The sequence below is a fragment of the Pipistrellus hanaki genome (assembly GCF_964339955.1).
Source record: "Pipistrellus hanaki genome assembly, chromosome: X".
Lineage (NCBI taxonomy): Eukaryota > Metazoa > Chordata > Mammalia > Chiroptera > Vespertilionidae > Pipistrellus > Pipistrellus hanaki.
Window position 1 is genome coordinate 66,447,417 of NC_140524.1, and position 72,089 is coordinate 66,519,505.

The window sequence follows — 72,089 nt, forward strand, 5'->3', positions numbered from 1 at the left end:
TCCTTGATCACCTAAGGAAAGTGCAATAGGAATGTCCCATATGTGTGTTATGTGAGCCCTCTTGTTGTAATTGAGTCTTGGTTGCTGTTGGCCTCTCTCTGAGTGTGGCTGACCTTCAGGCTGTCTGACTGTGAAGATTGTCCCCAACCACAATATGTGAGCTGCTGTGCAAATCCTGACTACCCAAAGTGAAATTTTCTCCCTTAGGTTCTGGCACCTGCTGAGATATCCCTTTGGATGTGCTGCTTGTAAAGTAAATCCGGTACTTCTCTGATGTTATCTGAAGTCTGCTGTAAGGTGTATTGGTTCTGGGGTCTCTTACAAAGGATTCTGGTTCAGATTAATGTCAGACACTGCCTGTGACTGGTGTTCAGCCAACTTTTTGGAACTCAAAGCAATCCACATTTTATGGCTGCCTCTGCTGGGCCTGGGTATGTGGAAGAGGCCAAGTTATACACCAAGTTTGTTTTATACTAACACCAAGCCTAAGGGCATGTCAGCAAAAGGCCAAAGGCACCCTGAGATTTGTCTCTGCCTGCTGAATGCTTGTTGTGCTTAGTCACTGAAAAAGCCTCTGGCAGTATGCAAGTTTCATTTTGTATGTTCTCAATGAGTCACCAGGTATGGGGAAGAGTGGTGTTCACCAGCCTGATACAGATTTAAGTGTGGTGCCAGTGCTGAGACCGAGGTGACTTAACAAAAGGTTACACCAAGGTCATCTTCCACAGACCTCTATGATGAGGTAACATCTCAGGGACTTGTCAGGATAAGACTAGTAGAGATCATCAGATCAAAATAGACCAAGATTTGGCCCTGTGAACGGTTGTCTCTGCACAGAATTTGTGATGTCAGTTAGGCATGTGAGGTTAAAATGCCCCCTAATCAATCACCACACAACACAGTCTTCCCTTAATTCTGGCCAGAACTCCTCAACAGCCCTTTCTTCTAGGTTTGTTTGCATATAAATGTTTGTAGTAGTCACTTATGATCTTTTGTATTTTTGTTTTATTGGTTGTAATGTCTTCTCTTTCAATTATTTTATTTATTTGTGTGTGTTTTTATTCTTAGTTTATGTATTGGTTTGTCAGTTTTGTTAATCTTTAAAAAAACTACTCATAGTTTCAACTATCTTTTCTATTGTTTTGTTCTAGTCACTATTTTATTTATTTTGGGTTCTTATCCTTTTTTTTCCTTTTATTAATTATAAGTTTAGTTTGTTCTTTTTCTAGTTCTTTGAGATGAACAAAAGTAAGGATGATTCTGGGGTCTGTATTTGGAATGCAAAGAGGTTTAGTTTAGCTGATTCATGGGATAAGTGTGCAAGAAATAATAGGTAATACCATATAGCAACCCATTTAATAGTTGTGACAATCCCTTAAAAAAGATACTATTATTGCTCTCATTTTACAGATGAATAAACTGACCCTCAAAGAGGTTATATAATTTACTAGATATCTCATAAACTTTAGTCAGGTGTACTGAACTCTATTCTTGGCCTTGCTATGTGATCTTGAACAAGTCATTTCAACACTCTGAGCTTCAGTTTCCTCAATTGAAAAGTGACAAAGATATATATTTAAATGTATTGTTGAAAGCTAAAGATCAAAGAAGCCAAAAACATATACGTGTTTTAGTCAAAGTGCAAGGTTAAAAACCACATCAGGCAGGATTAAAATAGCCAGAAATTGTCAAAGACTGGCCTGAATTCTACATCTGACTCCTTGGCATTCAGCAGTCTTCCAGAGACTTGGATTCTAACGGTTTTCTTTTTTGTTTGTTTGTTTGTTTGTTTCTCTTTTAACCTTGGGACTTGTTCATTAATCAAAATAATACCTGGAAGTCTGATTTAGAAAACAAAGAAAAGAATATCTGGTCAAAATGGAGTGGAGAGTCTAGAGTTCATTTTTTCCAGATGCTACTAGCAGACGCTAAAGCTGATGCTTTGTGGTTTGAAACCTAATTGTAACCTTAAAATTCATTTCTGGGGTCAAGGCCAGCACTTGATAAAATAAAATAGAGTAGAATAAAATGTAAAATAACATCTCAGAATGCAATACACATGCAGTGAGTAGTTATGAAAGTTTTTTTAATTTTATTTTTATTTATTTATTTTTTATTGATTATGGTCTCACATAATTGTCCTTATTCCCCCATTCCCATCCCAAACCCCTACCTAGATATACTCCCTCAAGCCCCGCCCCCCCTGTCCATGGCCACTGGCTAGGCCCATATGTATGCACACAAGTCCTTTGGTTGATCTCTTCCCCTTACCCCCATCCTCCCTTACTTTCACTCTGAGGTTTGAGAGTCTGATCTCTGGTTCTCTTTCTCTGGGTCTGTTTGTGTTGTTCATTATTTCCTCTAGATGTGTGAGATCATGTGATCCAAGAAATACCCTTATAAGAACCTAAACTGCAACAAGCCATAATGGTTATGCTGAGAGGCAAATGAATCAGTCTATAGTGAATTCCTTTGTTTCAGTTATATGTGTGAGACTAGGTCAAATATAAAATGTACTTTTTATTTACAGAGAATAAAAGTTTGAAGATTGCTTCCCTATGGAACTCTGTTCAGCTCAGTTTGTAAATTGATGTTTTAATAGCCAAAGTAAGAGTACTACACAACCAAGTATAACATAAAGAAAACAGCAACAAGTACTAGCATGGATTTATAGCATAAGTCTTTGGAAGCATAGAGGAAAAATATTTTTTGTCTGGAGATGACTTTGATTTGGACCTGGAGAGATTAGTAGGAGCCTCCTGGAAAAAAGAGTGTTCAGGAATAGAGGGTATGAAAGGCATTCTCAGTATCAGGATAGAATGGTGTGAGCTACTTGAGGATATGTGGAACAGGCGGTATGTGAAATAGGTGGTCTATGGATCTATAGAATTCCATTTATTTCTAAACAGAAACCTACAGAAAAATAAGAGATGTTTCAGTTGAAACAGCTGGTAAAATGTTTTCTTTCCCCCATGATCCTGTGTGCTCTACCTCACCTTTTAAAAGAGGAGCATAAGAACAGGGGAAGGTGCCATAACTTCAGAGTTCTCACACTATTTCTTGTCATTTACATCAGGAGAGAAGCTTGCAGCAGGTGTCAAGGCTGAGCAGGATAGAAACAGAATTTCAATCACAAGAAGGAAGGACTATAGTCATGGTGGTTCTTTACTTCATCATCCTTGTGAAAATGGAGCCATGTTAAGTGGAGATGCTTAGCCAAATAATGGAGCCAGACTCCCAAGCCTTTATTGGTCCATTCAAAAAACCTTTAGTATGAAAGAAAACAAAAGTTGTAAATACACTCTGGCAATTTTTCTCTGTCTTGTCAACTAGACCCTTCTTTGAGGAATCCATTGCAATGCCTCAGTGCCTAGTGACAGAAGAAATGTCTAATAATAATGCTGTGCTATAGAAACTACCCTGACAACTATAGTAACAACTGTGACTTTAATGGGGTACTTTCAGATAGCACCTTGGGGATTTTTGGTGACCTTGCTAAAGGGTGTTAAAGTATCAAAGGAGAAAAACTGTAGGCCCACAAAAAGTGATGGATAAGGATAGCAGGCATTTATCAACTGGTATGGAAGTATTTTAGTAATTGATGTGTATGTGAGAGGGTGTATAGTGTGGTGAAAAGTACATGGGCTTCGCAGTTCAAACAATGAAGTCAATTAACTTAAGCTTCTAAGGGCACATAGTAGGTTGGAAGACAGTAGAGCGTAGATATTTGAGAGCAAATGGAAAATAACCAGCAGAACTGGGGTACAATGTTTTTACAACCTTGGACTCCTGATCTGTTTGATATGAGATGAAGGAATAAATAGGGAAGCTATTTTATGGGAAGTTTTAAGAACTAAGGCTGAAAGTAATGTGTACCTTTTCCACACATTCTTTTGTCCAAATTTCAGTCATATGACTAAAACTAACTTCAAAGAAATCTGGAAAATATAGAATAGTTGTGTGACAAAAAGGACAAGTGTACAGGTGGTGTAAAATCTCTGCCATAATGCCATACTCAACACATTACATATTCCATCTAATATGCTTTTATTGACAGTATTAGAGGCCTGGTACACAAATTTGTGCACCAGTGGCGTTCCTTGGCTTGGTCTGTGTGATTGGGCTGAAACTGGCTCTCTGATATCCCCTGAGGAGTGCCGGATTGCAAGAGAGCACAGGCCAGGTCAAGGGACCCCACTGGTGCATGATCAGGGCTGGGGAGGGATACAGAAGTTTGGCCATCCAGGGAGGGACCCTAGGAGGGTTACTGGTTGGAGCATCTTTCCCCTGGTGGTTAGTGCATATCATAGCGAGTGGTTGAGTGGCCTTAGCATATCATTAGCATAGCATGCTTCGATTTGTTGAATGGCCAGCCTGTCGACCAGACACTTAGCATATTAGGTTTTTATTATATAGGATTACAGATGTCCCAAATTTTTTCTCCTTTACCCCATAAATTAAGTAAACTCAACACCACAGGCCTTCATCACACTATTGTCTGTGCCCATGGATTATGCATATATGCATATATGCTCTCTGGTTAATCTCTTCACATTCCCCCACAACCCTCCCCGCTGAGATCTGTCAGTCTGTTCCATGCACCTGTGTCTCTGGACCTATTTTATTTGTTAGTTTATTTTGTTCATTAGATTCCACATATAAGTAAGATCATGTGATATTTGTCTTTCTCTGACTGGAATATTTCACTTAGCATAACAGTCTCCAGGTCCATCCATAATTTCTCAAATAGTAAGATATCCTATTTTTAAAAGCATCATAGTATTCTATGTTGTAAATATAAAATGCTTTTTATCCATTCATCTACTGATGGGCACTTAGGGTGTTTCCATATATTAGCTATTATAAATAACACTGCTATGAATATAAAACTGCACATATTCTTTCTGATTTGTGTTTCAGCATTCTTAGAAGTAGGATCACTGGGTCAAAAGGCAATTCCATTCTAATTTTTTAAAAATATATTTTATTGATTTTGTGCAGAGAGGAAGAGAGAGAGATAGAGAGTTAGAAACATCGATGAGAGAGAGTCATCAACCAGCTGCCTCTTGCACACCCACTACTGAGGATGTGCCCGCAACCAAGGTACATGCCCTTGACTGGAATCGAACCCGGGACCTTTCAGTCCCCAAGCTGATGCTCTATCCATTGAGCCAAACTGGTTTTGGATCCATTCTAATTTTTTGAGGAAACACCATATTCTTTCCACAGTGGCTGCACCTATCTGGATTCTCACCAATAATGTACCTTGTTGCCTTTTCTATACATCTTCACCAGCACTTATTTTTGTTGTTTTATTAATGGTAGCCATATGGCATGTCTGAGGTAATACCACATTGTAGTTTTAATTTATATCTCTGATGATTAGTGGCATTGAGCATTGTTTTTTATGTTTCTATTGACCATCTGTATGTCCTCTTTGGAGAAGTATCAATTCAGGTACATTGCTCATTTATTAATTGGAATGTTTGTATTCCTGGTGTTTAATTCTATAAGTTCTGTATATATTTTGGAAATTAACCCCTTACCAGATATATTATTGATGAATATACAATGGATTCCCTTTTCATTTTATTGGTTTCTTTGGATGTAAGGAAGCTTCTTATAATGATGTAGTTCCATAGGTTTATTTCTTACTTTGTTTCTCTTATCCTACCTAGGAGATGTATAGGCTATCATACTGCTATGTGAGATGTCTGATATTCTATTGCCTATGTTTTCTCCCAGGATTTTTATGGTTTTGCAACTTAAGTTTATCCATTTTGAGCTTATTCTTATATATGTTGTAAGTTGGTCTAGTTTCATTTTTATTTTTGCATGTGGCTGTCCAATTTTCCCAACACCATTTATTGAAAAGACTGTCTTTACGCCATTGTATATGTTTGCCTCATTTATTAAATATTAATTGACTATAATGGTGCAGGTTGATTTCTGGAGTGTCTCTTCTTTTCAGTTGATCTATATGCCTGTTCTTGTGCCAGTACCAGGCTGTTTTTATTACAATGTCTTTGTAGTATAATGATTCCTCCTGCTTTGTTCTTCTTTCTCAAGATATCAGTGGAAATTTGGGGTATTTTTTTTGGTTCCATATTTATTTTTGGAATATTTGTTCTAGATCTATGTGATATGCAATTAGAATGTTAATTAGGACTTCATTGACTCTATTCATTGCTTTAGGTAATATGGAAATTTTAGTGATGTTAATTACTCTAATCCATGAGCACAGTATATGTTTCCATTTGTTTGTATATCTTCCTCTATTTCTTTTTTTCAATGTATCTTAGGTTTATGAGTACAGGTATTTTACCTCCTTGATTAAGTATACTCTTTGTTTCCTTTTTGCTGTTGTTGTTATGGTAAATGGAATTCTTATATTAGTTTCACTTTCTGAGAGTTCATTGTTGGAATACAAAAATGCCATTGATTTCTGTATGCTAAATTTGTATCCTGCTAATTTACCAAAATCATTTAAATCTAGTAGTTTTATGGTGGAATCTTTTAGTATTTTCTATAATATGTACAAAATCTTGTCATCTGTGAATAAATATAGCTTCACTTGATCCTTTCCAAATTGGAGATTTTTTCCCTTTCTTTATTGATTAAGATATTACAAATGTGTCCTTATCCCCCCATTGTCACCCCCACTCATGCCCTCAACCCCTGTTGTCTTTGTCCATTGGTTATGCTTATGTGCATGCATATAGGTCCTTTAGTAGATCTTCCCCTTACCCCCACACTCCCCTACCTTCCCTCTGTGGTTTGAGCCTCTGATAAATGCTTCTCTGTCTCTAAATCTGTTTTTGTTCTTCAGTTTACAATGTTCATTATAATCCACAAATGAGTGAAATTATGTGATATTTAATTTTCTCTGACTGACTTATTTCGCTTAGCATAATACTCTCCAGTTCCATCTATGCTGTTGCAAATGGTAAGAGATCCTTCTTTTTTACAGCAGCATTATATTCCATTGGGTAGATGTACCACAGTTTTTTAATCCACTCATCTTTTTATGGGTACTAAGGCTGTTTCCCAATCTTAACTATTGTAAATTGTGCTGCTATGAAGATAGTGGTACATATATCCTTTCTGATTGGGTTTATGGTTTCTTGGAATATAGTCCTAGATGTGGGATCACTGGGTCAAATGGGAGTTCCATTTTTAGATTTTTGAGGGAAGTCCTCATTGTTTTCCACAGTGGCTGTACCAGTCTTCATTCCCACTAGCAGTGCACGGGGGCTCCGTTTTCTCCACATCCTCTCCAGCACTTGTCATTTGCTGATTTGTTGATGATAGCCATTCTGACAGGTGTGAGATGGTAACTCATTGTCATTTTGATTTGTATCTCTCAGATGATTAGTGACTTTGAACATGTTTTCATATGTCTCTTGGCCTTCCTTATATCCTCTTTCAAAAAGTATCTATTTAGGTCACTTGCCCATTTTTTAAATCAGGTTGTTTATCTTCCTTTTGTTAAGTTATATGAGTTCTCTGTAAATGTTGGGATTAAGTCCTTATCGGAGATAACATTGGCAAATATGTTCTCCCATGCAGTGGGCTTACTTATTGTTTTGTTGATGGTTTCTTTTGCTGTGCAGAAGATTTTCATTTTGATGTAGTCCCATTTGTTTATTTTATCTCTTTAGTTTCCATTGCCCTAGGAGCTGTATCTGTGAAGATATTGCTTTGGCACATGTCTGAGATTTAGCTGCCTGTGGATTCCTCTAACATTTTCATGTTTTCTCATCTTACGTTAAAGTTCTGTATCCATTCTGAGTTTATTTTTGTGTATTGTGTAAGTTGGTGGTCTAGTTTTATTTTTTTGCATGCATCTGTCGAATTTTCCCTACACTATTTATTGAACAGACTGTCTTAACTCCATTGTATGCTCTTGCTTTTTTTTCAAATATTAATTTAGCATAGTGGTTTGGCTTGATTTCTGGGTTCTCTATTCTATTCCACTTGTCTATATGTCTGCTCTTGTGCCAGTACCAGATAGTTTTGGGAACAGTGGCTTTGTAATACAACTTACTATCTGGTATTGAGATCCCACCTACTTTGTTCTTCTTTCTCAGGATTGTTGCTGCTATTTGGTGTCTTTTTTTTATTATTCAAAATGAATTTTTGAAGAGTTCATTCTAGGTCTGTGAAATATGCCATTGATATTTTAATGGGGAGTGCATTGAATCTATAAACTGCTTTGCGAAGAATGGACAGTTTGATGTTGATTCTACCTATCCGTGAGCACAGTATGTTCTTTTTCTGTTTATTTCTTCCTCTATCTCCTTTTTCAGTGTCTTGACGTTTTCTCAGTCAGGTCTTTTACCTCCTTACTTGTTTATTACAAGGTATATTAATTTTTTGGTACAATGGTAAATTGGTGTTTTTTGTTTTTTTTAAATCGCTCCTTCTGCAAGTTCACTATTGATTGTATAAAAATGCCTTACATTTCTTTGCATTAATTTTGTATCCTGCTACATTGCCAAATTCATTTATTAAGTCTAATAATTTTTGATGGAATATTTAGGGTTTTCTATGTATTATATTATGTCTTCTGCAAATAATGACAATTTTACTTCTTTTCCAAGATGCCTTTTTTTTCTTCTTTTCTGATTGCAGTAGCTACACTTCCAGTACTATGTTAAAGAGGAGTGGTGTAAGCAGGCATCCTGTCTTATTCCTGTTCTTAGAGGAAATGATTTTAGTTTTTGCCCATTGAGTATGACATTGGCTGTAGGTTTGTCATACAAGGCTTTTTTTATGTTGAGGTTTGATCCCTCTATTCCCACTTTGCTGCATTTTTTCCCTCATATACTAGTATGAGTGCTGAATTCTGTCAAATGCTATCTATACATCTATTTATATGATTATGTGAATTTTATTCTATCTTTTGCTTATGTGGTGTATCACATTTATTGATATGTGAATATTGTACCAGTCCTGAATCCCCAGACTAAATCTCACTTAGTCATAGTGTATGAACTTTTTAATGCATTCTGAACCACCCTTTGGTAATATATTATTGAGGATTTTAACATCTTTGTTCATTAGTGATATTGGGTTATAATTTTCTTTATTTCTAGTGTTTTTATCTAGTTTTGGAATAAGGAAGATGCTGTCTTTAAAAAAGTGCTTATTTTTGTGATCATATAATTTTTTTATTATCTAAAGTTTTATATTTGTCTCATTTTACTTGATTGACCCACACCCCCCAGCCATTCCCACCCTGGGAAAGACCCCACTGTCCCAGTGTCTGTGTCCATTGGTTAGGCTAATATGCATGCATACAGGTCCTTTGGTTTCTCTCAACCCCCAGCCCCCATCTCCCCTGCTATTTATCTCTTTATTTTTGTCCATCAGTTTATGTTGAGCATTATATCCCACATATGAGTGAGATCATGTAATATTTATCTTTCTCCAACTGGCTTATTTTGCTTAGCATAATGCTCTCCAGTTCCACCCATGCTATTGCAAATGGTAAAAGTTCATTATTTTTTTATAGCCACGTAGTATTCCATTGTGTAGATTTATTACAGTTTTTAAATCCACTCATCTGCTGTTGGGCACTTAAGCTGTTTTCAAATGTCAGCTATTGTAAATTGTGCTACTATTAACAAAGGGGTGCATATAACCTTTCTGTTTGATGTTTCTGGTTTCTTGGGATATAGTCCTGGAAGTGAGATTACTGGATCAAATGGGTGTTCTCTTTTTAACTTTTTTAGGAACATTCATTCTGTCTTCCACAACGGCTGCAACAGTCTGAAAATTCATTCTGTCTTCCACAGTGGCTGCAACAGTCCCATCAGCAGTGCAGGAGGGTTCCTTTTTATCCACATCCAAGCCAGCACTTGTCATTTGTTGATTTATTGATGATAGCTATTCTGACAGGTGTGAGATGGTATCACATTGTTGCTTTCATTTGCATCTCTTGGATGATTAGTGAATTTGAGCATGTTTTCATATGTCACTTGGCCTTCTGTATGTCCTCTTTCAAAAAGTGTCCATTTTGGTCTTTTGCAATTTTTTTATTGGATTGTTTATCTTCCTTTTGTTAAGTTATAGGAGTTCTCTGTAAATTTTGGAGATTAAATCCTTATCTGAAATAGCATTGTCAAATATCTTCTCCAATGAAGTGGACTTTCTTATTGTCTTGATGGTTTCTTTTGCTTTGCAGAAGCTTTTTATTTTGGTATAGTACCATTTGTTTATTTTCTCCTTAGTCTCCATTGTCCTAGGAACTTTGTCTGTAAAGATATTGCTACGACATACGTCGGCTATTTTGCTGCCTATGGAGAATGGTAGGATTTTTATGGTTTACGACCTTATATTAAGTCCTTCAACATTTTAAGTTTGTTTTTGTGTATGGTTTAAGTTTGTGATCTAGTTTAAGTTTTTTGCATGTATCTGACCAAATTTCCCAGCACCATTTATTAAAGAGACTTTCCTGACTCCATTGTATACTTTTGCCTCCTTTTTTAAAATATTAATTGAGCATACCGGCTTGGGTTGATTTCTGGGTTCTCTGTTCTATTCCATTGGTCTACATCTGTTGTTGTGCCAGTACCAGGCAGTTTTGAAAACTGAGGGTTTGTAATATAGCTTGAAATCTGATATTATGATCCCTCCTTAATTGTTCTTTTTTCTGAAGATTGCTGCAGCTATTCCGTGTCTTTTTTAATTCCGGATGAATTTTTAGGGAATTTGTTCTAAAACTTTGAAATATGCTGTTCTTATTTTAATTGGTATTGCACTGAATTTGTAGATTGGTTGGGTAGTATGCATATTTTAATGATGTGATTCTACCAATCCATGAACATGGTACGTTCTTCCTTTTTTTATGTCTTCTATATTTCTTTTTTCAATGTCCTGTAATTTTCTGAGTACAGGCTTTTTATGTCCTTAGTTAAGTTTATTCCTAGTTAGCCCCTCCCCCTTTTTTTGTGTGTGTGCAATGGTAAATGTGATTTTTTTTTTTTTTAGCTTCTTTCCTTGGGTTCTAAAAAGAGCTTTGAAGTCTTACATTCTGTTGACTTTTCTCAAACATTTTGTGGTATATAGGTGTTAGTCCTCTTTAAATATTTGGTAAACTTACTTGTGAAGCCATCTAGTACAAAACATTTGTTTTCTTGGAGTTTTTAATTTTATTTTATTACTTTAATTTTGTAAGCAGTTACCTTTCCATTCAGATTTTCTGTTTTTTCTTGATTTTAGAAGTATGTATGTTTGTAGGAATTTGTCCATTTTTCCCAGGTTGTCCAATTTGTCATTTATACTATTTTTTACAACCCTTTCTATTTCTGTGATGTCAGTTGTTTCTTTGCCTCTTTCATTTCTCATTCTATTTATTTGGGTCATTTATCTTTGTTTCTTAAAAAGTCTGACTAAAGTTATATCAATCTTGTCTATCTTTTCAAACCAGCTCTTGGCCTTATTCATCCTTTACATATATATATATATATATATATAAAGGTATATAGTATTAAAATTATATCAATCTTGTCTATCTTTTAAAACCAGCTCTTGGCCTTATTCATCCTTTATATATAAAGGTATATAGTATACATAAAGGTATATAGTATATAGTAGCTAGTATTATACCTTTATATATATAAAGGTATAAAGGTATAACTAATATATAGTTAGCCTCTAGCTCATGTATTTCCATTTTTAAGATCTTCATTATTTCTTTATTTCTAGTTATCTGGGCTATTTCTTGTTGTTCTTTTTTCTAATTGTTTTATTAGTTGGGTTGCATTGTTTATTTGATCTTTTCTTGTCTCTTTATGTAGGCCTGTAATGCTATGAACTTCCCTCCTAAGACTGCTTTTGCTTTTCTCTATAGATTTTGGGTTTTGTGTGTTCATTTTCACTTTTTTACAGGAAGTTTGTTTTTCTTGATAGATCTCATTGTTAATGAATTTATTTTTTAATAACATGCCATATAGTCTTTATGTGTTTGAAAATTGTTTGTTTTTAAAATTGTGGTTGATTTCTAGTTTCATGCCATTGTGATCTGAGAAGATGCTTTATATTATTTTAATCTTCTTGTACTTAGTAAGACTTGTTTTGTGTCCTAACATTGGTCTGTCCTTGTAGTCATTCCATAACTACTTAAGAAGAATATATATTCTGCAGCTTTAGGATGAAATGTTATGTAAATATCAATTAAATCCATCTGATATAGTGTGTCTTTTAAAGTTATTGTTTCCTTGTTGACTTTTCTTCTGAAAGATCTAGCCAGTGATGACAGTGGGGTGTTAAAATCCTCTGCCATTACTGTATTTCTGTCAGTCTCTCCCTAAAGTCCTCTAGGAGAGTGAGAAGAGTGAGAAAATGGCGGAAGAATAGATAGGCAGGTTCTGAGCCTTGTCCCAAAGCAGAAAGAGAGAGTAGCTGAGGGTCGCTCTGGGAGTGTTTATTAGCAAGCCAAGAGACAGGCGAACTCCAGGAGAAACTGGGGGTATGCTGATCAGGGTGCCCCTGACAGGGAAGCACCCACGGCGGGGCTGGGTCCCTTCCTGGAGCTACCTATGGGCTTGGATAGGGAAATCTCACCATCTTGAAAGGAAGATTGGATCTGGACAGAGGCCTGAATATCCACAGCCACAGTGACCCCAAACAGCTGTGAGCCCCACTAGGCTGATCCCAGGCAGCGCAAACACTTGGACTCAAAGGAGTGCCCCACCACACTATGAAAAGTTCAGATTTCGCGGAGATAGGGTGAGTCCCCGTGGTGGCGGAAGACAGAAGCCCACGCGCACTAGATACTGAAGGACTGGGGCAGTATTTACAAGTAGAAGCCCCTGGCTGTTGGGCTGGTGTCACCAGTGAATGTGGACAGGGCTCCTAATAGAGGGCATATCTAAAGAGCAACACATTTGGATCTGACTCGGAGGGATATTGGAGAATTACAGGGGAGTGCAGTTGACTCCGACTTGTCTCTCCCCCCCCCCCACCCCCCCGCCATACACACACAGATCAGTGTCACAGAGAGGGGGAAAAAAAAGCTAGAGAGGCTTTAGAGCCCTGGAAATAAATCCAGAAACACTGCCACCCAAAGACTAAATCACAAATTGACCCTAGTATAATAAAAAAATCAAAGCAAGACCTACTTAAAAATCAGGACTGGATTACAATACTGAGGAGCAGTGAAACACAGGGAACTGAAATACTGTCTGGACTTGGAAACAGGCTTGCCAAACAGAATGATAGAGGAAGTGAATGACCTTTATTACTGCAAATTTTATTTTATTTTTAAATTTTTGTTTTCTATTTTCATTATTTGCAACATATACTCAAGAAACTGTTTTTTTTCTTTTTTCCTCACTTGATTTTACCTTTTTAATTATTATATTTTTATATATAATCAACATTATTACTATTTTACCTTTTTTATCTTATTTTCTCTTTTTTATTTTTATTATTATTTTTAAAGTGTCATATTATTTGCTTTTTTATTTTATTTTACTTTGGGATTAGTGTTCTACAGTCTATTTTTACCTTTCCTTCTCCAACACTTTATTCTATCTCAATCCTACCTTTATGCCATCACTCTCTTCCTAACATTTTCCGTTTGGTGTCCTGTTTATCTTAACCCTTTTCTGCTCAAGATTTTCCCTATTCTTTCTGTTTACCCCCTCCTAAAATTTCACCCTACTTGTGTATATCTAATTTCTAATCCCCTGCTCCAAGCCCATTAACACCTCCCTTGTTGCTATCCTAAAAAAAAAAAAAAAAAAAAAAAAAACACACACACACACACACACACAAACAGTCTTTCTCTCTATCCCTTTGTAGTTGTATATTGAATGTTAACTATATCAAAGTTTTATGCTTTTTTGTAAAATTGGTTTGCTTATTCTTTTTGTTTGTACGTTTTTGTTAGCTGGGTTCTAGTCACCTTTATTGGAGGTTATTAATATCGCAAACACATTTCTGTTCAGTGCCTTGTGTGTTGTACTTGGTTGTGTTGTATTTTGTGCCTTTAAATCAAAGCAGGAGAGAGGGAACTACATAACCAGATATCCTGAAAAGAGAGATCATGTGGAGACAAAGAAACAGCCCACATATGAAAGAAAAGCAGGCATCACCAGAAAAGGAAGTAAATGAGTTAGAGGCAAGCAACATACCAGAGCAAGAATTCAGAGTAATGACCATAAGGTGGCTAAAATGAATGGAAGACAAATTTGACAATATGAGTAAGAACCAAGAGGAAATGAAGAAGAACTAAGAAATGAAAAATGACATCGCTACTGTAAAGAACTCAATAGAAAGCATCAAGAGTAGACTAGAAGAAGCAGAGGACCGCATCAGTGAGCTAGAAGACAAGGTGGAAAAAAATACCCAATTAGAGCAGCTTCTGAAGAAAAAAATTTAAAAAGCAGGAGAGCCTAAGGGAAATTTGGGACAATACAAAACAAAACAATATTAGAATAATAGGGGTTCCAGAAGGAAAGGAAACTGAGGAAGACATGGAAAACGTATTTCAAGAAATAATGACAGAAAACTTTCCTGAATTAGAGAAGAAAAACCCATAGAAATCAAGATGCCTGCAGAGTCCCAAGCAAAATGAATCCCAAAAGACTGATGCCAAAGCACATTATAATTAAACTGGCAAACACCAATGAGAAATTAAGAATCTTAAAAGCAGCCAGAGAGAGACAGAAAGTTACATATAAAGGAACCCCCATTAGACTAGCAACTGATTTCTCCACAGAAAGTCATCAGGTCAGAAGGGACTGGAATGAAATATACAAAGTCCTGCAAAGGAAGAGTCTAAATTCAAGAATACTGTACCCAGCAAGGCTATCAATCAAAATTGAAGGGGAAATCAGGAGCTTCACAGACAAAAACAGACTAAGGGAATTTATCACCACCAAACCAGCAATGCAAGAAATGCTAAAGGGTCTACTGTAAAAATAAAGAAATAGGAAGCTAAGAAGGAACACAGGGGTATAGAATAAAAATGGCGTCAAATAAGTACCTATCAATAATAACTGTACATGTAAATGGATTAAATGCTTCAGTCAAAAGACATAGGGTAACAGATTGGGTAAGTAAACAAGACCCATATATCTGTTGTCTACAAGAAACACACTTCAGAAAAAAAGATGCACACAGACTCAGGGTGAAGGGATGGAAAAAGATTTTCCAGACAAATGGAAATGAAAAAAAAAAAAAAAGCTGGGGTAGCAATACTTATATCTGACAAATTAGATCTCAAAATAAAGGACATAACAAGAGATAATGAAGGCCACTTCATAATACTAAAGGGAGCAATCCAACAAGAAGAATAACCCTGATAAATATATATGCACCCAATACAGGAGCACCCAAATACATAAAAAAAAAAAACAAAAAAAAAACTGTTAGAGGACATTAAGGGAGAGACCCACCTGGGGTTTTGCCTGGCCATACCACATACCTGCCACTCTGGAAGGGCTGAGAAGACTGGGTGCCACCATCTTGTGGCTGTGGGAGCCACCATCTTTGAAGGTGTGACAGACAATTAAAATATTCCCTTCTTATTGGCTGTGGGCACCACCATCTTTGAGGGCATGGCAGTGAATTAGTATATTTCCTCCTTATTGGTTGTGGGTGCTGCCATCTTTTGTGAGGGCCTAATGGTCAATTAACATATTCCCTCTTTATTTGAAAGGACGAGTACTTTTAAAAACATATTTATGCTTGTGTTTTTCTATCTATATTTCTTCTTACAGTAGTCCTTTCCAATAACATTTTTTGCAGTGCTTGTTTGGTGGTAATAAATTCCTCTAACTTTTTTTTTTTGCCTCAGAAGCTCTTTATTTCACCTTCAAATTCAAATGATGTTCTTGCTGGGTAATCTTGCTTTCAGATCTTTGCTTTTAATTACTTTGAATGCTGTATGCCATTATCTTGTGGCCCCCAGTATTTCGGTTGAGAAATCGTGTGACAGCCTTATGGGAGTTTCCTTTTAGGTAATTGACTCTCTCTCATTTGATGCTATTGAAATTTTCTCTCTTTAATATTTGTCAATTTAATTATTATGTGTCTTGGTGTGAGTCTCTGAATTCATCTCGATAGGGGCTCTCTGTGCGTCCGGAACTTGTGTGACTTTTTTTTCACCAGGTTATGGAAGATTTCTGTTATTATTTCTTCAAATATGTTTTCTATCAATTGCTCACTTTTGTCTCGCTCTGTTGCCTTTATGTTGCAGATGTAATTATGTTTAATGTTGTCCCAAACTTCCCTTAAACTATTCTCATGCTTTTCAATTATTTTTTCTATTTGCTTTCCTGATTGATTTTTCTACCTTGTCTTCTAGTTTACTGATTATTACTCCACTTCCTATAACTACTCTTATTCTTTCCATTGTATTCTTTATTTCAGCTATATTGTTACTCATTTCAAAGTGGATGTTTCCCATTATTTCTATGTGTTTTTTTTCTTCATGCTGTGAACATTGTTAAAACCATTATTTCATACACTATTTCTGATAAATTACTTGCCTCAGTTTAATGTAGCTTTTTTTTTCTTCCATGGATATTTCCTCTGTTCTTTTATTCAAGTCCTGTTTCTTTGCATCCACATTTTGTAGTTTCCTTGTGTTTTCTTTTGCATATTATATAAGACTGCTATGATTTTCAGTCTTGGTAGGTTGCCTTTTTTTTGTGGATGTGTTATGGGCCTCAGTGGTAAAGTGTCCTTAATCCTCTGGGCTGGTACTCTAGGAATGCCCATTGTATTGGTTGTGTTGGCCCTCCTGTTGTATTTGGATATTAATTGCTGATGTCCTATTTGTGGATTTGCACAGCTATTGGGGTAGCAAACTGTCAGGTTAAGCTCTGACCATGTAATGCCAACTCTTATACAAGTGGTGACAAAAAAAAATTGGATAAAATCAGACAAAATGGAAAACAACCTACACACAAAGAAAGAACATCAGAAAATAAATAATAATGATAATGATAATAAAGAATACTAAAAGACAAGAGATAAAAAGAATTTTAAGCAAAACAAATGAAATTAGAAAAGATAATGTAAAATAAAATAAGGAAAATAAAAGATAAAGAATAAGAATAATAAAGATATCTAAATATGGCCAACAGCAGGACTGCACTGAGGAAGAGAGTGTGAGTTAGTAAAAGAGTGAGAGCAGAGTAAGTGGACATGTGTGGTATTAGTATGGGTAAGTGAGGAACAGTTAGATCTCTTAGATGTCCTGGGGATCGACAAATCAGGTTGTCCTAGAAAGGGATCCTCTGCTACTGCTACAGGAACTCCCAGGATAGCTCTAGCTTTGGAGCAGAGACCACACCATCTTGAAGGAGGGAGTGATAGAGGATAGGACCACAGACACATTATTACACAGAGTGCCCTCAGACACAACCCTGAACTGGCACAGTTAACAGCTCACCAGCCTTAATGCACAAGGGACCACCACTGTGACCCTCCAGTGAATGGCCCACTACCTTGCCACAGGCTCCCATGTTCACACAGTGAGTGCACACCAGTGAAACCTCTCAAGCCACCTTACCCACAGATCAGGACTTCTGCAGGGAGTGCACACTAGAGGGACCACGCACCCATCCCTGCCTGGGCCCAAGGACCCTAGGACAACATGCTGTGAGTGTGCACCAGAAGGACCTGGCATAGCACCATGACCAGGCCACAGGACAACACTGCAAGTGAACAGAAAAGGCACCCAGTGTGACACCCTGCTCAGTCCCCAGGACCACTAGCAGTGAGTGTGTGCCTAAAGGACCTACAGTGTCACCTTGCTATGGGTGCAAGAATCACACAGTGAATTGCATGCCAGAGGGCTTGGGGCCTAATAGGGGATTGCATACCAGAAGAACTGTGCATGCACGCCTGCTGACCTAGAGTATCAGAAATGCACACCTAAAGAACCATATCTATGGGGAAAGGGAATATTACTCAGAGCAGAGACAATAAAGGCATGAGACTCAAGGCATGAGACTCTGGGCTATATAGTCCTAGATCACTGGATCACTAGAGGCTTCAACCTTCTGGGTATCAATCAGGTTGTCCAGGCCCGGGAAGAGACAGCAGCTCATATTATATGGAAACAAATACAAAAGGACAGCAAAAATGGAGATACAATCCCAAAAGGAAAAAGAAAGAGGAATAGCCAGAAAAGAAACTAAATGAAATAGAGGCAAGTAATTTGTCAGATAAATAATTCAGAGGAATGGTTATAAAGATGATCAAACATCTTGTAGCAATCATCATGATTGAGAATTACAACAGCACAATGAGCATTATAAGGAGCTTATGTAGAATTCACCAACATGGATAAGAATCAAAAGGAAATGAATGAAATAGCTTCAGTAAATAACACCCTAGGGGTTGGGAGGGAAATGAAAGTTAAAAAACAAACAAACCCTGGAATGTTTCAAAGGCAGACGAAAAGCCACTGAGGAATGAATCAGTGAGTTAGAAGACAAGGCAGAAAAAAAAGCACCCATACTGAACACCAATTGGAAAAAAAAAAGAAGCAGGAGAGTTTAAGGGAATTTGGGAGCTATGTGTATAATAGGGGTCCCAGAAAGAGAAGAAGTTAAGCAAGGAATAGTAAACCTTTTGAAAAAATAATGATAAAACTTCCATGAGTAGGGGAAGAAAAACTAAACAAGCACAGACAGCCCCAAAGAAGATGAACCCAAGAAGATCCCACAGGAGAAAACAAGATGGCGGCATAGGTAAACACCTAAATTCCTGCCTTGCACGAAAATTTCAAAAATTTCAAAACTACAACTAAAAGACAAAACGGACATCATTCAGAACCACATGAAGGCTGGCTGAGTGGAAATTCTACAACTAGGAAGAAAAATAAAAACACACTGAGACTCAGAGGAGCTGCAGGAGGCAGAGGTACTGAGACACGTGCATGTAGAGGACTGGCAACTGAGTGTGTGGCTGGCTTTCTCAAGTGGAAGGGAGAAAAAAAGCTCCTTAATGCGCTGAACTCCAGTTCTGGGTGAGACTCTGGGGACCCAGACTCATTTGGGGAGAAACTGGACTGTCTGGCAGCAGGCAGAACTTGAGGGTGGCTTTCTCTCAGAGGTGCTTATAGCAATTACAATGGGACACTGAGACACAGGGGCCTAGTAGAGCAAGGCTGATGGGAAACCAATGCTGTCTGCCCCACCCTGAGACTCCATCCCATCCAAGCTGAGCACAGAGGCTTTTGCAAGTCTTGTCTCATAAGGGTGTCTCCAGCACGGAAGTTCTCCCAGTGTAGACACAGCTGATCCTCACAGCCAATTGGCCTGGAAGTCAATTCCTCCCAGTGATACCAATAATAATCAAGGTTTAACTACAACAAACGGTGCACACAGCCCACAAAGAAGTGTACCAAGAGCATCCACCTCAAGTGACTGAGGATGGTGAGCCACTGGGCCTTACAAGACATCTAGCACATAAAGCCACTCTATAAATTCAGGGAAGCAGCCAAAATTCAAAGACAAAGAAACAGGTCATAAATGAAAGAAATAGAGGAAAGCAAACAACTGGATATAGAGTTCAAAACCACAATTATAAGGTTTTTAAAGAATTTTCTAGAAAAGGCCAATAAATTTAGCAAGACCCTCGAGGATATAAAAAAGGACCAACTAGAAATTAAGCATACAATGACTGAAATTAAAAAAATATATATTTATACAGAGATCTAACAGTAGACTAGAGGATCCCAACAATCAAGTCAAAGATTTGAAATACAAAGAAGTAAAAACAAAAACAAAAAAAAACTCAACCAGAAAAGAAAAGAATCCAAAAACATGAAGATAGTGTAAGAAGCATCTGGGACAACTTCAAGCATACCAACATCAGAATTATTGGAATGCCAAAAGAAGAAAGAGAGAAAGATGCTGAAAACCTATTAGAAGAAATAATAACCAAAAACTTCCCCCACCTGATGAAAGAAATAGGTTTACAAGTCCAAGAAGCAAAGTGAACCCCAAACAAAAGGAACCCAAAGAGGACCACATGAAGACACATCCTAATTAAAATGCCAAGGGCAAAATACAAAGAGAGAATATTAAAAGCACCAAGAAAAAAACAGTTACTTACAAATGAGCACCCATAGGACTGTCAGCTGATTTCTCAACAGAAACTATGCAGGCCAGATGTGAGTGGCAAGAAATATTCAAAGTGATGAATAGCAAGAACCTACAACCAAGATTACTCTATCCAGCAAAGCTATAATTCAGAATCGAAGGGCAGATAAAGAGCTTCAGAGATAAGAAAAAGCTAAAGGAGTTCATCACCACTAAGCCAGTATTATATGAAATGCTGAAAGGTATTCATTAAGAAGAAGAATAATAAAATGGTAAAGATAAAAATTATGAACAACAAATACATATTTATCAACAAGTGAATCTAACAATCAAGGGAATACATAATCTGATGAACAGAATAAACTGGTGAATATAATAGAATCAGGGGTATAGAAAGGGAATGGATTGACAATACTTGGGGGGGAAAGGGGTGTGGGAGGTGTGGGAAGAGGCTGGACAAAAATCGTACACCTATGGATGAGGACAGTGCAGGGCGGGGGGGGGGGTGGTAAAAGCAGAGAGTGGGGTGGGAAATGGGTGGAGGGGAGCTATGGGGGGGGAAGGAGGAACAATTGTAATAATCTGAACAATAAAGATGTATTAAATTTAAAATATAAGACCCCCTACAAAGAAATAGCATAATTAAAATGCAAACATTAATGAAAAAAAAAGAATCTTAACATGTTAAGTGCTCAGCCTGTTTTGTTTTCTGGACAGAAAGTGTAGTATCAGTCACTGGTGATTGATGTGGTGCTTAACGTGTTAAAGACTACAAGAGAGAGAGACAGAAAATTACCTACAAGGGATCTCACATTAGATTATCAAATGATTTCTCAACAGAAACACATAAAGAAAAAAGTGAATAGAATTAAGTATACAAAGTAATGAAAAGCAAGGACTGAATCCAAATTTACTATATCCAGCAAAGCTATTATTCAAAATTTATGGAAAAATCAGGAGCTTTACAAACAAAAACAGGTTAAGGGAATTAATTACCACTAAGCAAACAATGCAAGTAATCCTAGATGAAATTCAAGATCAATGAGTAGAAAGAGAGGAAGAATCACAGACATAAAGAATAAAAATGACAACAAAGAAGTACCTAATAATAATAGCCTTAAATGTATTGGGTCGGCAACTAAGTAATTGCGGGTTTCACACATATATGGCTTCAGTTGAATTTTTAGGTTTGCAGACGTAGTACAAATGTAAAACACATTTTGTATTTGATAGTTGGCTATTCAGCTGTTAATCAGTAAAAAAAGTTTTTTGATCTGTTTTGTAGTTTTTGTTTGGCGTTCGTTGAAAAATGGAAAATCAAAAGGAACATTTTCGTCATATTTTGCTTTTTTATTTCCGCAAGGGAAAAACGCATCACAAGCTCATAAAAAGTTATGTGCTGTTTATGGTGACGAAGCCTTAAAAGAACGGCAGTGTCAAAATTGGTTTGCCAAATTTCGTTCTGGTGATTTTTCACTCAAAGATGAAAGACGCTCTGGTCGTCCAGTTGAAGTTGATGACGCCCTAATCAAAGCAATAATCAATTCGGACTGTCACAGTACAACACGTGAGATTGCAGAGAAGCTTCATGTATCACATACATGCATTGAAAATCACTTAAAACAACTTGGCTATGTTCAAAAACTCGATACATGGGTTCCTCACGAACTGAAAGAATCACAGTTAACGCAACGCATTAGCAGCTGCGATTTGCTAAAGAAACATAATGAAAATGATCCATTTTTAAAACGACTGATAACTGGCAATGAAAAATGGGTTGTTTACAACAATATCAAGCAGAAAAGATCGTGGAGCAGGCCAGGTGAACCAACTCAAACAACATCAAAAGCTGATATTCATCAAAAGAAGGTTTTGTTATCAGTTTGGTGGGATTACAAAGGAATTGTCTACTTTGAACTCTTACCACCCAACCGAACGATCAATTCTGATGTCTACATTGAACAACTAATGAAATTAAACAATGCAGTTGAAGAAAAGCGGCCCGAATTGACAAATCGAAAAGGTGTTGTATTCCATCATGACAATGCAAGGCCACACACATCTTTGGTCACTCGGCAAAAATTAATGGAGCTTGGTTGGGATGTTTTGCCACATCCACCATATAGTCCTGACCTTGCACCATCTGATTACTTTTTGTTTCGATCTTTACAAAACTCCTTGAATGGTAAAAATTTCAATAATGATGATGATGTCAAATCGTACCTGATTCAGTTTTTTGCTAATAAAAAACAGAAGTTTTTTGAACGTGGGATTATGATGCTGCCTGAAAGATGGCAAAAGGTCATTGATCAAAATGGGCAATACATTAAAGAATAAAGTTATTTGGTTCCATGAAAAAATTGTCTTTGATTTTCTTTAAAAAATCCGCAATTACTTAGCTGCCGACCCAATAAATGGATTAAATGCTACATTAAAAAGAAATCAGGTGGCTAAATGGATAAGAAAACATGGCCCATAAATATGCTAACCACAAGATATACACCTGAGAACAAAGTACTCATACAGACTGAAAGTGAAGGGATGAATTAAAATTTCAGACAAATATAAATGAAAAAAGCTGGGATAGCAAAACTTACATCTGACAAAATAGAGCACAAATTGAAGGCCATAACAAGAGATAAGAAAGGCTACTTCATAAGACTAAAGGAATTAATACAACAGTATAATATAACTCTGGTGAACATATATGCACCCCATGCAGGAACACCCAAATACATAAAAAGCTTTTGAAATATATCAAGGGAGAGATTGACAAGAATATAATTATAATAGGAGAATTTAATAACCTATTGACATAACTGGATAAATTTTAGACAAAAAAATTAACAAATAAACTGCAATCCTAAATGATTCACTATATCATATGGAAATAATTGACATCATCAAATAATTTCATGACCAAGATACAAAATATGCATTCTTCTCAAGTTCACATGGGTTATTTTCAAAGATAGACCACATGTTAAGAATCAGACTAAGTCTCTACAAATTCAAGAAGATCAAAATGGTATCAAGCATATTCTCAGATCACAATGACATAAAATTATAAATCACCTCTAATAAAAACAATCAAACACATGGAGGCTAAATAGTGTGCTATCAAACAATAAAAGGGTTAAAAAAGAAATCAAAGAAGTAATATAAAACATCCTCAAAACTAATAACTAAGAAAACACAACAATCCAAACTCAATGGGACACAGTGATGGCAATGCTGACAGGGAAGTCCATAGTACTACAGGCCTACCTCAAAAAATAAGAAAAACTTGTAGTAAGTTATATAACTTCAAGAATTAGAAAGAGAGCAACAAGAAATACACAGAGTAAGTAAAAAGAAGGAAACAATAAAGATCAGTGTGGAAATAAATGACATAGAGACCAAAAAAAAACACCAAAAAACAAAAAACAAAAACAATACAACAGATCAATAAAACCAAGAGCTGATTCTTTGAAAGGATAAACATGATTAATGGATGTCAAACCAAGATCACAAGGAAACAGAGAGAGATGACCCAAATAAACAAAATAAGAAATGGAAAAGCTGAATAACTGAACCAATAGAAATACAAAATATTGTAAAAAAAAAAACAACAAAAAGTACTATGCACAACCCTATTCCAACAAACTGTACAACCTACATGAAATGGACATAGTCCTAGAAAAATGCAATCTTCCAAAAATCATTTAGGATAATCAGAAAACCTGAATCGGCTGATAACTACTGATAAAATTGAAACAGTAATCAAATCCCTACCAGCAAACAAAAGCCCTGATTTGGATGGTTTTACAGGAGAGTTTTAACAACTTTCAAAGAAGAACTAACATGTATCCTCCTCAGACTATTAAAAACAACAATAACAATAACAATAACAATAACAATAACAATAACAATAACAATAACAAACAAAGAGGAAGAAACACTTCTAATCTTTTGCTCTGAAGCCAGCATTACTCCAATCCAAAAACCAGATAAAGACACTTCAAAGAAGTTCTCCCTTGCTCAATGTATCTCTATTCTCTGGCACTTATATTCATTTCTCAATATGGGTTTTGACAATAGGTCCAAGGAAAAAAATATGCCTGTCTTTTACAGATGTGCTTACTTTATTTATGTTAGACAAGTAAAGGAGTAAGGAGACCCACATCTTTTAATCCTGAGAAAACAAAGAGGAAACTTGAATTCAAAGGTCTAACTCAGCCCCTTTCCCCTTGGAAGGATAGCATTGGTAAAGATATTCAAATTGAAAATGATGGTCTGAAGAAGAGAAGGTGTTGGAGGAATGACTGAGATTAAAATAGATCACCTGAATGATTATCCAGATGGTTAGAAAATGGGAAGAAGGGTGATGTTCTATGAATATTTATAGTAATACAGGGGTAAAATTGGCTTTGGGTAGTAGATTATGGTGTTAGAGCATGTGAGAGAGCATTTTGTTGGTGCCTGTCTTAAATATAGTCAGTGGAATAAATCATACCAGATATTAGAAGGCAAATGGCTCTACACTGTTCTTAGGATTTCCCAAAGCTCTGGAAATATCTATTGGGAATAACTGTAGGGACAATATGCTCAAGCAAAAATTTGCTAAAATAACTCTGGTCTCTCTCTCTCAATCTCTCTCTCTCTCTCTCTCTCTCTCTCTCTCTCTCTCTCTCTCTCTCTTTTAATTAATCCTCACCCAAGGATATCCCATTGATTTTTAGAGAGAGTGGAAGGGAGAGGGAGAGACTGGGACAGAGAAACATCAATGTGAGAGGGACATATTTGTCTCCCACATGTGCACTGATCAGGGCTGAGGTACATGCCCTTGACCTAAACTGAACCCAGGATCCTTCAGTCCATGGATGACAATCTATCCACTGGCTAGGGCAACTCTGGTGTCTCATGATCTTATCCTTTGGTCAGAGGCTCACCATTACTTTCATCACACAAAACAGAAACAACTCATAACTTTTGAGTCCCTGTGCAACAAATGAGATGCATTGGCTTTGTTTAGCTTGGTTTGAAGAGGAACAGGGTAAAGAAGAGAGATATACATCCACACTCCCCATGTAAAGACAAACTACTGACACATTCAACCACTGAACACTCTGTAGCAGGTATAGATTATGTTTGCACTGAAGCCCTCTCTTTCCATCTTCAGTGGTTCTATGATTAGGCTTCTCTTTCCCTCAATAAACAAAAATGGAGACTCCGATAAACTTTTGGTTATGTCTGTTTCAAAAAAAAATATCCCTCTGGCTATTTTCCTTTATCAAAGATCATCTGCCCAATGAGTAGTACTATTTTTGACTCAGAAGGCTCCTTGAAAGAACTGCTCTTGGATATACAGGGTGTGTGGACATGGGGTGTGAGTAACTGAGAAGTTAGAGTAGGATAACTTTAGGAAGAGCTAGGAGGGAAAAATATAAGTTTTCACACTGGAGTTCATGCCATGAATGTAAAAATCAGGTTTTATTTGAGATTTATGACCAATTATTAGTTACAAGTTAGAACTAGTTCCTATGCATGGTTGTGTTTAAATGACTTTAGTGAAGAAACTAGGCCTGAGTTGATAACTGACTAATATAGCAGCCTTTAAATGAGGAAAAAGAGTGGATGGGAGGTGTGGTGAGGGGCAGGGAACAAACTCCTCTGAGTAACTAAATGTTGTAGTTAAGAGAGAGACTTCTGAAAACATTTTCCCACCATTCTTGCTCTTAAGTCATGAACACTGACACAACAGTATTTACTTCTCCTGAAATCCTTATAAAGTATTATCAGAGAAGCTAAGTGACTTGCTGAAGGTTATATAAGTATTAATTAACCTGAGTATCAAAGACAGACTTTTAACTCCAAATCCAGTTGTTATTGTTATTTCTAAATCAGTTATATCACCATTCCTCTAGGACAGTGTTTCCCAAAGTGTGGTACGCGTACCCCCAGGGATACGGAAAGAGTTTCGTGGGGGTACACGTTGCACTGGAGTTTGGTGGGGATATGCACTGCACCGTGCTTAGCTGCGCCTAATTCTACATCCTCGTGAGTACCAGGGGTACTCAGCATTATGAAAATTATAGAAGGGTACACATATGTCAAAAGTTTGGGAAACACTGCTCTAGGACATGCTTATTATAGAAGAATTGGTTTTCTGTCACAATTTCTTTCAATATGTTTTCGGTATCTTGCTCTCTGTCATCTTCTGGGATGCCCATAATTCTGATGTTGGTTCACTTGAAGTTGTCCCAGAAGTTTCTTACACTATCTTCAACTTTCTGGATTCTCTTGTCTTCTTGCTTCTGTGGAGGAGTGTCCTCTGGTTCTTTGTATTCCAAATCTTTGACTTGATTCTTGCAATCTTCCATTCTGTTTTTAGGACTCTGTATAATATTTTTTTTTAATTTCAGAGAATGTATTCTTTATTTCTAGTTGATCCTTTATTATTTCTAGTTGATCCCATTTCATATCTTCATAGGTCTTGTTTATTTTATCGGCCTTTTCTAGGAGATTCTTGAAAAGCCTTATAAGTGTGGTTTTGAACTCTATATCCATTCGCTTGTTGTCCTCCATTTCTTTTGTTTGTGATCTGTTTCCTTGTCTTGGCATTTTCGCTGCTACCCTGAGTTGGTAGGGTGGGAGGATCAGCTTTGTCTATGCCAGGAGACAGCCTTATTCAACTAGACTTGGAAAACTTCAAGAAGGTCTCTGCTCAACTTGGATGGGGTGGAGTTTCAGGGTGGAGCCTACAGCCTTGGCTTCCAGTTAGCCCCGCCCTATGAGGTTCCTGAGTCTCAGTGTTCCTCATTGTCCTTTGGTACTCGCTGCAAGCACCTCTGAGAGAAAGGTGCCCTAGAGTTTCGCCCGCTACAAGACAGTCTAGTCTCTCCCCCACCGAGCCTGCAATTGGGGTTCAGTGCAGTTGGAAGTGGGGTTAAGAGCAGTCTGGAGCTTTTGTCTCCTTCCCGCTAGGGCAGGGGTCTTCAAACTACGGCCCGCAGGCCACATGCAGCCCCCAGGGGAGTCTGATCCTGCCCACCAGGTTTTTTGGGCAGTGAGCGCAGCCAAGGTGTTACAGTAGGAATTAGTAGTTCATATAGTCCGGCCCTCCAGCTCTCTGAGGGACCGTGATCTGGCCCCCACTTTAAAAAGTTTGAGGACCCCTGCGCTAGGGCAATCCAGCGGCACAGTCAACCACCCATTCTCTGCGTGCACTGTGCACTACTTGGGGGCTCAGCCTTTCGCCGCTCCCCTGGGTTTCTGCCTTACAGCCCAGATTCCCTCTGTTTGAGCCTGGAGCCCGAGGGTCTCGCCCAGAACTGCAGTTCAGTGCACTCGGAACTGAGGTTCAGCACAGTCCGGAGCTTTTGTCTCCTTCCCATTAGGGCAATCTAGCAGCGCACTAAACCGTCCGTTCTCTGAGCACATTGTGCGCAACCCAGGGGCTCTGCCTTTCGCCACTCCCCTAAGCTACGGCCTTACAGCCCAGATTCCCTCAGTATGCGTCTGGGTCCCCAGGGTCTCGCTCAGAACTGGGGTTCAGTGCTGTTGGAACTGGGGTTCAGCACAGTCCTGAGCTTTTATCTCCTTCCTGTTAGGGAATGCCAGCCAGGCACTCAGCCTCCCCCTCCTCTCTGGCTCTGTCCTCTCTGTGCACGCAATGTGTCTCCGTACATTAGGCTTTTAAAGCTCCTCTGATTTTCTTTCTGGTTTTTTCTTTCCTTCTCATTGTAGAATTTCCAGTCAGTCAAATGCCCTGTAGTTCTGGATAATGTCCACTTTATATTTTAGTTGTATTTTTTGAAATTTTTGTGTGAGGCTGCAGTTAGGCTTACCTATGCCGTCATCTTGGTTTCTCCTCTCCTCTCGTTATTTCAAGATACTGAAAACATATTGAAAGAAATTATGACAGAAAACTTCCCCCACCTGGTGAAAGAAATAGACTTACAAGTCCACAAAGTGCACAGAACCCCAAACAAAAGGAATCCAAAGAGGACCACACCAAGACACATCATAATTAAAATTCCAAGAGCAAAAGACAAAGAGAAAATATTAAAAGCAGCAAGAGAAAAGCAGGTAGTTACTTATAAAGGAGCACCCATACGATTGTCAGCTGATTTCTCAACAGAAACCATGCAGGCCAGGCGGGAATGGCAAGAAATATTCAAGGTGATGAATAGCAAGAACCTACAGCCAAAAATACTCTACCCAGCAAAGCTATCACTCAGAATCGAAGGCCAGATAAAGAGCTTCACTAATAAAAAAAATCTAAAGGAATTCATCACCACCAAACCAGAATTATATGAATTGCTAAAGAGGGTTCTTTAGGAAGAGGAAGAAAATAAAGATAAAAATCAGGAACAACAAATATGTAACTATCAACAAGTGAATCTAAAAACCAAGGGAATTAAAAAACCTGATGAACAATATTAACTATTAAATATAATAGAATCAGAGGTATGGAAGGGGAGTGGACTGACAATTCTCAGGGAAAAGAGGAGTGGGGGGTGAGGGAAGAGACTGAACATAAACTGTGCACCTATAGATGAGGACAGTGGGGGGTGGGGAAAGGGCAGAGGGTTGGGTGGGAACCTGGTTGAGGGGAAAAAATGAGGATCTTTTGTAATAATATGAACAATAAAGATTTATTTTAAAAAAAAAGAAATAGAAGAATTAGAAGAAACACTGTTCAAAATGAATTTTTCAAAACCATAGTGTAATTGTGGACTCATAATAGTGGCTACCCTTAATTGACTTTCTATGTTCTTATAATGTAAAAATTCATTATTTTGAATAACTCAATTTTACAGAAGAGGAATGTATGGTTTAAAAAGGTTAACATCCTATATTCTTCATTCATTTTCTATGTCTAGTATATATTATTAGAGGCCCAGTGCATGAATTTGTGCACCAGTGGGGTCCCTCAGCCTGTCCTTCAGGCTCTCCAACATCCCCCAAGGGGTCATGGATTGTGAAAGGACACAGGACAGGCCAAATGATCCCACTGGTGCGCAACCAGGGCCAGGGAGGGATGCAGGAGATTGGTCAGCCAAATAGGAACCCTGGAAGGGCTCCAAGGTGTGTCTTGCCTGATCAACCAGATGGTGGTAGCAAGCTAACTTACTCATGAGAGTGTCTACCACCAGTGGTCAATGCATGTCATAGTGACTGGTCAACTGGTTGACTGTCCCTGGTGGTCAGTGCATGTTATAGTGAACAGTTGAGGATCCTTAGCATATCATTAGCATATTATGCTTTGATTGGTTGAACAGACAACCAGACACTTAGCATCTGAGGCTTTTATTATATAGGATACATCACCCTGCAGTAAATTAGTATATTTTAAGCTCCTTGAGGGGAAGAATCCCCAGTGTCTAAAACAATCCCCAGCATATTATAATTTCTCTAAAAAATATTTTTATTTGAGTGTTGATATCAGTCAGAATTCTCCAGAGAAACAGAACCAATATGATATGTATGCTTTTAGGAACTGGCTCACGTGGGTGTGGGGGCTGTCAGGTCCAACATTTGTAGGGCAGAATGGAAGGCTGTAAACTCAGGCAGAGTTGATGCTGTAAATTACACAAAATTACTTCTCCATCAGGGAAAGTCAATCATTGTGCTTAAGGCATTCAATTGATTGGATCAGGCCCACCCACATTATTGAGGGTAGCGTTCTTTACATAAAGTCACCTGATTGTAGAGATTAACCATATCTACAAAATACCTTTGCCAATGACACATAAATTAGTGTTTAGTGAAACAAATGGGTCCTATAGCATATCCAAGTTGACACATAAAATTATCACAATGATCAAGTTCATATAGTTAAAAAAGTGGTATTACTGTGCCTTAAATCCAGGTTTCTGTGATTCTAGAGCCTATTATATTTAATTTATACCACATGAATGTATAATCTTGAAGGCATTTTGCTAATTATATAGTACAATCATGCAACAATAGATATGAGGATTTTAAGGGTGAGTAGAGAGAAGGAAGATCAAGTTGCTTAAATTAAATATTAGATTCCCAAACCTATGTTCATCCTATAACGATTTGGATTTTTAGAACCTGTTATGAATTCCCACTTTTCTGACCAAGGAGTAAGCAGGACACTGGAAAGGGTGTCAGAGACTGATGAATGTTTGTTAAGAGTAACATAAGTCATACTCTAGAAAAAGATTTTGTAAAATATTGTTGATCTTTCTTGTTGTCATTTTTCTTTCTTCTGAACATTTATCAAATATATTTAATGCCACTGAATTTTCTAACTTAAAATGGTTAAAATGGTAAATTTTATATCATGTGTATTTTTAGAAAACAAAAAATTAAAAGTTGCTCATGGTGTCCTAGCTGATTTAGCTCAGTGGATAGAGCATTGGCCCACAGACTGAAGGAAGAGTCCCAGGTTCAATTCCAGTCAAGAACACATACCTCTGTTGCATGCTAGATCCCTGGCTCTGGTCGGGGCATGTGTGGAAGGCAACCAATCAATGTGACTCTCACAGCTATGGTTCTCTTTATCTCTCTTCCCGCCCTTCCACTCTCTCTAAAAATCAATGGGAAAATATCCTTAGGTGAGGATTACCAAAACAAAACAAAAAAAGTTCATCATGGTGAGAATACAAACATGAAATCAGAAATCTAGTTATTTTATCAAGGGATTTATATATTGTATAGGTGTTTTCTACATTTTGTAAAACTTATGTACATACACACATTAGCTTATTTAATCCTCATGTCAACACTATAAGTTATTAAATACTATAATAAAAGTTAGACCCAGAAAAATTAAATGACTAGTCCTGGATGAGATAGGAGATAAATGAGGTAGGACTTGAACTACAGGGTTTTACTGTTTCTCTATGACTATTTCAGTAACAACATAAAGATGAATAATGATGACAATAATAAGACATTTTGTATGTTCAAAGGCCTCTTGAGGGGAAGGCTAATGTCATAATCTACCATTTATATGCTTATAATAAATCATTTATATAAATAATCATAATCATTTATTACACTGAGTGGCCAGATTATTATGATCTTGAACACATAATAATTTGACCATTCATGTATATCCTATACAATAAAAGGCTAATATGCAAATTGTCCCCTCAACCAGGAGTTCGACTAGCAGAGGCAGGCCAGCCAACCACCCATGTCTCCTCCCCCTGGCTATGCTGGCCAGACTCCACACATGCAGGAATAGATGAATTCATGCATTGGGTCTCTAATATATATATATTCACACACTCCCTGAGTGGCCAGATTATTATGCTTTCAGAGATCATAATAATCTGGCCACTCAGTGTATAATTATTTGGCCAGACCTTGAAAGATGAAAAACAAAATAGGTAAGTATATCAGAAAAGGACAAACTCAATTGTAGAATGATGTTGGGGATGGTAGGCATGATAATGCCACCTGAGGGAGGGCTGAGCAGTTAATAGAACAACTAAATACAATATTTTAGAGTTCACAGAATAAAAGTATTTAGTTCTTTTTTTTCTTTTTTTCGTGCTTTTTTTTTTATTGATTATGGTCTCACATAATTGTCCTTATTCCCCCATTCCCATCCCAAACCCCTCCTTAGATATGCCCCCCAACCCCCGTTTTCCATGGCCACTGGCTAGGCCCATATGTATGCACACAAGTCCTTTGGTTGATCTCTTCCCCTTACTCCCATCCACCCTCACTTTCCCTCTGAGGTTTGAGAGTCTGATTGCTGGTTCTCTTTCTCTGGGTCTGTTTATGTTGTTCATTATTTCCTCTAGATGTGTGAGATCATGTGATCCAAGAAATACCCTTGTAAGAACCTAAACTGCAACAAGCCATAATGGTTGTGCTGAGAGGCAAATGAATCAGTCTGTAGTGAGTTCCTTTCTGGGCCAACAGTTCTTTTGAGTCCCAATTTTAATGCCAGATAGTTCCTTATGTGTACATGCCAGCCATGATATTTCATATCTGGTTGGTGGACAAATGGTGGTAATGCAGGTCCGCCCATCTCTGGTTTGGTCCTGGGCATCCTTCAGCAACCTGCAGCTGCTGTCTATTGGTATATTGAGGCATCGTCAGCATCTTCCATCTCTGAATTGTGTCTTTTCTGTCTTCATTGCTGGAGCGCTTCTGTCTATTCCTCTCTGTTACAGGATTCCAGATGGTTTCAGAGTTGTTTTCTGAAAATATACAAACATATTCTTGACCAAAAGTTAATTTATTTCTCTTAATAGAAAGGAAATATCACTTACGTGGTATTCTAAAGACCTGTACTGGTTTCTGCCTCTATTAACTTAGTGGGTTTGGGTAAATTCATTCTGCCCTCAGAACTTTAGTTTTCATATAGGAGAAGAAGAAGAAGAAGAAGAAGAAGAAGAAGAAGAAGAAGAAGAAGAAGAAGAAGAAGAAGAAGAAGAAGAAGAAGAAGAAGAAGAAGAAGAAGAAGAAGAAGAAGAAGAAGAAAGGGCCAGTATAGTGTAGTGTTATCAAACTTTTTGGATTATGGATCTCTTTGAGAATATATGAAGTATAATAGACTCTACCTATAAAAAAATTCCTTATACTCCAAAATTCTATCATTCCAGAAAGTCTGTCAGGCTCCTGTATCATATCCATGGATACCCACTTCCTATCCACAGATTGAGAGTCCATGGATTAGTTGATGGCCAGCTGATATGCTGTGTCCTAACCTAGCATGGGAATGAGTGTGCTGGATGACAGTGCTGGTTCAGGGAAACTATAAATCTTGTGTCTGGGTATAAACCATTCTGAGAATAAGGTCTGCTACTTTTCTTTCTTTCAGACATGTGCTTAAATAAAATTTGAAAACCTGTGCTTATCTTTCAGATATGCTCAAAGCTACACCTTCAATTCAGCGTTGGTGCCTGCTTTAGAATGAACCAATGGCATCAAGTTCTGTGTAGCATTTTGGCTAAGCATAAAGATAATATGAGAACCGAATTGTATTTGAAATTTCCCCCCTCCCACAGTTATTGCTTAGTTTTTATAGTGGCTCTTTGTTTTCTGTTCTGACTGGTGAGTACAGATGGGAAAACGGAAATACTTCATAGGGAATTGATAGAGCTAGGTGGGGAAAAATCAACTCAGCACACTGGCTAAGAGTCACTCATGTTGTCTAAACAGGGGCAATAGCAGGTAGCAATATATGAATAGGGGGATGGATTTAGAAAGTTAGAGAAAAGAAAAACACAGACATCTTTGGGCAAAATATGAAAAAGGATCCCAAGTCAAATTTATAGAAAATATTCCTTTATTAACTTTTGGTCGAGAATATGTTTGTATATTTTCAGAAAACAACTCTGAGACCATGTGGATTCTGGCAACAGAGAGAAATTGACAGGACTGCTCCAACCATGAAGACAGAAGAGAAGCAGTCCAGAGATGGAAGTCGCTGATGACACCTTACCATAATAGCAGTCAGCAGCTGTGTATCACTGCAGGTTGCCCAGGACCAAAGCAGAGAGGGATGGACCTGAATTACCACTATTTGCCCACCATCTAGAACTGAAATATCATTGCTGACATGTACACATAAGGAACTGTTTGATATTGAAACTGGGTCTCAAAAGAACTGGTGGCCCAGAAAGAAGCTCACTACAGACTGATTCATATGCCTTTCAGCATAACGATTATTGCTTGTCTCATTTTTTATTCTTATAAGTATATTTCCAGTAGGACATGATCTCACTCATCTAGGGGAAATGGTGAACAACATAGACTGATGAACAAGAACAGACCCAGAGATAAGGAGCCATGGGTCAGACTGTTGGGCCTCAAAGGGAGGGTGGGGATAAAAGGGAGAGATCAACCAAATGTCTTGTGTGCACACATATGAGCCTAACAAGTGGTCAAGGTCAATAGGGGGTGGGGGCATGAGTGGGGGGGTGGGAGATTGGAATGGGGGATGTAGGACAAATGTGTGATACCTTAATCAATAAAGAAATTAATAAAAAATGAAAAAAGAAAACACACACACACAGACCCCTAAGTAAAAAACCTGAGCCTTTAGATTGCTGATATGTTCAGAATTATTATAAAGTTTTCAATAGCTATTTTGACCCCTTTGGGACTTCCATTTCTGCAGTAAGTGAATCAGTACTAAGAATGCTACTGGTAAGTAGCATTGACAACATTCTACTTCTCTCTGGGCTTCAGTGTCCTTTTCTGTATGTTGAGAAAATTTAAGACTAGGTGATCACCAAGGACCTCTTTAGCTCTGACAGTTTAGCATTTTAAGTCTTTTTGAGTGCTATGACTTCTTTCTCTTCATTTTGAGATTCAGAAGAAATAATGGTCCCCAGAAGCCATAGAAATAGAACCTGACACACAATAAGTACCAATGATACCTGTTGAGCCCAACTGGACCTCTGAAACAGGAGGTGACAGTTCAATTCCCAGTTGGGGCACATTACAAGGTTGTGGGCTTGATCCCCAGTAAGTGGGAGACAACTGATCAATGATTCTCGTCATTGATGATTCTATTTCTGTCTCCGTCTCCCTTGCTCTCTGAAATCAATAAAAATATATTAAAAATGCAAAAATTAAAGCCTCAAGCACTGTAATTGACAGATCAGAAGTCTATTTCAAAAGTGTGAGTTTTATTTTATTCCCCTGAGTATTAGAGAAACCAGGCCCTAAGAAAGTAGGAGGCAGATTGCATAAATGGGGAGGGAACAAAGGCTTAAGGTTAATTAAGAAAGCTTAGGAAATGTGGATGTGGTCTGGGGGAAGGGTAAATAAATGAAAGGAAAATATTGCTTTGCAGTATTGTACCCACTGAATTTCTCAGATTCAAAGGTTGGTCTTTAATGAGTTAAAGAGGTCATTAATTTTATCAGTTCTCAAATCTTTTTTATTCCATGGAATACTCAAGTATCCAAATAATAAAAAAATTCAACTTTTGCTCTTTTATCTGAAATCTCTGTGTTGACATCATATAAAACCAGAGACTCTGTAAGTTTCCAGCTGGGAATGATCAGAAGAAGCCTTTGGTGAGGGAAATTTTGCTGCTATATCTAATTTTGCTCACCCATACAGTGTCTAGCACATAATAAATGCTCTATAATTACTTGTTGAATAAATCAAAGTATTACTTGTTTCTTTCAGAAATAGGAACTTGCCAAAGAAAATATTACCATTTTTTTCAACTGTTTTGACTGTTATTACATAGCTACAGCCACCAACCTTATCTCCCTATGAGCCAGTGATAAAATACAGAAAGATTGGCAAAGTATAGACAGATAAATGAACAAGTAATCAGCAAACACACATATCAAAGGCTCTCTGAAAACCAAGGATAAGTGCCTATTCCTTAGTCTTCACTGTCTCTTTTGTGCACGTAGTAAAAGATTCTGGCATTTCATAATACAATTCCCTGGCAGAATCTTCTAAGAACCTGTTTTTACAGAGATGTGCAAATTAATTTAGTAAAAATGCAGCCATTGACTCACAAGCTCACAGAATATAAGGCCTATAAGGACCTTTGTCATCCTTACAGGTCTTCTGCATTGTGATGAGCAAGAATACTGTGGCCAAGAGAGAACTGGCTAATTCTTCAGTCACAGAGTTAGAAAATAAGCTGGGACTTGAATCTAGGACTTCCAGAACCAATGTAATTTCTTTTCTATTGCATTGCACATTGATATGTAAACCACTGATGTGGAGAGTATCTAATCCACATCCATGCATAAAGGTAGAATCACAGAGACCTTGATTTGCTATTAATTTACTAACTACATTTGTTACTTTAGTAAATACAGCTGCTATCTTGACAATATCCTATCAATTCAAAATTTTTCCTTATTTTTATGAGTTTTATATCTTCACTCTCCAATATCATACTCACTACTTATGGCTTTTGTAGGCACATTAAATATATAAAAGAGCTTCAAATTAATTCCATATCTGCATTGTCCAATATTGTAGTATTAGCCACATATGGCTTCTGAGCACTTAAACTATGGCTAGGATGATTGAGGAACTAAATTTTATATTGTATTTTATTTGGGACTGAAATTTATCAAGCAAATGACATAGATACATATATGCATAGCCTGTAGACATAGACAATAGTGCAGAGAAGGTCTGCGGTGGGGCAGGGCCTAGGTGGAGGTGGGCAAAGATGGGGATTGGATTGGGTGGGGCATCTGTAATACTATTAACAATCTATACTAATAAAAGGGTAATATGCTAATTAGATATCTAATTTCTGGAGGGTCCCAAATTGGAGAGAGTACAGGCCAGGCTGAGATACCACCCACATGCACAAGTTTCATGCACTGGGCCTCTAATCTATATATATAAAAGCTTAAGTAACCAAATGACTGAACGACTGGTCGACTGGTCACTATGACACACACTGACCACCAGGGAGCAAATACTCAATGCAGGAGCTTCCCCCTTGTGGTCAGTGCACTCTGAGAGTGGGAGTGCTGCTCAACTGACAGACCAGTCCCGGAGGCCCACAAGCCCAGCAGCAGCCACTCACTCCCTCAGTACTCCTGCAGATCTCATCTCTGGAGAATGGGCCAGGCACAAACAGACTGGCACTATAGGCATGATCCCAACAGCACTGTTGGCCTCCTTGGGCACCGTGGCCACTTCTCCTCCCTAGATGCTCCACAAGGAAGAAACAATATAAAAGCAGCTGGCATGTGGCTCCCAAAAACTGGCTCAAATGTCAGTGGGACAGATCCAGATCCTGGGCTGGGCAGGGTGCCAGATACAGGGCTCATGGCTGGCCCAATCAGACTGACTGGGTGCAAGCCCGTGGCAGGCACAGCAGGGCCTGGATGAGCAGGAGCAGCAGGCAGGAGTGCCAGGTGGCATTAGACTGCCAGTTTTGGCCTGATCCTGGTAGGCCACACTGAGTGCATGAATCCGTGCACCAGGCCTCTAGTAAAAAATAAAACATACAAGCATTGGTGCAAAATGTATTTGATTTTTCAATTCATTTAAATGTAAATAATCATGTGTAGGTAATCCCTACCATATTGGGAAACACAACTATAAAATGCAAACAAGGATCCCTGCCTTGCTTTCTGCCCCATCACTGATGAAGATGGAGTGGCATCATTCTGCCAGTATAAAATGTAGAATGAACTTTAGGGTCAGACAGACCTGAGTTCAAACCTTGACTATATTACTCACTAACTGTCTTCCCTTTAAAAAGTCCCTATATAGCTGAAACCGGTTTGGCTCAGTGGATAAAGCATCGGTCTGTGGACTGAAGGGTCCCAGGTTTGATTCTGGTTAAGGACATGCACGTTGGTTTCAGGCACATCCCCGGTAGGGGGTGTGCAGAAGGCAGCTGGTTGATGTTTCTCTCTCATCGATGTTTCTAACTCTCTATCCCTCTCCCTTGCTCTCTGTGGAAAATCAATAAAATATAATTTTTTTAAAAGTCCCCATATAATTTGAATTCTTAGTAGTTTCTTCATCTATAAATTGTGGAAAGTAGTCCCAAAATTCACGAGGTGTTGAGGTAGAACTATAAATGAGATTGTTTAGCACAGGGCATAGTTTGCTACTGTGCCCAGGGTTTATGGGTTGTAAGTTTTTTTCCTGTTCTGTTGTCAAGACCATCAGTAATCCAGCTGCACAAGTGGCCTTGAAGAGTAAAGCACTCCCCAGAGAACAAAAGTAGCTCATGACAGGTGGGATGGGAATTAATGGTTAGAAGTGGAAACCTAGCCTACAAAACAAGCTTGCAAGCAGGTCTGCACTGTAGAAAGGTCTTGCAGCAAAGGATAGCCAAGTTTTGGGACTAGTGAAGGACAGATTAGAAGTACGGAGACCTAGGTTATGGACTTCACTAGGACTCTCAGTGTCTTCATCACTAAGATGGGATGGAAGCATGTGGTGTTGGTGGAAGGTAATCTCTAAAACAGTGGTCACCAACTGATAGTCCATTATGTCTAAAAGGTTGGCAACCACTGCTCTAAAATATAAATTCTAAACATATATAAATTCTTTAAAGTTCTGGCCTTCCAACTAACCTAATCTATGGCACTCAAGATTAGCAGTTTACCTGATTTACCATCAGGGCACAGACTGGGCCTTATATGCTCTAGATTAGGGGTGTCGAACTCAATCAGAGAAGGGGCCAAAATCTAAAATCCAGCCTAAATCGCGGGCCGAATGGTTTACTGAACAGTCATAAACTGACAATGTTAACCAGAAATGTGACTTTAAAATGAGTGGAACAATCTTTTCCTTAACAGTGCTGTTAACCAACTCACATGCTATCAAGCAAAACAGTAATATTGGTATCAAGCAAAACAGTAATATTGGAATGTACCTAAAATGCTCATTGTTTTGTTTTCTGGCTAGATGTCTGACCGTTTTCCCCGGATCAATGAGTCAATGTTCGGTTTTATTTCTTGGGCTGTAGCAACCCGCAAAACAGCATGGAGGTTGTCATCGGTAATGCGTGATCTGTGCTTGTTTTTGTTCAGATTCATTATTGAAAACATCTGTTCACAAAGATAGGTGCTCCCGAACATGGATAGAATATGGGCAGCATGAAGTCGGAGCTCTGGCATTGAGTCAGGGGGCAGTAGAGGGTAGAAGTCCTCAATTTCAACATCCTGAAACCTTGATTTCAGGCCACTGTCAGACTGAAGCTTGATTATCTCCATCTGAAGGTGATGGGGCACATTGTTGACATCAACTGTAAAAGGATTGGCAAAGATGTCAAAGCCTGAGTGCTGTGTTCTAAAGTCAGAGAAGCGCCGCTCAAATTCACTTAGTAAACGGCTAACTTTGGTAGCCAGCCGACTGCAAGGAAAAGTACCAGAAATAGTGGTTGAGATACTCAAACAAACGGGAAAGTGGGCAAGATTGTCCTGTTCCAGTTGGGACTTCCATAGTTGAAGTTTACGCTGGAATGCTGTGATCATGTCAGACATCTTCGTGATGACTTGTTTGCGTCCCTGCCGCTTCAGATTCAGTTGGGCGAGATGCTCGCATATGTCACACATCATAGCAAAATCACATAGCCAGGCGGGATCCGACAGTTCAGGCAAGGGCTTTCCTTTACTTTCCATGAAAAGAGCAATTTGTTCTCTGAGCTCAAAAAATCTTTTGAGGACTGCGCTCTTGCTCAGCCATCTTACTTCTGTGCGGTATGGCACGTCTCCATGCTCTGCACCCACCTCCTGTAAAAACTGCTGGAACTGGTGATGATTCAGGCCACGTGCCCGTATAAAGTTAATAGTTTTAATGACTGTGGTCATTATGTCATTCATGTCCAGAACTTTTCTACACATAGCCTCTTGGTGGATAATGCAATGATAAGTAATCAAGGGTGTGTGGCAGTGACTTTTTTGCATTCTTTCCTTCATTAGTCCAACCAAGCCTTTCTTTTCTCCGCACATTGAAGGTGTGCCATCGGTAGTTAGCCCCACCAACTTTTCCCAGGGTAATTTAAAATTATTTATAGATTTCTCCACAGCCTCAAATATATCTCTACCAGTCGTCGTCCCATGCATGGCAGCTACATCCAAAAGTTCCTCAGTGACAGAGAGGTCGGTCTTCATAGCACGTATAAAGATGGACAGCTGTGCTGTATCAGTGTTGTCTGTGCTTTCATCGATAGCAAGTGAAAAAGCGAGATAACTGCATGCCTGTTCGGCCAGCTGTGATGATAGATTTCCTGAGAGTTCTTGAACTCTATCTGCAATGGTGTTTCTTGACAAACTGACATTTTGAAAACTCTGTATCTGGTCTGGGCATACTTGCTCACACACTTTTAGCATGCATTGCTTCAAAAAGGCACCCTCTGAAAAACACCTTGAAGTACGGGCAATTTCTTCAGCCACTATAAAGCTTGCTTTCACTGCAGCATCATTTTTCGCTGTAGCCTTTGTAAACATTTGCTGCTGTGATTGTAGTTTGCCTTTTAGTTCTTTAACAATTTTATGCTTTTCTTCCAAAGTATATTTGCCATACTTAACATTATGTTTGGTGTCAAAATGACGACGTATATTGTACTCTTTCATCACTGACACTGTCTCATAACACAATATACACACTGGTTTGCCCTCTCTAAGCACAAACATGTATTCATTTTCCCATTTGTCATTAAATTGTCTGCCTTCACCGTCAACTTTTCTTTTCCTGGACATTTTGGGATCAATATTGGCAGTAAAAGATGTAGTTTATTGGAAATCTGCGTTAGAAGGAAAAAGTTGAAAACTGCACAGGGATAGCTTGATTTGGCAGATGGAGTGGAGAAAAAAAAAGTCAGTCAATAAATGCCTGGCTGGGTACAGATAGCAGATTCTGTTGCGATTTTTATGCCTGCACTTTATGCCAGGAACTGGCAGCTTCTGCTGTGTATTTTTTATGCCCGCACACTCACTCTCTCCTCAGCTCTGCCACCCGCACAACCACATCGGATGCCGGACTATAGGTCACGCCTCCTGAATCTCGCGTGACTTGTTATCTATGCGCATGCGTAATAAATAGCAAGTACAGCGGCCGGCGAGGCGGCCGGCGAGATCACAAGCCTCCTATGTCACCGCACGTCATTGTGATGGAACACAGCGAAGTGCAGTGATGACAGCGCGGTGCGGGCCACATTGCAAGGCCTGGCGGGCCGGATTTGGCCCGCGGGCCTTGTGTTTGACATGTGTGCTCTAGATCATTTTCCTATATGCAAACTCTCCTTCCTAAATATCTTAAGACTCAGTTCTTTAGTCTTCATAAAGCCCTTTCCTCATTTTATACTTTTCTAACTATTCCTCACCTTTTCAGGCCCACCTTAAAAACACTTCTTCATAAATCCTTGTCTGATCCATTAGATAAAAGTGTTATTCTCTATATTTTTATTGCTAGCCATATATATAGATAGATATAGATATAGATATAGATATAGAGATAGAGATAGAGATAGAGATAGAGATAGATAGAGATAGAGATAGAGATAGAGATAGAGATAGAGATAGAGATAGAGATAGAGATAGAAATGATATAGATATAGATATAGATGATATAGATATAGATATAGATAGATTTTGGAGATGGAGAGAGAGAAACATCAAGATGAGAGGGAATTATTGGTTGGTAGCCTCCTGCATGTCCCACATGGGGGACTGAGCTTGCAACCAAGTATATGCCCTGACCAGGAATTGAACCATGACCTCCTAGTTCATAGGTCGATGCTACACTGAGCTGCACTGACTGTACAGTTAGCCTCTTTAGAAAGAAAGAAAGAAAGAAAGAAAGAAAGAAAGAAAGAAAGAAAGAAAGAAAGAAAGAAAGAAAGAAAGAAAGATAATGGGACATGGCAGGTATGCAGCACTTAGAATTAGACAAACCAGGGCTATAGGTAGGTTGTTTCACCTCCAAAGGTTTTAGTCTTCTTAATGGTAAAACAAGGATGGTAGTATCTATTTTCTAGGGTTTTTGTGACAATTAAATTAGAGGGGGGAAAAGTGTCAGTGCTTTGTAATCTGTGAAGGGCAATATACATAAGAGAAATTAGCAATTTGAATAAATGAACTTTTATTCAACTTAGTTTATATCTCTAAGGAGCAATTACTTGACTGCCTTGCTTTAGGGTCAGATATTGACCTGTCTGTCCCTGGTCCCATATTTTGATTTCCTGAATGGTCTCTTAGTCATATCAGTATCTTTATCCCCTATGGTAGTGCTTGGTACAAAGCAAACACAAAGTCAGCTGGTAAAAATACATTTAATCTATACAGAGCTGAACCCTCAGAAACAATACCATTGTCACTTTGTAATTTAGTCCTAGAAAAATATTTTATTTCTTCACAGAAATTACTAATGCTGTTTATTTTGTCTTGGGTGTCAGGAAGCTTAAGAGAAGCAATTAATTATATTTATCACAATGGTCTGGCTGATCTTCTCCTTTGTCTTTCTTCTTTTTGTCTTTATTTTCTTACTCTACTAATGACACACCATGGATTGAAGGTGTTTTGTATGTAAGATGTAATAAATACTTTGTGGAACTGCACAATGATTATGTAATGGGCTCTATAGTCAGACATACCTAGATTTAAGTCCATTACTATTTCCTGACTGGACAGCTTCAAATTATTTTGTTCCTTTGAGTCTTATTTTTCTTTCATATAAAAAGAGAATAATTATGTATACTTCAAAATGATGCTGGAAAACTTAATGTGTTAATGCATATATCCTGACGAACCATAAGCACTGAATAATCAGTTACTATACACATGTAAGCTTTTCCAGTTGCTTTTCCCACCAAGAGTTAGGAAAAAGTAAGCACACACATCCATAATCAAATTCTACTCTTTTGCTGCTTCCTATTTCTGGAATGAGAGCCAAGGCCAGTGGCCATCATAAAGAAGGCAACACAGAAAGTTAGATAGCATGTCTTTTTGAGGGAATTTACTAGTAAGCAGAGGTAGGCAAACTAAACACCCTGGGCCAAAACTTGTAAGCTAAGAATAGTTGTACAATGGTGTTTTGTTTTTTTAAACAGTTAAAAAACATTTTCAGGCAAATGAAAAACAAAAAAGAGCTGGGGTAGCATTGTTCATATCTGACAAAATATACTTCAAAGTGAATGTCATAACAAGAGATAAAGAAGGCAACTTTGTAATATTAAAAGGATCAATACAACAAATGGATATAACTGATAAACATATATGCATCCAATACAGGAGCACCGAAATACATAAAACACTTCTGGAAGATAGCAAAAGAGAAATTGACAGCAATACATTCATAGTAGGAGACTTTAATACCTCATTGACATCACTGGATAATTTTGTCTTCTAGACAAAAAATCAACAATGAAACAGCAATCCTAACGGACTCACAAGATCAGATGGAACTAATTGACATCTTCAAAACATTTCACCTGAAAGCAAAGGAATATACATTCTTCTCAAGTGTAAATGGGTCATTTTCCAAGATAGACCACATATTAGGAAACAGGCTAAGTATCTTCAAATTAAAAAAGATAAATTAACATCAAGTATTTTCTCAGATCATTATGGCATAAAATTAGAAATCAACTACAATAAAAACAAAAATCAAACATGTGCAGACTAAATAGATGCTTGAAAAAATAAAAGGTAAGAATTCCTTTTTGTTTATTTTTTTTTTACAGCAGCATAGAATTCCATTGCATAGATGTACCACCACAGTTTTCTAATCCATTTATCTGCTGATGGGCATTTAGGCTGTTTCCTAATCTTAGCTAATGTAAATTGTGCTGCTATGAACATAGGGTGCATATATCCTTTCTGAATGGTGTTCTTGTTTTCTTGGGATATATTCTCAGAAATGGGACTACTGGGTAAAATGGGAATTCCATTTTTAATTCTTTGAGGAAACTCCATACTGTCTTCCACAGTAGCTATACCAGTTTGCATTCCTACCAGTAGTGCATGAGAGTTCCATTTTATCTATATCCTCTCTAGCACTTGTTGTTTGTTGATGGTAGCCATTCTGACAGGTGTGAGATGGTACCTCATTGTTTTTATTTGCATCTCTTGGATGATTAGTGACTTTGAGCATGTTTTAATATATCTCTTGGCTTTCTGAATGTCCTTTACAAAAGTGACTATTTAGATCCTTTGCCCATTTTTTTTTTATTGGATTACTTATCATCCTTTTGTTAAGTTGTATGAGTTCCCTATAAATGTTGGAGATTAAACCCTTATTGGAGATAACATTGACAAATATGTTCTCCCATACAATGGGCTTTCTTGTTGTTTTGTTGATGGTTTCTTTGCTGTGCAGAAAATTTTTATTTTGATATAGTCCCATCAGTTTATTTTTTCCTTAGTTTCCATTGCCCTAGGAGCTGTATCAGTAAAGATATTGCTATGACAAATATCTGTAATTTTTCTACCTATGCCTTCTTCTAAGATTTTTATGGTTTCCCATCTTACATTTAAGTCCTTTATCTGTTTTGAGTTTATTTTTGTGTATGGTGTAAGTTCCTGGTCTAGTTTCATTATTTTTTGCAAGTATCTATCTAGTTTTCCCAGCACCATTTATTGAAGAGACTATCTTGTCTCCATTGTATGCTCTTGCCTCCTTTGTCAAATACTAATTGAGCATACTGGCTTAGGTGAATTTCTGGGTTCTTTGTTCTGTTCCACTGATTATATACATATCAAAGAAAAAATTTAAAATATCCTGGAAACAAACAACAATGAAAACACAGCAATCCAAAATCTTTGGGACACAATGAAAGTAGTACTGAGAGGGAAGTTCATGGCACCACAGGTTATTGGGCTATTCAGATTTTTTGAATATATATATATAGTGCCAGTTTCAGGCAGTTTTGAGAACAGTGGCTTTGTAGTATAGCGATCCCTCAAACATTGTTACATTGTTCTTCTTTTCAGGATTTCTCCAGCTATTGTTGGGTCTTCTTTTTATTCCAGATAAATTTTTGGAGAACTTTTTCTAGGTCTTTGAATTATGCCATTGGTATTTTAATGGGGATTGCATTGAATTTATAGATTGCTTTGGGTAGCATAGACATTTTAATAATGTTTATTCTACCAATGCATGAACATATTATAGTATATTTTTCCATTTATTCATGTTTTACTCTATCTTCTTTTTTTGCATCCTGATATTTTCTGAGTACAGGTCCTTTGTATCCTTGGTTAAGTTTATTCATAAGTATCTTATTATTTTGTTGCAATGGTAAAAAATATTGCTTTTTAAATTTCTCTTTCTGTGAGTTCATTGTTGGTGTATAGAAAAGCCATAAATTTCTGGGTGTTAATTTTGTATCCTGCTACATTGCCAAATTTATTTATCAAGTCTAGGAGTTTTTTTGATGGAGTCTTTGGAGCTTTCTATGTACAATATCGTTTCATCTGAGAATAAGGACAGTTTTATTGCTTCTTTTCCAAATTGAAAGCCTTTTATTTCTTCTTGTCTGATCTCAATAGCTAGTACTTCCAGTCCTATGTCAAAGAGGAGTGGTGAGAGTGGGCATCCTTATCTTGTTCCTGTTCTTAGGGAAAATGGTTTTAGTTTTTGTCCATTGAGTATAATGTTGGTTGTGGCTTTGTCATATATGGCTTTTATGATGTTGAGGTATGATTCTTCTATTCCCACCTTGCTCAGAGTTTTTATCAAGAAAGGGTGTTGGATTATGTCAAATGCTTTTTCTACATCAATTGATATGATTATATGGTTTTTATCTCTATGTTTGTTTATGTGGTGTATCAATTTTTTTTATTTTCTGATATTGTAGAATACCCGGATCCCTGGAATAAATTCCACTTTGTCATGGTGTATGATCCTTCTAATGTAATGCTGGATAATATTTCCTAAAATTTTGTTGAGGATTATAGTGTCTATGTTTATGAGGGATATCGGCCTGTAATTCTCTTTCTTTGTGTTGTCTTTATCTGGTTTGGGGATTAGGGTGATGCTGGCTTCATAAAAAGAGCTTGAAAGTACTCCTTCCTCTTGAATTTTTTGGAACCATCTGAGGAAGATAGGTTTTATTTTGTCTTTTAATGTTTGATAAAACCCCCCTGTGAAGCTGTCTGATCCAGGGCTTTTGTTTGTAGGAAGTTTTTTGATTACTGCTTCAATTTCCTCTATAGGTTATTGGCCTATTCAGATTTTTTTATCCTTCCTGATTGAGTTTTATAAGGTCATATTTTTCTAGGCATATGCCCAATTCTTTTAGGTTAACCAGTTTGTTGGAGTAGAGTTGCTCATAATATTTTTATATGATTCTTCATATTTCTGTGGGGTCTGCTGTTATTTCACCCCTTTCATTTATGATTTTATTTGGGTCCTCTCTCTTTGCTTCTTGGTGAACCTGGCTAGACATTCATCAATCTTGTTTATTGATTTTCAAGCTCTTGGTTTCATTGATCTTTTGTATTGTATTTTTGGTCTATATGTCACTTATTTCTGCTCTGATCATTATTATTTCCTTCCTTCTGCTCTCACTGGCCTTTTCTTGTTGCTTTTTTTCTAGGTCTTCAAGTTGCAGACTTCTATAGCTTATTACCAGTTTTTCTTGTTTTTTTTTATTTTTGTTTTTGTTTTTTCTTTTAGTTAGGCCTGTGGTGCTATGAACTTCCCTCTCTGTACTACTTTCATTGTGTCCCAAAGATTTTGGATTGCTGTGTTTTCATTGTTGCTTGTTTTCAGGATATTTTTAATTTTTTCTTTGATCTCTTTGGTAACCCACTCATTGTTTAATAGTATGCTATTCAGCCTCCAAGTGTTTGCATTTTTTATTGTTTTTTATTGTAGTTGATTTCTAATTTTATGCCATAATGACCTGAGAAGATGCTTGATATGATTTCAACCCTCTTGAATCTGGAGAGATTTGCCTGTTTCTAAAATTGCAGTTTACCTTTGAAAATTTCCTATGAGCATTTGAGAAGAATACTTATTTTGTAGATTTGGGGTGAAATGTTCTAAAGATGTCAATTAAGTCCATCGGAACTAGTGAGTCATTTAGGATTGATGTTTCTTTGCTAATTTTTTTGTCTAGAGGATTTATCCAGTGATGTTAATGGGGTACTAAACTAAATAAGCCAGTCAGTGAAAGATAAATACCCATGCTCTCACTCATTTATGAAATATAAATAAATTATAAACTGTTGAAAAAATAGATAAAGGCAAAGAAGCATCAAACAGACTCTCAAACTACAAGTGGGAAGGTAGGGGTGGACTGAGAGGGTAAGAGATCAACTGAAGGAATTGTATGCATGCATATAAGCACAACCAATAGACGTGTGACAAGGGGGGGGAGCCTTGAGGGCAAGTGCCATGGTGTAGGGGAACCCGGGGGGAAGTCAATGGGGGAAAAGGAGACATATGTACTACTATTTGTACAATAAAATAAGAAAAATAAATAAATAAAAGGATTACCATAGAGGTCAAAAAAGAAATAAAAGCATCCTTAAAATAAATGACAATGAAAACATATCAATCCAAAATGTATGGGACACAGTGAAAGCAGTCATGAGAAAGAAGTTGATAGCTCTGAAACTCTACCTCAAAAACCAAGAAAAAACTGGTAATATGTTATCTTATCCTACAATTTAAAGAATAAGAAAGTAAGCAATAAGAAAATCCCAGAGTAAGCAGAAGAAAGATATAATTAAGATCATAGCAAAAACAAACAAAGAGAGACAAAAAAACCAAAAATAACAAAAATATAATATAAAACCGTTAGCTGGTTTTTTGAAAAGATAAAGAAGATTGATAAACCTCTAGCCAGGCTCACTAGGAGACAAAGAGAGAGGACTCCAATAAATAAAATCAGAAATGAAAGAAGTGAAGTAACCACTGACCCCAGACATACAAAGGTTTGTAAAAATAAAAATAATAATAATAATAATAATAATAATAATAATACAGACAAGTCTCCTCAAACAAAGTGAACAACCTAAATGAAATGGAAATATTTCTAAAAAAATACAATCTTCCAAAACTCCATCAGGAAAATTAAAAAACAAAACAAAACAACAACAACAAAAAACTTGAGTAGTCTGATAACCAGTCTGATGAAATTGAAGCAGTGATCAAAAGTCTTCTAGAAAACAGAAGCCCTGATAGAGACAGCTTTAATGGGAGTTTTACCAAACATTCAAGGATCTAAAACCTACCCTTCTCACAATATACAAAAAAAAAAATCAAGAGGAAATCACACTTTCAAGCTCTTTCTATGTAACCAGCATTACCCTGATCCCAAACCAGATAAAGACACCACATAGATAATTACAGGCCAGTATCCCTGATAAACATAGACCCTAAAATCCTCAACAAAATTCTAGCAAATCAGATCCAGAATTACATTAGAAATATCATACACCATGATTAAGTGGGATTTATTTTGGGGGTGCAAGGCTGGTAGAATATCTGTACATCAATAAACATTATATATCACATAAACAAATTGAGAGACAAAAGTCACATAATCATATCAATTGATGCAGAAAAAGCATTTGACAAAATCCAACACTTTTTTGATAGAAACTCTCAGCTAAGTGGGAATAGAGGGATCATACCTCAACATAATAAAAGCCTTGTATAAAAAACCTACAGCCAACATCATACTCAATGGGCACAAACTAAATTCTTTTTCCCTAAGAACAGTAACAAGACGCAATGCCCACTTTAATCACTCCTATTTGACATAGTATGGAAGTGCTAGCCATAGTGATCAGACAAGAAGAAGAAATAAAAGCCATCCAAATTGAAAAGAAGAAGTGAAACTGTCATTATTCACAGATTACATGATACTGTGCATAGGAAACCCTAAAGACTTCATAAAAAAAACAAAAAAAAAAAACAACCAAAAAACAAAAAAAAACTACTGACTAAATAAATGAACTTGTCAATGTAGCGGGATACAAAATTAACACCCAGAAATCAATGGCTTTTTTTTTTTTTTTTTTTTTTTTTTTTTTTTTTTTTTTTTTTTTGTACACCAGCAAGGAACTCACAGAAAGAGCAACTAAAATAAAAAATAAATAAATAAATAAAACAACACAACACAATCCCATTTACCATTGCTACAAAAAATTTAGATACCTAGGAATAAATTTAATTAAAGCAGTAAAAGACCTGTACTAACAAAACTACAAGATGTTGGAAAAAGAGATAGAGAAAGACATAAACAATGGCAGAATATACCGTGTTCATGGAGTGGTAGAATATACATTATTATACTGTCCATGTTCCAAAAGCAATCTATAGATTCAATGCAATCCCCATTAAAATACCAATGGAATATTTCAGGGACCTAGAACAAATACTCCAAAAATTCATATGGAATAAAAACAACAACAACAATAAAACGAATAGTGGCAGCAATCCTAAGAAATGAGAACAAAGTTGGAGGGATCGCAATACCAGATATCAAGTTATACTACAAAGCAACTTTCTTAAAACCACCTGGTACTGGCACGAGAAAAGACATATAGACCAATGAAACAGAACAGAGAACCCAGAAATCGACCCAAGCCAGTATGCTCAATTAATATTTGACAAAGGAAGAAAGAACATACAATGGAGTCAAGACAGTCTCCACAAAAAGTGGTGTTGTGAAAATTGGACAGATACATGCAAAAAAATGAGACTAGACCACCAACATATACCATACACAAAATTAAACTCAAAATGGATAAAGGACTTAAACATAAGATGGGAAACCATAAAAATATTAGAAGATGCCATAGGCAGCAAACTATCAGACATATGTCGTAGCAATATCTTTACTAATATAGCTCCTATGATAATGGAAACTAAGAAGAGAAAAAATGGGACTACATCAAAATAAAAAGCTTCTGCGCAGCAAAAGAAACCATAAAAAAAAAAAACAATAAGAGAGCCCACTGCATGGAGAACAATAAGAGAGCCCAAATATGGAGAACATATTTGCCAATGATATATCCAATAATGTGGTTAATTTTCAAAATATATAAGGAACTCATACAAATTAACAAAAAGATGGCAAACAAGATAATTAAAAAAAAAAAAGGGCAAACAACCTAAATAGATACATCTCTGAAGTGGACATACAAAAGGCCAAAAAACATATGGAAAAATGCTCAAAGGCACTTATCATCCGAGAGATGCAAATTAAAATGACAAAAAGGTATCACCTCACAGCTGTCAGAATGGCTATCATAAAAAAATCAACACAGGACAAGTCTTGATGAGGATGTGGAGAAAAGGGACCCCTAATACACTGCTGGTAGGAATGCAGACTGGTGCAGCCACTCTAGAATACAGTATGGAGTTTCTTTAAAAAAATTTACAATGAAACTCCCATTTCCCCCAATGATCCCACTTCTAGTAATATATCCTAAGAAACCAGAAACACCAATCAGAAAGAATGTATGCACTTCTGTATTCATAAAAGCACAATTTACAGTAGCTAAGATTTGGAAACAGCCTATGTAAGTGCCCATCAGCAGGTGATTAGATGAAAACAAAAACAAACACAAAAAACTGTGATACCTCTAGAGTCTATACAATTGAATGTTATGCTGATGTAAAAAAAAGAAAGAACTTGTGTCATTTGCAACAGCATGGATGGACCTAGTAAGTATTATGCTAAGCGAAATAAGCCAGTCAGAGAAAGATAATCATCACATTATCTCACTCATATGTGGAATATAATGAACAAAAATAAACTGATGAACAAAATTCATCCAGAAATAGAAGCATGGAACAAACTGACAGATTTTAGAGGGGAGGCAGGGGTTGCTGGGTTGTCATTAACAGGGGAACTAATATGCATATATGCATAGCCTATGGACACAGAAAATAGTGTGGTGGATACTTTGGAAGGGTGGGTACAAGGTAGAGGGTGTCAATGGAAAAAATAGGAAACACAGAAAGAGGACACATCTATTATACTTTCAACAATAAAGGTAAAATTTTAAAAAATAGGTATGTACACTGAAAAAAAAATTTATTGTGGACACTATTACAGATATCCCCATTTCCTCCCATCTACTCCCCTAAACCCAGACCCCACCTCCTCCCCTCTGACCATTACTATGCCATCACGTCTATAGGTTATGGATATATGTACTTTATGTAATCTCTTCACCTTCTTTTATGCAGTCCCTCTTCCCCTTCCCCTCTGACAGCAGTTTGTCTGTTCCATGTATGCATGCCTCTGTTTCTATTTTTTCATCAGTTTATTTTGTTCAATAGATTCCAAATATGAGATCATATGCTATTTATCTTTCTCTGACTGCTTTATTTCATTTAGTGTTATACCCTTTATGTTCATGCATGTTGTTGCAAAGGGTAAGACTTCCTTCTTTTTTAGAGCCCTGTAGTTAGTATTTCATTGTGTAAATTCACCACAGCTTTTTTATCTACTCATCTACTCATGGGATCTGGGATTGCTTCCAAATCTTGGCTATTGTAAATAATATTTTAAGAAGGAGAAGGACAATAGTAAGTCACCTGTTGCCTGTAAAGCTTAAAATATTTTCTGTATGGTCCTTGACAAAAAAATTTTACCAACCATGGCCACCCTTGCCCAAGACAGTGAAAAGCATAATGTAAATGATTGAAGCATAATGTAAAAGTCATGAATTCTTGTCCTACAGCAGTTAACTCTGCTCTACAGTATAGAGTCATTGTGAAGGTTAAATGGGGTAATATATCTGGCACTAATTGTAAGTGTAGCTTTCCTTTCCCTATTATTTGTTTATAAAAATGAATAAATGTTTATAATTCTGGGGTTTCTATTTTAGGGTGTGCCTAGTTTTACTCTCCCTTATGTAATGTTTTTTATTGCAGAAGAATGTTATCTCCTACCAGTGGACCACCCAATTAGCGCCCCAGTGTGAACTCTATACATGCTTGCTTATTGCTTTGACTTGAAGTGAAGAAATGCCAGAAACATCTCCAGAGAGAGGTCCCAGTTTTGTTTTGATGCCTCTTTTCTTAGGTTCATATTTATGAGAAGATACAGTAGCATGAAAATTCTAAAAACCATCATCATTTCTGATTTTAGTCAGATGATATCCTTAATTTCTCACTAATCCTCAGACAACTTTGTAACACAAGCAATATGCTCCCCTCCCCCAAATTCGGTTAGGGACACTGAAGCTTTGAGATGTTATATCACAGTAACTGAGTCAAGCCCAATCCTTTCTATTCCCCATTTTTTCTTTATATTGTCCCTTAATAAGTAATTAAGAAAACCTTCTTGGGGAACTAAGGTTAGGGGAGGAGAAACAGTAAACTAATTAATCCTATGACTTTCATTCCCAGGATCAATTTGCACTAGGGAATTTGGGGATGTCAGGCCAAAGAGAGAGTAGGCTTCTTTTTACCCCACTCCTAGATATTTATTTGCCCATGAAATTTATACTCATGAAGTCATATGTCCACTCAAGATATGTGCATGGATTTCATGGTAGCTATATTGATAACAACCAAATACTAGAAAAATATCTAAAAGTGAATGGAGAAAAAAACCAAGATGACGGAATAGGTAAACAACTAATCTGCCGCCTCACATAACAATTTCAAAAATACAACTAAAAGACAAAACATCTATCACCCAGAACCATGGGAAAGCTGGCTGAAAGAGAAAGGAGCACAAGTGCTAAAAAGCTGAAAAGCCTAGGAACAGAGGCATTTGAATTGGGCTGGTGGCAGGCTACTGGGAGCAGGGCTTTTTTTAAACCCAAAGGGACACAAGCTCCCAATCACTTTGAAATCCAGTTTCTGGGGTCACTGTGGAGGACCCAGATGCCTATGGGGAGAAGCTGGTCTATCAGCCATTGGGTCCGAAAGTGAGGGTGACTTTTTTGCAAAGGTGCTCGCAGCAATCATTGTTAACTGCGTTGGAGCTCGGGGACTTGGAAATGAGGAAAGGCAGAGATGGCTGATGGCAGCCATCACTGTTTGCCATGCCCCAGCCTAGTGATGTCCTGAGGCCCTGCCCCATCCTGAGGCCCTGCCCAGCACATTCTACAAACCTGCCCAGGCTCCACATAGCTGCTTTTGCATATAAATAGCCTGAATTGTGACAGCTTAATGAAATTAACTGCAGCTCCAGCTCCAAAACCACCAAATCCCAAGCAAAGAGGAGAAAACTGTAGTTCTTGGGGTATCTCCTGCTGGGTGGCCTCAGACAGTAGCTGACCTGCACCCCATTGGGTATCCAGAAACTAGTGTATCTAGTGGTCAGTGTGAGATGACACCATATTTCAACTACTCTCATAATGGACACATTCAAGAGGCAGGTTCAGTGATCACCAAAGCCCTACAGGAACAAGTCCTCCCTCATAAACAAGTCTCCAGCACACAATTCTTCAGTTATAGACACAGCAGGTCCTCACAGCCAATTGGCCTGGAGGTCAATTCCTCCCAGTGACACCAACAGCAATCAAGATTTAACTACAACAAGGATGTACACACAGTCCACAAAGGGGTGCACCAAGAGTGTCCAAATCAGGCAACTGGGAGGCTGACCCATTGATCCATATAGGACACCCAGGCCCACAAAGCTACCCTAACAACTCAGGGAAGCAGCAAAAATTCCGAGAAAAGGAAATAGATCTCAAATGAAAGAAATGGAGGAGAACAAAAGACTGGATATAGAGTTCAAAACAACGGTTATAAGGTTATTCAAGAATTTCCTAGAAAAGGCCAATAAATTTAATGAGATCCTCGAGGATATGAAAAAGAACCAACTAGAAATTAAACATACACTGATTAAAATAAAAAAAAATATTATACAGAGACCCAAGAGCAGACTAGAAGAACACAAGAATCAAATCAAAGATCTGTAATACAAAGAGGCAACGGACACTCTTCCAAAGAAGCCAGAAGAGAAGAGAATCCAGAAAGTTGAAGATAGTGTAAGAAGCCTGTGGGACAACTTCAAGCATACCAACATCAGAATTATGGGCGTGCCACAAGAAGAGAGAGAGCAAGACACTGAAAACCTATTTGAAGAAATAAGGACAGAAAAACTTCCCCCACCTGGTGAAAGAAATAGACTTACAAGTCCAGGAAGCACACAGAACCATAAACAAAAGGAATCCAAAGACGACCACACCAAGACACATCATAATTAAAATGCCAAAAGCAAAAGATAAAGAGAGAATATTAAAAGCAGAAAGAGAAAAAGTTAGTTACTGACAAGGGAGCACCCATACAACTATCAGCTAATTTCTCAACAGAAACTATGCAGGCCAGACATGAGTGGCAAGAAATATTCAAAGTGATGAATAGCAAGAACCTACAACCAAGATTACTCTATCCAGCAAAGCTATAATTCAGAATTGAAGGGCAGATAAAGAGCTTCACAGATCAGAAAAAACTAAAGGAGTACATCACCACCAAACCATAATTATATAAAATGCTAAAAGGTGTTCTTTAAAAAGAGAAAGAAGAAAAAAGTAAAGATAAAAATTATGAACAACAAATACATATCTATCAACAAGTGAATCTAAAAGTCAAGTGAATTAAAAATCTGAGGAACAGAATAAACTGGTGAATATAATAAAATCAGGGGCATAGAATGGGAGGGGATTGATAATTTTTAGGGGGGGGAAGCGGTGTCTGTGTGGGGGGTACAGGAAGAGGCTGGACAAAAATCATTTACTTATGGATGAGGACAGCAGGGGGGAAGTCACGGTAGAGGGTGGGGTGGGGACTGGGTGGAGGGGAGCTATGGGTAGTGGGGGAAGGAGAAACAATTGTAATAATCTGAACAATAAAAATTTATTAAAAAACTGAATGGAAAATGAATTGGGTTATATACATATAATGGAATAGGATTCAGCAATAGAAAGAATGAACTATTGATACACAAAACAATATAAACAAATCTCAAAAGAAAGACATTGTGTAAAAGAAACCAGTCAAAAAGTAGTTTTACTGTGTGATCTGGTTTATGTATCGCAAACTGATCTGTAGTGACAGAAGCAAATGTTTGGGAAGGCAAGATGGAGTGAATCAGGAAGGAGGAATTATACATATTCATTTCAGGTGATAAATGTATTATGGTTCAATTGTGGTGATAGTTTCACAAATATTTACATGTCCCAAAAATTATCTAACTCTTCTCTATGAATATGCAATCTGGCAGGCAGGCAGGCGAGCGGTTGGGAGCCAGCAGTCCTAGATTAAAAACGGGCAGTCAGGCATCCCTTGAGGGGTCCCACATTGGAGAGGGTGCAGTCTGATCTGAGGGACACACATTTACCCCCCATGCACAAATTTTGTGCCCTGGGCCTCTCATAGTTCAAATAAAGGGAGAAGTATCAATGAGAAAGATACAAATTATAGCAAAATCATAATTTATTACAAAATTATTTTCACAATATTCTCTTAATCTTCCTTTGATCTTTTATATGGATGAGGAGTAAGATTTTTTTTTTTTTTTACTATTTTTAACACTGATTGTAAATTTCTACATGAATTTCTTAATTCAGAATATATATTGTTTGTATTCATTTATTAAGTTAATGTGAGACAGAAAGGTTCATTTTAATAGCTTTATTGATTTATGGTTAATGTGCAATAGACTACACATATTCATAGAGAGTAGCCTTCTGAAACAGGAATAACTATTTTTACCCACAGAGATGGCTAATGAGGAGGACTGATGAATCAACAGAGTCATTTAAACAAAGAATATAAACTCTTCTTATATGATTTGAACAATAACCTCTGCTTTGCACTCTTCAGAAAGCTGAGATGAGGGCCAGTGGCAAGTGAGGTTCTGTTTCCAAGGCAGCCTTTATGATGGTCTCACCTAAATCACCATTTCAGTCCTCTTGCCAGTGCTGCTTCCTTCAATGCCCCCTTCCCTACTCTGTCAACCTTATATATGGTCAGAAGGTGCATCAAGTAGAAATTCTGCTGCTTAGCATTCCAGGGTCATCCCATCCTCATCACAGTGACCTTCTCTCTCACTGGTCCCCTCTATTAACTACCAGTGATCCTAAGGCTTGATTCCACATAGAGATCCCTTTGCCCCATGATCACTCATTGTCAAAATACTATCCTTACTCCAATTTTTCCTCTCTACTCATCTATTTATTTGCTTATTGTCACTACTTTCTCATCTTTCAGATACTAGTTAAACTGCCATTCTTCTTCAAAATTTACTCTACTGAGTTTTTAAAATCAGAACCATGCAGTTTTGCTTTGAATTGTTAAAGTTTCAGGTGACCCCAGGCTTTTTGTCCTATCTTCTTAATTTGAACCTCAGCTTCTTCAAGGCAGAAATGTGTTCTTTCCTAATATGTAATAGTTGTTTTGTTTTTGTTTTAGCCCCCAAAACCAGGACCTGAAGCCTGACATTAGTTAGAATCTGACTCAAAAAAATGAAGTTGAGTTGCTAACATATTGATATTTCTGGGACATTGAGATAATTACAGCAGTTTGTGATAAGGGTTTAGAATCTGCTTTAAACACCAAAGTCATAAAAAAGAGATCAGATATTTGGTTATCAAGGGTGAGGGTAGGGATGGAGAATTATAGGAAAGTGATCAAAATAAATATATTTTAAGTTATAAGATGAAAATTGTATACTTGAAACCTATTTCATTTTATTAGCCAATGTCAATCTGCCAGTGGGAACACAGTTCAATACCAAACTCCAGGAAAAGTAGTGATACTGCCTAAGGCAAAGTATGTCCCCATTTTCCCAAACCTCATCCTCTCATTTCAGAAACATCCACTACACCATCTCTACCATGCTGCCACTGTCCCAGGGCTCCTGGAATACTTAAAGGGAAGATCCTAGAGGAGAGGGTCTGAGAGAGATGGCTGCAAGCCTGGTGCTGAGTCACACCTGATTTGTGGGACCTAGGCAGCCATTTTGGAACGTAGGCAGCCATTTTCTCCCAAAGATATAGCCCCTCCCTGTAGTCTCTAGGCAACCAATATAGCCACACATAGACTAAACCCTGAGTGTCACAAAGGATACAAAAAATAAAAATAAAAATTATGGATAGTCCTTGAGATCCCACAGGGACTGGCCTAAAGCGAGGTCTTCAGTCCCAGCAACAGAAAACTGAGAAGCAGCAGACAGTACAAAGGAGTGGGATCTTAAACCAGCCCTCATGGAAATAAAACTTGTTGGAAAGAAATGACAGTTCACTTTTTCATTTTCATTTAATTTTATTATTTTGTTACTTCTTTTTCTCTTTTCTCTATTTTCATTTTTCTCTGTTTCTTTATTTGCTATTTTTTTGCATTACATTTTCATTCTATTTTTTTATTTTATGCTATTTTTAAATTAATTTTTTAAATATTTTTATCATTTTTTCTTTTCTTTCTTATTCATTCATCCTCTTTCTCCTTCCTCTATACTGAACTGAGTTTCTCCCCATTTTCATCCTATTCCTTAACCTTACTTTTTTATATGAAACTAGAGGCCCAGTGCATGAAATTTGTGCACTATGGGGTGTCCATCAATTCAGCTTGCACCCTCTTCAATATGGGCCCTCTTGGGAGATGTCCCACAGGGATTGGGCCTAAGCCAGCAGTCAGATATCCCTCTCATAATCCAGGACTGCTGCCTCCCAACTGCTCACCTGACTGCCTGCCTGGTTGCCCCTAACTGCTTCTGCCTGCCAGACTGATCACAGACTAACCACTCCCCTGCCAGCTTGATTGACACCTAACTACTCCCCTGCTAGCTCGATTGCCCCCAACTTCCTACCCCTGCTGGCCCGGCCACCGCAACTGCCCTCCCATGCAGGCCTGATCACTTCTAACTGCCCTCTCTGCTGGCCTGGTTGCTCGAAACCGCCCTCCCCTGCTGGCCCAATCACCACTCACTCCCCTCCCCTGCAGGCCTGGTTGCCCCCAAATGCCCTCTGCTGCCAGCTTGATCACCCCTAACTGTCCTCCCTTGCTGGCCTAATCAACCACAGCTGCCCTCCCTTGCTGGCCATCTTGTGACCACATGGGTGCAGCAATCTTGTAACTACTTGGGGGTGGCCACCTTGTGCAAAGGTGTGATGGTCAATTTACATTTTACCTCTTTTTATATAGGATGCTGCCCCAACCCTCTTTATGGGGTATTTGGTGTTTGTATGTGTTGGTTTATCTGTTTGTTCTCTGGTGGTTTCTCCCCCTGTATATTTTCCCCTTTTTCTTCTCATTCTTTTCTCTAATTCCATTTTTTCTCTCTTCAATACCATTTGTGCTCTCCTTTCTCTACCCTAATTCTTTTTTCTCTGGTGGTCACTTATATTGGGGTTATCAGTGTTGTGAGTACATTTGTGTTTTGTTCCCTTTGTGTCATGTCTTGTCTAGGTGAATTTTATCCTGTTTGGCCAATGTGGTAGAGACTGAGTCATATAACCTGCTGCCCAGAGAGAAGACTCCATCCATGAACAAGTCAATAACATGCCAGACCAAACTACAGAGGCAGGAAGAAGGTAACACTGAGGGAGAGAGCATGACTTAGTGAGATAACTAAAGTGGAATGTATGGACATGTGGGGTGTGTCTGTGAGTGAATGAGGCGCAGTTAGATCCCACAGGATGTTCAGGAGCAGGCTGCCTGGGACCAACTAAGCAGGCAGCCTCTGCCACCATTGCAACAGTTCTGGAGCAACTGGATCTTCTGTAGAGTCCACACCTTTTTGAAGGGGAGAGATGCTTTGACTGGGAGCCCAGCCTCACATCCACCAAGGTTTCTATCAGATAACACCCAGGATTCTATAGCCACCCCCACCAGGGACATGCTGCCTCGGCTGCAATCTCACATTCACCAAGACTCCAGTCACCAGGTCACAGACCCTATGAGCTCTGAAGTGTGCTCCCTGATGACAGGCCCAATGGTTTAGCCCAGGGCACCACAACCAGTTCAGAAGCAGCCACATGAGCAGCCTGCCACTGTCTGACAAGCAGCAGCCCCACAAGTGGTTCACCCAAATCTGAGGAGCAGCAGATACATGCAATCTACACCCATCCGAGGAACAGCAGCCTTGAGAGCAGGCCACCATCATCTGAGGAGCAGAAGCCTCATGAGCAGCCTGCACCATTCTCAGGAGCAACAGCCCCACAAGCAGCCCACCCCCATCTAAGAAGCAGTAGCTGTGTGAGCAACCCCCCACTAATCCAAGGAAGAGCAGTTGCATGAGCAGCCCATCACTGTTCAAAGTGCAGCAGCCCTGCAAGTAACCTGCCCCTATGCAAAGAACAGCAGCCACATGGAGCCCAGCACTGTCTGAAGAACAGCAACCATGCGAGCATCCCAAACTCATCTGAGGAACAGCAGCTGTGTAAGCAGCATGCCCCCATATGAGAAAGAATGGCTCCACAAGGAGCCTGCCCCTGTCTGGGAAGCAGCAGCTGTGTGAGCAGTATGCCCCCATCCAAGGAACAGCAGCCATACGTAGCCCACCCCCACAGCCAGAGGAGCCACCACTGCTGTGAGCAGCACCCACCAGAGGAGCTGCCACCAACTGAGGAGCAGCAGCTGCCCTGACCACCTGATGAGCAGCCCTTGCACAAATTGACACCTAGATCCTGTAGTGAGAGGAAAAATGGGGAGACAAAGCAACCCAAAAAGGAAAGAAAAGGAGTCACCAGAAAAGCAGCTAAGCAATATGTCAGAAAAATGATTCAGAATATGGGTCATACAGTTCATAAACAAGATGGATGAAAAAAATCAACAACTTATGTAAGAATCAAGAAGAAATAAAGAGTGATATACCTGCAATAAAAAACACCATGGAAAGATTCAACAGTAGACTAGGAGAAGCTGAGGACCAAATTATCAAATTAGAAGACATGGAAGCAAAACACACCCAAACTGAATTGCAATTGAAGAAAAAAATTTAAAAGACAGGAGGAGATCCTAAGGGAGTTTTGGTACAGCATAAAGTGAAGCAACATATGAAAAATAGGGATGCCAGAATGACAGAAAGAGGAATGAGGGTTAGAAAACCTATTTGAAGAAATAATGTCAGAAAACTTCCCTTTGTTGGAAGAAAATAGTCACACAAAAACAGAGTCCCAAACAATATGAACGCAACAAGACCCACACCAAGACACATTATAATTACAATGGCAAACATTCAGGACAAAGAGAGAATCTTAAAGGCAGCAAGAGAGAGAAGAGAGTTAAGTGCAAGGGATTTCCCATTAGATTATCGAATGATTTCTCAACAGAAACACATTAGGCCAGAAAAGAATGGAAGGAAATGAACAAAGTGATGCAAAGCCAGGGACTGAATCCAAGAATACTCTATCCAGAAAGGTTACCATTCAAAATTGAAGGCAAATAAGGAGCTTCGCAGATGAAAAAACAAAACAAAACAAAACAGAAAACAACTAAGGGAGTTTATCACTACCAAACTAGCAATGCCAGAAATGCTAAAGGCAGTGCTGTATAAAGAAGAAATAAAAAGAGAAGAAGGAACACGTGAACAAAAAATAACAATGGCTACAAACCAGTGCCTACCAATAATAACTCTAAGCATAAATGGACTAAATGCTCCAATCAAAAGACATCGAGTGGCTGATTGGATAAAGAAACATGACCCATATATATATGCTGACTAAAAGAGATTCACCACAGAATAAGGGACTCACACACACTTACAGTGAAGGGATGGAAAAATAACTATCAGGCAAATGGAAATGAATACAAATCTGGGGTAGTAATACTTATATCTGACAAAAGAGACCTCAAAGTTAAGGCTATAACAAGAGATAAGGATGGACATTTCAAAATACTAAATTATCAATACAACAAGAAGATATAATCCTGATAAACATATATGCACCCAGTGCAGGTGCACCCAAATACATGAAAAAAACAAAACAAAACAACAACAAGAACAACAACAAAAAAACAGATACCAAGAGAGAGATTGATAACAATACAATCATAGTAGAGGACTTTAATATCCCATTGACATCACTGAATGAATCCTCTGCAGTGTTTCCCAAAGTGTGGTATACATACCCCCAGGGGTATGGGAAGATTTTGGTGGGGGTTCGTGTTGCACTGGAGTTTGGTGGGGATATGCACTCCACCCTGCTTAGCTGCGCCTAATTCTACGTTTTCATGAGTACGAGGGGTACTCAGCGTTATGAAAATTAGTGTTTCCCAAACTTTTGACATATGTGTACCCCTTCTATAATTTTTGTAACGCTGAGTACCCCTCATACTCATGAGAACGTAGAATTAGGCGCAGCTAAGCATGTTGCAGTGCATATCCCCACCAAACTCCGGTGCAACGCGAACCCCCACCAAACTCTTCCCATACCCCTGGGGGTACGTGTACCACATTTTGGGAAACACTGTGAGACAAAAAAATCAGCAAAGAATCAGCAATCCTAAGTGATCACTGGATCAGATGGACTTAATTGACATCTTCAGAACATTTCACCCTAAGCTATAGAATATATATATTCTTCTCAAGTGCACATGGGACATTTTCAAAGATAGACAACATATTGGGTCACAGGCAAAGTCTCTCCAAATTCAAGAACATTGAAATAATATCAAGCATATTCTCAGACCACAGTGGCATAATATTAGAAATAAATTACAATAAAAACAATTAAAAAATCCAAACACTTAGAATCTGAATAGCATGCTATTAAACAATTATGGGGTTACCAGAGAGATAAAGAAGAAATTAAAAACATCCTGGAAATTAATGACAATAAAAACACAACAATTCAAAATCTAGAAAGCACAGAGAAAACAGTCTTCAGATGGAAGATTATAACTCTGCAGTCCTATCTCAAAAAACAAGAAAAAATGCTAATAAATCATTTAACTCTACAACTCAAAAGAATTAGAAAGAGAGCAACAACAACAAAAAATCCCAGAGTGAACAGATGGAAGGAGATAATAAAAAACAGAGCAGAAATAAATGACATAGAGACAAAAAAAAAAACAAAACAAAAAAATGTATAAATGAAACCAAGAGCTGGTTCTTTGAAAGGATAAACAAGATTGATGAATCTCCAGCCAGGCTCACCAAGAATCAAAGAGAGAGGACCCAAATAAACAAAATCAGAAACAAAAGAGATGAAATAACAACAAACCACACAAAAATACAGAGGATTGTGTTTTGTTTTTTTTTTTTAAATACTATGAACAAATCTCTTCCAACAAACTAGACAACCTTGAAGTAAAGAACATATTTCTAGAAAAATATAATCTTCCAAAACTCAATCAGGAAGAATCTAAAAATCTCAGTAGGCTGATAACTAAGAAGGAAATTGAAGGAGTCATCAAAAAGCTCCCAGCAAACAAAAGCCCTTGGGCCAGACAGCTTCACAGGGGAGTTTTATCAAACATTCAAGGAGAACTAAAACCTATCCTCTTGAGACAGATCCAAAAAATTCAAGAGGAAGGAACACATCCAAGCTCATTCTATGAAGCCAGCATCACCCTAAAACCAAAACCAGATAAAGACAACTCAATGAAAGAGAATTACAGGCCAATATCCCTCATGAACATAGGTGCCATAATCCTCAACAAAATTCTAGCAAATCAGATCCACCATTACCTCAAAAAGATCATACACCATGACCAAATAGGATTTATCTCAGGGATGCAAGGATGGTACAATATTCGCAAATCAATAAATGTGATACATCACATAAAGAAATTGAGAGATAAAAATTACATAGTAATATCAATTGATGCATAAAAAGCATTTGTGCAAATTCAACACCCTTTCTTGATACAAACAAACAAACAAAAACAACTCAGCAAACTGGAAATGGAGGGACCATATCTCAACATAATAAAAGCCTTATATGACAAACCTACAGCTAACATCATACTCAATGGGCAAAATCTAAAAGCATTTCACCTAAGAACAGGGATGAGAGAGGGATGCCCAATTTCATCCCTCCTTTCGACATAGTTCTGGAAGTGCTAACCATAGCAACTAGACAACAAAAAGTACTAAAAGGCATCTAAATTAGAAAAGAAGAAGTAAAACTGTCATTATTCACAAATGGCATGATAATGTACACAGAAATCCCTAAAGACTCCATAAAAATATTAGACTTAATAAATGAATTTGGCAATATAGCAGGATACAAAATTAATGCCAAAAAATCTATGGCATTTTTATACACCAATAGTGAGTTTATAGAAAGAGAGACTAAAAAAGCAATCCCATTTTCCATCACACCAAAATAATTAAGATACCTAAGAATATAATTAACTAAGGAGGTGAAAGACCAGTACTTGAAAAAGTATAAGACACTGAAAAAATAGATAGTAAAAGACATAAACAGATGGAAGCACATACTGTGTTCATCAATTGGTAGAATCAATATCATTAAAATGTCCATACTACCCAAATCAATCTATAGATTCAATGCACTCCCCATTAAAAGAACAATGGCATATTTTACAGACCTAGAATGAACTCTCCAAAAATTCTTCTGGAATAAAAAAAAAATACCCCAAGTAGCTGCAGCAGCCTTGAGAAAGAAGTACAAAGTAGGATGTATCTCAATATCAGATATCAACCTAGCTGTATTACAAAGACACTGTTCTCAAAACTGCCTGGTGCTGGCACAAGAACTGACATATAGACCAATGGAGTTGAAAAGAGAACCCAGAATTCGACCCAAGCCATTTAACAAAGGAGGCAAGAACATACAATAGAGAAAAGATAGTCTCTACAGTAAGTGGTGTCGGGAAAATTGGATAGATACATACAAAAAAAAAAAAATGAAACTACACCACAAACTTACACCATACACAAAAAGAAACTCAAAATGGATAAAAGCTAAACCATAAAATGGGAAACCATAAAAATATTAGAGGAATCCTCAGGCAGTAAAATCTCAGAAATATGCCAAAGCAGTATCTTCACCAATACAGCTCGTAGGGTAATGCTAACTAAAGAGAAAATAAACGGGACTATATCAAAATAAAAAAAAACTTCTGCACAGCAAAATAAGCTATCAACAAAACAACAAGAAATCCCACTTCATGGGAGAACATATTTGCCAATGTAATCAAGGATAGGGTTTAATCTCCAACATTTACAGGGAACTCATACAATTTAACAAAAGAAAGATAACCCGATCAAAAAATGGGCAACGGATCTAAATAGATACTTCTTGAAAGAGAACTTAAGGAGGCCAAGAGACATATTAAAACATGCTCAAAGTCACTAATAATCTGACAGATGCAAATCAAAATGACAGTGCGTTATCATATCACACCTGTCAGAATGACTATCATCAACTAATCAACAAATATCAAGTGCTAAGGAGGATGTGGAGAAAAAGGAAACCTCGTGCACTGTTGGTAGGAATGCAGACTGGTGTAGCCACTGTGAAGAACAGTATGGAGTTTCCTCAAAAAACTACAAATGAAACTCATTTTATCCAGTGATTCCACTTCTAGCAATATATCCCAAGAATCTAGAAATACCAATCAGAAAGGATATATGCACCCCTATGTTCATGCAGCACAATTCATCATAACTAAGATTTGGAGACAGCCAAAGTGCCTATCAGAAGATGAGTGGATTAAAAAACTGTGCTACATCTACACAGTGGAATACTATGCTGTGGTTAAAAAAAAGGGAATTCTTACCATTTGCAACAGCATTAATGGAACTGCATAGCATTATGCTAAGCGAAATAAGCTGGTCAGAGAAAGATAAATATCACATGATCTCACTCATATATGGACTATAATGAACAACATAAACTTATGAACAAAAGCACTTCCAGAGACCGAGAAGCATCAATTAGACTGTCAAACCTCAGAGGGAAGGTAGGGAAGGTAGGGAGGGTAGATCAACCAAAGGACTTGTATGAATGCATATAAGCCTAACCAATGGACACAGACACCCAGAGGGCGAGGGCATGAGTGAGGGGTGGGCGACAAAGGGGCATAAGAATACTTACGTAATACTTTAATCAATAATAAAAGGAAGGAGTCCTAGGATGCTGAGTTTTCAGTGTTTCTTTTAGAATATGAGCCTGCTTTCTCTTCAAACTGCCTGATTGCCTTTCAACAGTAGACACTACATAGTGTGCATGTCTCTGGGTTTCGATATAGTGGTACAAGGCAGTAATTTCCATGATATGAGCTGGCCTGTAGGCAAGCTGAGCACATATGCTGTTCCTCAGAGAAGAAAATGTGCCTCATGTATACTCACTGCTTTAGAAGCTTAAGTTTCCACTCAATTACTGCAACATTTATTTTTCTTGCTTTTTATGGGAAAGAAAAATAGGAGGCGGATAGAAAGAGAAAGCAACCTAGAAAGGGAAGAAGGGGAGGGTTTGTGGGAGTGCTAAAACACTGCTATGTACCCAGCCAACAGTGATACTGCATGTTTATGTGCTTCAGTTGCCATGGATATGGTTATGTAACTCCAACTGGTAGTGAAATTTCATACTGCTTGTGGTGGCAGAAATATTAAAGTCACTTAAGGCTACTTTAAAGAGAACAAATAAAGTAGCTGAGGGACCCTTTGTCTTTCAGGCTACAAAACTCACCATGTTTGTGCCCCACATGCCAGTCATTTTCCAGTTAGTTGTTTGTTTATTTGTTTTTTTGTTTTGTTGTGTGTCTGGTTTTTTTTTTTTTTTTTTTTGTGTGTGTGTGTGTGTGTAGCAAAATGTTTCCAATTATTATTTAAATAAAGATGGGCACTTACTCTTCTCCTTGGCCCAAATGGCTAGGCATAAGGCTTGAAATAAACAGAGAAAAATATTAAAAGGCACCCTTTTGGAATGGAAAGTCTGTGCGGAAATTTTCAGCTTGGAAAGCTTCTTTTTTGGAAAATGAGTCGACAGGAAGCTATCTATTCACTAGTACAGAGTCCAAAGGCTAGGGGCTAGGTGTCTCTCTCTCTCTCTCTCTCTCTCTCTCTCTCTCTCTCTCTCTCTCTCTCACACACACACACACACACACACACACTTGAACACACATGCATTGTAATATTTGAACTCATCCTCTTTTATTCCAAACATATTCACATGCATGCTCATGTAGATTCACATTCACATATGCTCTACCAAAAAACATAGAAATTAGATTTTGCACAATTCATTTGCATAAGAAAACCACATTTGCTGGGACATGCACATTCATTCACTCACAAATATGAACCTTGGCTTAATCACAAACAATTCACTCATAAATCTGCAAATACTTATGCAATCTTACATACTTACATAGTAGGCTGAACTATATAAAACTGTCAATGTTGAAGAATTATGAACATATAAAAATGTCAATTTATGTGATCAAAGCTATGCATCTACACCCATATACACCAGTGCTTATCCTCTGCATTCACTCTTTCACAAACTGAGAATTTTGCAAAAACACAAATATTCTTATTTCCTCTCACATTCTCTCATGTGTTCCCAAAGAAACATGTTAATTCTCACACAAATACCTGCACACTTTAATTTACACCCATTCTCTCACATATATCCCCTCCCATATTCCTTATATTCTCTCCTTTACTTTCTCACCTCCAGTCATGCATACTCATTTACACACATTAACAATTCTTTCAATCATACACATTATAGCACTCACTCTACTCACTCAGGATGGAGAAAACCTGGACCCAAAATTTTACGATGTACAAACATGCTGTTTTTCCAAGCATGACCTCACTGGGTCCTTAGAAGCTACCCAGTAAAGGAGGCAGGAAAGGGGCTATTATCCTTATTTGGTAGATTAACTGAAGTATAGACAAAAAAGTGGCCAAGTTCACACAACAAATAATAAGCAGAGACTTAAATTCAGATGCTTTGATATCTAATTCAGTGTTATTGCCCCTGTGGCACTGTCTATTATGGGTGGGAAGGAGATGTTTTGGGTGAAAGCACTCTTCATGAGGGATTGAAATTGTAAATCTCTGCCACTAGGCTTTAGATGATGTCTTTTGGCCCCTTTCCTGTATTACCCAGCAATGGGGTAGAGGTAATTTATTCAACAAGATCAACATTTTTATCTTACTTGATACCTCTTCTGCTTCCCTATCTTCTGCTTTCCTCCGATCACTTCTCATCTTGCCTTGCTGGTCTGACCAGTGAGCAATGCCAGCTACTGCTTTAATTACACCCATCTTTCATTATTATTTGCAGGGTCCCTCTGCTGGGCCTGCAGGATCAGGCTGAAATCAGCTCTCCTACATCCACTGAGGGGCCCTGGATTGCAAGAGGGCACTATCCAGGCCGAGGGACCGCATCCGTGAACATTCGGGGCCAGGAAGGGAGGCAGGAGGTTGGCCATCTAGGAAGGGACTGCAGGAGGACTCCAGGGCATGTCCAGTCCACCTTGCTCAGTCCCGATCTGCTGGATCCCAGAAGAAAGCTAACCAACAGGCGAGAGTATCTTTCCCATGGTGGTCAATGTACATCATAGTGAGCGGTTGAGTGGCCTTAGCATATCATTAACATATTATGCTTTGATTGGTTGAATGGCCAACCAGTTGACCAGACACTTAGCATATTATGCTTTTATTATATAGGATAGAGTGACATCATCTTATCTGCATGGTGCACAGAGGAGCAAGATACCCAACACCTGCCCTGAAGTTGAAACAATTCAGTCACACAGATTACACTCCAGATAAATTGATAGAAAAATAGTATTTCAAGGTCAATTCAGTTTTCTGGACAATTATTTCTAAAGGCACTCTGGAACAGTAGAGTTTGGAGTCAAAGATGCCAGAAAGTTTCTGACTCTAGAATCTTATGAAACTTGAAGGTTCTAGATTGAATGCTTGAGCTGGAAATATCTGGAGTCAGATCTGTATCTAAAAGGATGTCAGATTAGAGATAATGAAAGAACTAGAATAGTTTTTGTGTCAGAGGAAGAGTGATATAGGGAGCTGAATTCATCAACCAAACTATACAAGCTAGCTTCCTTTTGCCTTTCCAGATCAACTCTTTTTTTCTTCTAAATCCTCACCCAAGGATTTTTTTTTTCCATTCTGAGAGACCACATCCATTGGTTGTCTCCAGGACATGCCCCAATCAGAGTGGGGATGGAACTTGCAACCCAGCTACATGCTCTTGACCTGGAATCAAACCTGTAACCCTTCAGTGCTCAGGCCAATGCTCTAACCGCTAAGAAACACTGAAAGGGCTCCATATCCACTCTTCATTTTCCTCCAAACAGCTCTCTTGCCCAGGAGGCTGATGTGTACATTAACAAGCTCCAGTGTCTTCTGGTCTCCAGTTAGGTTTGGTTTTGGGGGAAAACTGGCAGAATATTGGAGTAAGGGAGAAGAGTAGAGCCAAGTTCTTTATTCCCCTAGACCCTTCCCACGTTGTCACCTTGAAATGGCTGTAACTCTCAACTTAGATCACAGCTCTTCAATTGACAGTCTCCTCTAAAAGACCCTTTCATTTCAAATTTCAGTCACTCCCTCCTTTCACCCCCTCAGGCTTAGAGTGGTGACAAAGACCCACTGTGAGTACTGCACTAGGCTTTGTGGTTTCTTTACAACCCCTCACAACTTTGTAAATGGTCTCTTTATTAAAAACCTCTCTGTATCCTCATAATTTATATGTGCTATGCTTACGATTTCCTTTTGGGACTGAAGCACAAGGTAAACCTGGGGGAAACAAACCTGTTATAGTCCTGTGCTTAGATCCAAGTTACAGAGAAGAAAAACCTGGTGTGATTTTCCTATGTAATACAAGGTGTCTTAAATACCCTGGGGACACTTTCATAGTGAGCCTAAAGTAGTACACAGATGTTTGGATGAGGGCCTTTCTAAATCATAAACCTATTTGAAGAGGTCAAAGCCCCACCCATTATAAAAGTGTGATCTTTCTATTATTTCAACTTGCTCACTAGTTCATGTCTTTTATGAACAGGGCTTAAGTCCTGGGTCCCAAATTGGAAAAAGACATATATTTTTCCTCCCAGCCCTGGGAAGAGCCTAGAAAAAATCATTGATGAGACTTTACAAGGCTGATTGAGGGAGGTGGGATGCTAAAGGATTTAAACATGGGACATGAAATAATTACAAAGGAAAAGCTTTTTGCTCCAACCCCAACATTTCCATCAGAGTTGCCTGAGTCTGCCCATGTTGATTAGTGTTGTCCTTCTAGTATCAGAAAGGCAGAAATTGGCACAGAGAAGGAAGGAAATTTATTTGACAAAGGTTGCAAGCAAATCAGACATGGAATCAGATGGGAATTCTTGGTTCACACCACTGGCTATACCATTCCCAGTTAGAATCTGTGCTATTCAACTTCCCTCTTTCATTTTTAATTTTAGAGATAGGGGTTGTGGAGAAGTCACTTTCTTGATTTCACCAATGATCCTGGATTACTTTTTTTCTGTGAAAAAAATTAGAAGTGAAGCCTTAATTTTATCTAGGTCTCTTTCCTCTTTCCTTTTCCCAGGTAGCCCACTTTCCCCACCACCGTCAATTCTAAGACCATCCTATTTAAATGGGGATCACAAGAGTATTCAAATAAAAAGTTTTCAAAATGTGTTCCCTTAAGGTACATCAGGAGCTATCATGGGGATATGAAGATGAATATGGACAGTTAGGGCTTCAGGGAAAAATCCCTTTACTTTAACCACTTCTCTTCCTGCCACCCCTCATACCCTCAGCCCAGAAGAGCAATTCTTGCTATTTTTACCTTTCATATGTCAGGCTTTCATTTAAGGTTTTATTTGAAAAGAAATAGTAAGTACCACTTAAAATAATTAGAAAATCACTAATTTATTCCCATACCTTCATCAATCAGATGGGGAAACAGAAGCTCAAAGTGGAAAAATTATTTGTTCAAGATCACAATGTAAATGGGCCCAAAGCACATTCAGTTAAGCCAGGGTGAATGATGATTATATCTACACTAGAGGTCTGGTGCATGAAATTTGTGCATGGGGGGTGGGGGAGGGTGTCCCTCAGCTCAGCCTGCACACTCTTCAATCTGGGATCCCTCTCACAATCCAGGACTGTTAGCTCCCAACTGCTCACCTGCCTACCTGCCTGATTGATTGCCCCTAACTGCTTCTGCCTGCCAGCCTGATCACTCCCTAACCACTCCACTGTCAGCCTGATCGAAGCCTAACTGCTCCTCTGCTGGCCCAATAGCCCCTAACTGCCCTCCCCTGTGTGCCTGGTCACCACTAACTGCCCTCCCCTACTGGCCCGGTCACCCCTAACTTCCTCATCTTGCCAGTCTGGTTGCCCCTAACTGTCTTCCCCTGCTGGCCCAGTCACCACTAACTGCCCTCCCCTGCAGGCCTGCTCCCCCCCCCAAATGCCCCCCCTACAGGCCTGGTTCCCCCCCAAATGCCTTTCCCTAGGTCTGGTCCCTTTCAACTGCCCACCCCTGCAGGCCTGGTCCCCCTAAACTGCCCTCCCTATAGGCCTTACCCTTCCCAACTGCCCTCACCTGCAGGCCTGTTCTCCCCAAAAGCCCTCCCCTTCAGTCTTGGTTGCACCCAACTACCCTCCCCTGCAGGCCTGGTTACTCTTAGCTGCCCTCCCCTGTTGGCTCAGTCACCCTTAACTGTCCTCCCTTGCCAGTTTGTTTGCCCCTAACTGCTCTCCTTTACAGGCCTAGTCCCTCCAACTGCCCTCCCCTGAAGGCCTTGTTCCTCCCAACTGCCCTCCCCTGCAGGCCTGCTCCCCTCCCCCAAATGCCCCCCCTGCAGGCCTGGTTCCCCCCCAAATGCCTTTCCCTAGGTCTGGTCCCTTTCAACTGCCCACCCTTGCAGGCCTGGTCCCCTTAAACTGCCCTCCCTATAGGCCTTATCCTTCCCAACTGCCCTTACCTGCCCTTACTCCTAGCTGGCATCCCCTGCTGGCTCAGTCACCCTTAACTGTCCTCCTCTGCCAGTTTGTTTGCCCCTAACTACTCTCCTTTACAGGCCTAGTCCCTCCAACTGCCCTCCCCTGAAGGCCTTGTTCCTCCCAACTGCCCTCCCTGTGGGCCTGGTTCCTCCCAAATGTAGTTGTCTGCAGGGTGGTTGCCCCCAACTGCCCTCCTCTGCTGGCCTGGTCACACCTAACTGCCTCCCCTGCCAGCCTGATTGCCCCTAAATGCCCTTCCCTGCCAGCTTGGTCACCCCTAACTTCCTTCCCCTGCTGACATGATCACCCCTAACTACTCTCCCCTGCTAGCGTGGTCGCCCCTAACTTCCCTCCTCTGTTGGCCCGGTCACCTCTAACTGCCCTCCCGTGAAGGACTGTTCACCCCCAACTGCCCCCCCCCTGCCAGCCTGGTTGCCCCTAATTTCCCTCTCCTGCTGGCCAGATCACCCCTAACTGCCTTCCCCTGCAGGCCTGGTCACCATCAACTGCCCTCCCTTGAAGGTCTGGTCCCCCCAACTGCCATCTCCTATAGACCTTACCCCTCCCAATAGCCCTCCCTTGAAGGCCTGGTCAATCCCAAGTGTCCTCCCTTGCTTGCCCGATCACCCCTAACTGCCCTCCCTTGCTAGCCCGGTTGCCCTTAACCGTCCTTCCCTGCAAGCCTGATCGCCATGAACTGCCCTCCCCTGTAGGCCTTGTCCCTCAAAACTGCCCTCCCCTGCAGGCCTGGTCACTCTCAACTTCCTTCCCTTGCCAGCCTGGTTGCCCCTAACTACCCTCCACTGCCGACCTGGTATCCCCCAACTGCCCTCCTCTACAGGACCAGTCACCCCTAATTGTACTCCCTTGCAGGCCTGGTTTCCTCAAACTTCCCTCCCCTGCTGGCCAGTCACACCTAACTGTCTTCCCTTGCTAGCCCAGTCACCCCTAACTGCCTTTCCCTGTCAGCTTGGTCACCCCCAACTTCCCTCCCTATAGGCCTTGTCCCTCCCAACTTCCCTCCCCTGCAGGCCTGGTCCTCCCAACTGCCCTTCCCTGTAGGCCTTATCCCTCCCAACTGCCCTCCCTTGCAGGCCTGCTCCTCCCCCAAGCTGTCCTCCCCTGCAGGCCTGGTCACCCCAAACTGCCCTCCCCTGCAGGTCTGGTCCCCCCAACTTCCCTTCCCTGTAGGCCTTATCCCTCCCAACTTCCCTCCCTTGTAGGCCTGGTTCCTCCCAGCTGCCCTCCCTTGCAGACCTTGTTGCTCCCAACTGCCCTCCTTTGTAGGCCTGGTTGCCCCTCACTGCCTTCCCATAATGGCCTGGTTGCCCATAACTGCTCTCCCCTGCTAGCCTGGTTGCCCCCAACTGCCCTGCCCTGCAGGCCTGGTTACCCCCAACTGTCCTCTGCTGCCAACCATCTTGTGGCAACCATCTTGTGTCCACATGTGGCAGCCATCTTTGTCTACATGGGGTGGCCATCTTTTGTGTTGGACTGATGGTCAATTTGCATATCACCTCTTTATTATATAGGATGACCTTAATCTGATTATCTTTTGGCATCAACCTCACAGCCTTCTTTTCCATCAACCTTGAAGTAGATAGGGCAGGAACCAATACATTTGTCCCTAGAGAATGTAGCTGAGAAAGGGAACCTACCACCTTGGTGTTCCTGGTGCTTGAAAAGAAGAGACACCTGCCTCTCCCCCTAACCCCATAGTTAATTGGTACCAATGACTGGATTGTACA